This window comes from Ovis aries, chromosome 1, assembly GCF_016772045.2.
Source record: "Ovis aries strain OAR_USU_Benz2616 breed Rambouillet chromosome 1, ARS-UI_Ramb_v3.0, whole genome shotgun sequence".
NCBI classification, from domain to species: domain Eukaryota; kingdom Metazoa; phylum Chordata; class Mammalia; order Artiodactyla; family Bovidae; genus Ovis; species Ovis aries.
In genome coordinates, this window is record NC_056054.1 from 167,802,904 (window position 1) to 167,874,992 (window position 72,089).

The following is a 72,089-nucleotide window of genomic DNA, read 5'->3' on the forward strand; positions in this document are numbered from 1 at the left end:
CTGAGAAGAAAGATTTCTTGACATTATTTGTTCATTAATAGTATTGAGGATTCTCCGAAAATCGACTCTTGAGGGTTAAATCCCTCAGATTATGGATAGTCTACTTTAAAGGGTATCATTGTCTCCACATCATCAGTCTGCTTTGCTATGCTGTTCTAATCTACCAAATACTTGGTTTGAGTTCTTCCTATTTATAATAAAAAATCTTTCATTTACAAATGTTTTGATTTATATCTTAGCTCTTCTATTACAAAAGTATAGCTTTGTTATACTTAGCAAACTGGAGTCGAAGAATGAAAATAATTTTGAAATGTTGTAGCCAAAATCTCTGCCTTATTGTTGATAATTACTTCTGATAGTCCTTAGGCCTCTAAGGACTACCATCCATGCCTGCATGGATGTAGAAGGCCTGCTTATCCAACAATGAGTTGAGATCAGCCTCAATCTTCCCAGCAAGTAAGAGTAAAGGCTGGTGATATCCACATGAAAAATAACTCTTTTCTAGGTTTTGCAATGGAACAGATATGGTTGCTGTTGCTACTAACAACTAGAGTGCTTCCAGGGTCTGCTCAGTTCAATGGCTACAATTGTGATGCCAATCTCCACAGTAGATTTCCTGGTAAGTCTGAAACCAATCTTTTCTCTAATTGTATCTGTAAAGAGTGATTATGTTTAAATAGAAAATCATTTAAATGCATATGTAAAATGAGGGGGATATCTGTCTTTATTAAGTGGATATTAACAAATGGAAAATGACAAAAGACATTTTTCTGAAGTTGTAATTTATTACCACATTAACATATAAAGTGTTCATTGTATTAGTTTATATTATTATAATGGCTGCTCACAGATGTGAAAAATATTAGCTAATGACTCATAAAATTGGGAGAGGCTAATGTCATTCAAAATTTGTCTACTTGATGGATTTTTTCTCATAAATTAATTCAGACTTTAAAATTTTCCATTATATTCTAATAGATTTATTTAGGAAGAATACTTAGAAAATGATTGTGAAATATTATACAGTACTCAAACAAAATACTATTTCAATGAAATGTTGGGCACCAAAAATACACAGGCCAGCTTCAGAGTGCATTTCACAGCAATCCATTAATATTTTGACAGACATGAGACTTTGACCATCTTGATGGGTGTGTCCCACAGGTTGTTAAAATCTGCTTTTTTTTAGAGGTAATTTAAGGTTTCACTTAAGTATTCATCTTTTTATATCAGCTGAAGTTATAGAGCCATAGTTCAATATTTACAAACAAAGGATTAGGTAATCTGAAACTATTTTTCTGCATATGTATCGCAAACTGAAATACATTCTGCCATGTTTTACATGCTCCTGTGTTTGGAGCTCAGCAGAGCAACAGCATACCTACACAGAGCAATCAGTAGGTAGTTATTTAGTTGATGTGAAGTTTCTCATTTATTTGAACACAGGTAATCTGACTTGCTCCAGAATAAAGAAAGAATATGTAGAAATATCTTCATGAGCCCAGATCTAGTATGAGACTATTTGGTAGGTTAAGTAAAATAAGTAGTTCAGGATGGGGAATGTCTAAAAGCAAGTCTACAAAGGTAAGTTCAGGCAGGGATCTTAATGATTTTGAATACACAAATGATAGGATTTTTTTTTTTTTTAACCTTTTTACTATGGAAAATTTAAAACATATTCAAAAGTAAAGATTAGTAAAAAAAAACAAAAACACACACCCATAGTAATCATCCAGCTTCATCGGTTGTCAGCATTTATAAATTTTGTTTCATATGTCTTTCCTACTACTCCCATCTCTAAAATATTTCAAATAAATTCATTACTCATGTTTCATCATATATAAGTGATAAGAACTTTAAAAATCATTACACTATCTGTTTAATAAGCTTAATAATAATTCCTTAATACCATTCAGTTTTCAGCTAAGTTGCCTCTAAATCAATTTGGTATATTTGTTGATGCATTTCTTGAGTCTGTTTTAATTTATAGCATGCCTTAGCTTTCCTAAAATGCCATTTATCTCTGTAAGTAACTTGGTCATTTGTTTCTTAGAATTCCAACACTTTGGATCTGGCTGAGTGAAACTCCTTTGTGTCATTTAACATACTCCTCTTTTCCTATATAACTTGTTAACTTATTAGAGCTGGAGGTTTGAATAAATAAATTCAGGTTCAGTTGTTTGGGCAAAAGTAATTTGTGTAATGAAAGTGTTTCAACTTTATTTTGTAGGCAGTGAAGGGCTATTGCATCTTTTTAAACACACCTTTTTAAGGATTTTATGTGGTCACATTTTATTTGAGAAAGTAGACACTGGGGAAAAGTGTGAAAGACAGAATCAAGTTAGAAGAGACTAGAGGCAGAGAGAAATGTCACGAAGGCAATGGCAATGGAAGCAGTAGGAGGCAGCTATTAAGAGATACAGTGTTTTGTGGTGGATACATCAGAACTTGAGGATTGATTTGATTTGGGAGGTGAGCCAAGGAGAAGACCAGAGGGTATTTTGAAATTGAATAATTGAATGTTGATACTGTTAATTGACACTGAAAGCATAGGGCATTTACATGTTTCAGAAAGGAAGTTTGGATTTGAAAAGAATGACTTTGAAGTACTTTTAGAATGTAGAGAGGCAGCCTCTACCCAGAAGTAGGAAATACAGACCTGGTTTGAGGAGAGAGGCTGAAAACTGAAAAAAGCTGTGTGAGAGTTGAATCCCCGTGCAGCGAGTGAGCAATGAATGAGAGACAGGAGAAGGGGAAGGAAAGGTGTGGAAATACATTACTCTTTAAATAACTTTGGTGGTAAGGAAAGAGGGGGAATAAGCTGAACCAGCAATGAAATGAAAAAAGAGGATTTGGGGATTAGAGGACTAGAGACACCTAATCTATTACATAAGAATATGAATCAGCAAAGGGGAAATATTCAGAGACTGGGGATACTAACCAAAAAAATACTAACAAAGTATATACATGAGCAAAGGGAAAGTATTCAGAGACTGGAATACTAACAGAGATACTTCATGTAATGAGGAAAGAAAATATGGAAGAGATCAAAGGTACAGGTGGGTAGGAGTTCACTTTGGAAAAGTAGTACTTGATTTAGGAAAGAAGAGAAATAAAAGATACAGGCTGAGAAGTCGAGAGGTTCTAATTGTGTTCATCTCCTCAATGAAGTGGGAGGCATAAGCCCTCAGAGAGGGAGGGGCCATAGGCCTGGCCGAGGCCTGGGAAGGGTAGTCAAGTCTTACTTTATTATGGATGGAAAAGAAAGCCAAAATGTAGGAAGATTGCTCAGTAGAGAGAATATAGCTGATGTTGTAGTTATTATACTTGTAAAGGTAAATTAACGTGTCAATGAGCCAAGGAGTGACTAGGACAGCAAAAGGAAGTATTTTGCATGTGAAAGTGAAAGTGAAGTCACTCAGTTGTGACTCTTTGCAACCCCATGGACTATAGCCTACCAGGTTTCTCTGTCCATGGGATTTTCCAGGCAAGGATACTGGCGTGGGTTGCTATTTCCTTCTGCAGGAGATCTTCCAAACCCAGGGACTGAACCCTAGTCTCACACATTGTAGGCAGATGCTTTACTATCTGAGCCACCAGGGAAGTCACCATTTTTTTTTTTTTTTAAATGTGGTAAATTTTTAAAATGATGTGGAAGCTTCCATCTACAATAGCACCTAGAAGACCAGCATCAAAATCAGCTGAGATAGTTGTTATGTTTGGACTTCATCACTTCCCCCAAGATGTGCTGTGCTGTGCTTAGTTGCTCAGTCATGTCTGACTGTGACTCCATGGACTGCAGCCCATCAGGCTCCTCTGTCCATGGGGATTCTCCAAGCAAGAATACTGGAGTGGCTTGCCATGCCTCCTCCAGGGGGTCTTCCCAACCCAGGGATTGAACCCAGTTCTCCTGCCTTGCAGGCAGATTCCTTACTGACTGAGCAACGGGGAAGCGCTTACCCCCAACATGTAGTGTCAGAATCTCTGAATATGGTACTGGGTATTTTTAAAAAATCCTGCAGGTGAGTCTCATATGCATTATGATTGAGAACAATTGACAGTGTGTTCCAATATTGAGTCCATTATTCCAGTCAAAAGCATAATCATGTATTAAGGAAATATAACTAAAACCAAAATCTTCTCCCAACCCAGAAATCCTTTCCACTAACATAGCAGACATGAAAACACTCATTGAATTAGCATTAAACCAGAATATGATGTTCAATACAGACAATTCACTGAAAGTTTGCAAAGGCAGAAAGGAGTCTCACTCTTTTACACAGTCAAGCAGAGACAACAAACTATATGCATATTTTCAAAATAAGAAATAACTGTCCTAAAGTAAGAGGGCTTGACAGCACCATTTGTCATGTATTCATCCTAAATTTACCTGGTTATTAGGGTGACCATTCATGCTAGTGTATTAGCTTTATCCAGAGAAAAAAATAAAATTTTCACGTCTTTATGAAAGGAGGTACTTTTGCAATTTGAAGCAAGGATCCAACTGAAGTTAGGCTCCCAGCCTTCCCAGACTGTGATATAAGGGTACTACTTTCCTTGATGTTTATGTTTCTAAGAGATAGTTCCAAGTCCTTGAGAAAGACGTCACTCAGTCGTAAAGCTAATTTTCAAAAGAATTTATATACATTTCACGAAGATGAGAAAGTACTTATGCGTTTTCTGATATAAATGATCTCTTTATTTTCAACAGGTAAAATTAAAATTTGCATTTGTTCTTACACATTTTTGCACTTTTATTTCTGTTGGGCTTAGGCAAGTATCCAAACTTCCCAAACCTATGCATATACACACACATACTGTTGCAATTTAAAATTTATATTAAAAAGTATCTAAAATTCAGATAAATTAGAAAGCCCAAGAGAGGCTTTAGTTATATGGATATTTTTTTCAAGAATTTTTGCAGCCCAGTTTTTAAACCCATTTTTGCAGATTGCTTGCAAAAGAAGATCAGAGTGAATAAATAAAGCCTGAAGGTTAATTGCTCACTTCCCTCTTGACTTGTGGCTTCTCTTCCACATCAAGATCACCCTTGATGTCATCAAGAGTTCCACAAGCTGCTCAGATACTAAGCGAAGGCCTAGAATGAGAATGAGTCTGGCAAAGGAAGGAGCTATCTAAATGCAAAGTCATGCTAATAATGATGAGAGTAATCATCTCACCCTATCTGACCTTTGCTGTTTCATGACATTAGAACTATTTTCTTTAATTTCCATGGCATTTATCCTTGAGTCAAGGGATCTATCAGGGTTTAATTTATTTTAAATTTAAAGGGACACCATTTAATTTTAAAGGTAGTTAACTCTTGGCTATCCAAACCAGTAGCAGGGAATAGACTCTTGCCCCACTGACATTATAATTATGCTCTCCCAAGAATAAAACTCAAACCATAGTTGACTTTTTGAGTACCAAGGAATTATTTGGCTGCCAAAGTGAAATATACAGGTAAGTCTTTTTGGCCTCTGCAATAATGTATACTAGTCTCTCTTTTAGAAGATGGTATATTTGAGAGTCTGCTTGAGCTTCCAAGTCCCTAAAGAAGTCTTTAATGATAAAGGCACAATCAAGGAAAAGATTAGGTTTATGACGCCAGAAACTTTGTGACCTGATATTGTTTTATGATGAACTAATGAGTCACAGGAAACTGAATGTTAGTTTTATATAACTTGTCATTTTGTATTCTATTTGAAATAACACTAAGAAGGAGTAAATACAATACATTTAATGCTGGGCACATTACATAATTCTCTCTTTTATTTCTTACAACAAACTTACAAAATTGTTTTTAATTTTCATTTTACAATATAGAGATTGAGGATTAGAATTTGTCTAGTACTAGGAAGCTAGCAATTGTCAGAGATATAAAACTAGAACTCTTTTCATCAAACCATGATGCTTAAAGTAATCTTGAACACTAAGTTTAAAAAATGCTATCTATAGAAAACCAAACAATCCAATTATAAGTGGGTAAACAAGTGAATGGACATTTTTTTCAGAAAAGCCATACAGATGGCCAACAGGCACATGAAAAGATACTCAATATCACTAATCCTCAAGGAAATGCAAGTCAAAACCACAATGAGTTATCATCTTAAATTTGTCATAATTGGTATTATAAAACAGACAATAGATAACAAATGCTGGTGACAGGGTAGGAAAAACAGGAACCCTTGGGCACTACTGATGGAAATGTAAATTGGTGTAGCCGCTATGGAAAACATTTTTATAAAGATTCCTCAAGAAAGTAAAAACAGTACTACCATACAATCCAGCAATTCCATCTCTGTGCATATTATGTGAAGGAAATATAATCACTGTGACAAAGAGACATCTGTACCCGTATATTCACGGTAGCATTATTTACAAAGAGCCAAGACATGGAAACAGCTGAAATGGTTATCAATAGGTGAATGGATGAAGAAGATTTGAGATACACACACACAGATATGTGCGCAATTCAACTATAAAAAGGAGGGGAATACTGCCATTTGTGATAACATGGATGGGCTGTAAAGGTTATTATATTAAGCAAAATGCAATACAAAAAAGTACAAATCTACATGATCTCATTCATTGGTAGAATCCAAAAGGCAAAGCCAAAGCTCATAGGAAATGAGAACAGATTTTCTGTTACCAGACTCAGTGGTGGGGACATAGGAAAATGAAAGAGAGTGGTGAAAAGGTACAGACTTCCCATTATAAGATAAGTAAATGCTAGGGGTGTAATGTTCATTGGAAGGACTGAGGGTGAAACTCCAACACTTTGGCCACCTCACGCGAAGAGTTGACTCATTGGAGAAGACTCTGATGCTGGGAGGGATTGGGTGCAGGAGGAAAAGGGGACAACCAAGGATGAGATGGCTTGATGGCATCACTGACTCTATGCACATGAGTTTGGGTGAACTCCGGGAGTTGCTGATGGACAGGGAGGCCTGGTGTGCAGTGATTCATGGGGTCGCAAAGAGTCGGACACGACTGAGCGACTGAACTGAACTGAATATTAAACATGAGATTATAGTTTATACTGTCGTATATTTAAAATATATAAAAAATTGCTAAAAGAATAAATCCTAAAATTTCTCATTACAAGGGAAAAAAAGCATTTTTTTTCTTTTTTTTTTTTTTTGGTGTCTATATGAGTGATGGCTCAACATTAAATTTATATTAAATTTATTACTTAAATTTATTGTTATAATCATTTCACAATAAATATAAGTCAATTCATTATGCTGTAAACCTTAAACTTATATGGTGCTGTATGTCAGTTAGGAAAGCTTACAGTGAATGGTGCTGGATTCTTGATCTCCAAAGAAGATTTAGCTTTGGGACCAGAGACCAGGCTTGATCACTCAAGAGCTTTTGCGTAGCATAGTTTTATTAAAGTATGAAGAGGGACAGAGAAAGCTTCTGACACAGACTTCAAAAGGGGGACAGAGAGGGTCCCCCACTCACTAGTTTTAGCAAGGAAGCTATATAATTTTTAAATTGGTTATTCAGTTCAGTTCAGTTCAGTCGCTCAATTGTGTCTGACTCTTTGTGACCCCAAGAACCACAGCATATCAGGCCTCCCTGTCCATCACCAACTCCCAGAGTTTACTCAAATTCATGTCCATTGAGTCAGTGATGCCATCTAACCATCTCATCCTCTGTCATCCCCTTCTCCTCCTGCCTTCAATCTTTCCCAACATCAGGATCTTTTCAAATGAGTCAGCTCTTCGTATCAGGTGGTCAAAGTACTGGAGTTTCAGCTTCAACATCAGTCATTCCAATGAACACCCAGGACTGATCTCCTTTAGGATGGACTGGTTGGATCTCCTTGCAGTCCAAGGGACTCTCAAGAGTCTTCTCCAACACAGTTCAAAAGCATCAATTCTTCTGCGCTCAGTTTTCTTTATAGTTCAACTCTCACATCCATACATGACTAGTGGAAAACCATAGCCTTGACTAAATGGACCTTCGTTGACAAAATAATGTCTCTGCTTTTTAATATGCTGTTTAGGTTGGTCATAACTTTTCTCCCAAGGACTAAGCATCTTTTAATTTCATGGCTTCAATCACCATCTGCAGTGATTTTAGAGCCCCCCGCCCCCCAAAATAAAGTCTGTCACTGTTTCCACTGTTTCCCATCTATTTCCCATGAAGTGATGGGACCAGATGCCATGATCTTAGTTTTCTGAATGTTGAGCTTTAAGCCAACTTTTTCACTCTCCTCTTTCACTTTCATCAAGAGGCTCTTTAGTTCTTCTTCACTTTCTGCCATAAGGGTGGTGTCATCTGCATATCTGAGGTTATTGATATTTTTCCCAGCAATCTTGATTCCAGCTTGTGCTTCCTCCAGCCCAATGTTTCTCATGATGTGCTCTTCATATAAATTAAATAAGCAGGGTTAATTGGTTATTACAGTAAATCAAAAGAATGTCTCAAGGCTGTATAGATCTTACTAGACCCACTCTCACAATTTACATTTTAAGATGACAGGTTTAGAACTAACAGTAGAAAGATTTTACCATACCAACTCCCATAATATACATTTTAGGATAACAGGATTAGTCGGAAGGTTTTCAAGAAGGAGAAACTGTCCTCAAGAAGGATACAATGTTGTTATATGATCCTTGGCAAGCCACTCCAGTATTCTTGCCTGGAGAATCCCAAGGACGGGAGAGCCTGGAGGGCAGCCATCTATGAGGTCACACCGAGTCGGACTCTACTGAAGGGACTTAGTAGCAGCAGCAGCACAGAGTTTAAGCTGAGTCATTTTGTTGTGTAATCACCTGCTCTGGGCTTAAAGAAAAAAACATTTTATGTGACTAAGACTAAGGAATGTAGAGAAAATAAATGTTTGTCCTTTTCTCCTCCTTGAGAATTCCAGATCCCTCTCTCCTACTCTGGGACCTCGGACTTCTTATCAACCTGCCTAGGAATTGAATCAATCAATTATATCTCAATAAAAGTGAAATTTGCTCACTAACCTCAGATATGCAGCTGATATCACTGTTCTGAAGCAAAGAAGAACTAAAGTGCCTCTTGATGAAAGTGGAGAGGAGAGTGAAAAAGTTTGCTTAACTCACCATTCAGAAAACTAAAATCATGGCATCTGGTCCCATCACTTCATGGCAAATAGATGGGGAAACTATGGAAACAGTGACAGCCATTATTTTTAGTAGCTCCAAAATCACTGCAGATGGTGACTGCAGTCATGAAATTAAAAGACGCTTGCTCTTTGAAAGAAAAGTTGTGATCAACCTAGACAGCATATTAAAAATCAAAGACATTGCTCTGTCAACAAAGGTCCATCTAGTCAAAGCTATGGTTTTTCCAGTAGTCATGTATAGATGTGGGAGTTGAACTACAAAGAAAGCTGAGCACTGAAGAACTGATGCTTTCTAACTGTGGTGTTGGAGAAGACTCTTGAGAGTCCCTTGGACTGCAAGAAGATCCAACCAGTCCATCCTAAAGGAAATCAGTCCTGAATATTCATTGGAAGGCCTGACGCTGAAGCTGAAACTCCAGTACTCTGGCCACGTGATATGAAGAGCTGACTCATTTGAAAAGACCCTGATGGTGGGAAAGATTGAAGGCAGGAGGAGAAGGGGAAGACAGAGGATGAGATGGTTGGATGGCATCACCGACTCAATGGACATGAGTTTGAATAAACTCTGGGAGTTGGTGATGGACAGGGAGGCCTGGTGTGCTCAATCCATGGGGTTGCAAAGAGTCAGACAGGACTGAGTGACTGAACTGAACTGAACTGAAATGTAAAAACAGCATGTAAATGGAGAATCACAATATAAATTGCCATATTAAAGAATTTGAAAAATCCTATGGTGGAAAAATTTATTTAGCTTTTATCCAGGAGCATCTTTACTATGGAAATCTTTTTTTTTCTTGTAATATTGATTAATATTTCAATGAGTACCAGTATTTCACAGGAAATACAAAAGATAATCAGCTTATTTCATTGATAGACTTCTTGGGTGAGTCAATCAAAATGAGCTGTCCTATTTTGTGTTAGACTTTGCTTGACCATTGCACTGTTCTGTGCCCAAAGCCAGGGTGGAAAATGGGATAATTATTCCAGGGAATATGCTCTGGCCCTCTGTGTAGATAAGAAAGGCCACCACTGCTTCTTTCCTACGCAGTAGTAGTGTTTTGGCCTCCAAGCTGTGAAGAGAATGCCTGCCTTCACTTTGCATCTGTGACTGCAATTACTGTACCAGATGAGGCAGAAGAACTGATCCAGGCAGCGACTACTGATCACATCCTGATTAATCTTCAGTGATAAAGTGCAGTGTTGAGAAGAGGAATTCGTTTGCAAGTGCAATGACTGAACGATTCAGAGTCCCTCCCTTTCTTTATCTTAATAATGAAGTTCTTTACTGCATGGATTTTAAAATTTCTTCTACTTGTATAAGTAAAACCTATATTCCTTCTTCTGCTTGAAAAGGACTGAACTCTTCTAATTCCAAAGAATGTGAAGCAGCAAGTGCAAATAGGAGTCTGCAGTTTGTCTGAGACTGTATATTCATTTCTTACAACCCTGCAGACCACAGCTTTCATTCACTAATGAAAAACAGATGTGGAAAATTGAGGTGGCCAGGTACCTGTTCAATACAGAGAGGAAACCTGAATTCCTAATCCACTTTAAAATCTGCATCAACTGCTGATATTTGGGGTAGATAAAATATCGGTACCCCTTTAAACTTCTTGATTTTTTAGCACCAAAACTTCAATATTGTATGAAAACTCAGGAGGAGAAGTAGTTTTCAAAAATGAGTTAAAACAACACAAATAGTATCTGTTTTCCAAGCAATTTTTTAAAAGTTTATGTGGTGTCAAATAGCACTACTCTCATTTTATAGAGATAGAAATGGAAATAATATATAGATTACTTTTATAATCTGCTAAGATTACATAGTTTTGGAATATCTATTGGAGTATAAGAAATAAATAGAGTTGACCCTCTGTATCCACAGGTCCACATTTGTGGATTCAATGAAACTTGGGTTGAGAATATTGAGGGGGAAAAAAAAAAAAAAATTCCAGGAAGTTCCAAAAGTAAAACTTGAATTTGCTGCATGTCAGTAAATATTTACAAAAAATTTACATGGCATTTACATAAAATTTACATTGTATTATAAGTAATCTAAAAATGATTTAAAGTATAGTGGAGGATGTGCATGTAGGCTATATGCAAATACTATGCATGCTATTTTAATTAAGGGATTTGAGCATCTGTGGATTTTTATTTAATTTTGGTATCCAAGGATGGTTCTAGAGTCAACCCCATGTGGGTATTGAGGGACGACTGTCCTATATTTCCAGGTGAGATTTCTATGGCAGTACAAGGCAGCATGGGACTTCCAGGTGGTAACGAATGGTAATGAGTCTGCCTGCCAATACAGGAGACTTCAATTCAATCCCTGGGTTGGGAAGATTGCCTGGAGGAGGAAACAGCAACCTGTTACAGTCTTCTTGCCTGGGAAATTCCATGGACAGAGGAGCCTGGTGGGTTATAGTCCATGGGATTGCAAAGAGTCAGACAGGACTTAGTGACTGGGCACAAACTCACAAAGTGCACTCTTCAGCATACAGAAAAGGCTCTTCCTATTGTATTGAATAGGTTTTGGTTCATATGATAAGTTTTAAACTAATGCTACCTTAAAACCCATTGATACAGGGACAATCATATTCACAGGAATACCTGCATCAGAAGTGCACAGAGCCCCTGTCTGCTCACAATAGATTCACCCAGCCTCACCCATGTCTCCTTTAATTGTTTCAAACAGTGTTTAGGGTATAGTTTCCATTTGAAGTGAATGTCCTGCTCTTCTGGTTACTAAACTGCTATGGATTGTGGAGTGGGGTAGAGTAATGTAGGAGAAAAAGGTTCTATTTCTAATTTTATTTCTCACACGGCCACCTGAGCACTAAAGTAGACCTATTTGGGCTCAGTCTCACAAAGCCTTTCACAAGTGCTCTTTCATTGCACTTCAAACTAGTTAGTTCCTCAGAAAGAAAGTGAATGAGACACACATCCATCCCCTTCATTATTCAGGTCTCTCTCTTTCCTGTTCCTTTTCCATTTAAATCTCTCCCATTTATAAGCATGTAAATCTTACAATTTGGTGGGAGTGCTTAATCTCACCAGATGGAAACCATCTAAGGATTTTCTTCTGCCTAATCAAAATGTATTGTGTAGGGGAGAAAAAATAATTTTCCCTTTACCCTTCTAAGTCCTTAGCTGAGGGCCCCTATAATAAAAGAGAGATTAACAGAAGAAAAACAAACAAAAGTTTCATAACATGTTAATCTTTTTGGGCTCCAAAATCACTGTGGATGGTGACTGCATCCATGAAATCAGAAAACGATTGCTTCTTGTCAGGAAAGGGATGGCAAACCTAGGCACTGTGTTGAAAAGGAGAGACATTACTCTGCTGAAAAAGGTCTGTATAGACAAGGCTATGGTCTTCCCAGTGGTCACGTATGGTTGGGAGAGTTGGACCGTAAAGAAAGCAGAATGCCACAGAATTGATACCTCTGAACTGTGGTGCTGGAGAAGACTCCTCAAATTCCCTTGGACAGCAAGGAGATCAAACCAGTCAGTCTTAAGGGAGACCAACCCTGAATATTCCCTGAAAGGACTGATGCTGAAGCTCCAGTATTTTGGTCATCTGATGCAAACAGCCAACTCATTGGAAAAGTCCCTGAAGCTGGGAAAGATTGAGGGCAGGAGAAGAGGGCATCAGAGAACAAGATGGCTGGATGGCATCACTGATGCAATGAGCATGAACTTGGGCAAACTCCAGGAGATGGTGAGGGTCAGGGAGGCCTGGTGTGCTGCAGTCCATGAGGTCTCAAAGAGTGGATACGACTGGGCAACTGAACAACAAGACCTCCTGTATTCATGGGTGATACTTAGGAAAACTGAGTAACTCCCTGAAATGGCCCAAGTCACCTCTTTAAATACTATCTCCAGTTAAAGATAAAAGAGATTGTTGGGGAAGCTGGCTATGGGAGGTTATCAAGCAAAGCCTAGCAAAAAAGAGTACTGTTGTTATGCAGATTTAGCCTCCATTTTTAAGAGTTTCTGAGGATCTAATTGTTCTGCTCTTCCTTCCTGGTAGGGAGAGGGAGACACACAAATGGAGAGTTCCCGTATAAATGTAAATGTCTCTTTGAGAGGAGTATCTTCCACTTGTTTTCAGATATTCTCTTATGTAGGCTGTTTCTTAAAACTAATCAACTTAAGATAGTCCTTCTGCCCAGGAGGCATATTTTGAGGCAAAAAATTCTTCTCCCTTTCACTTACAACACTGGCATCACATGGGAACTTGTGAGAAATGCAAAAATGAGGCCTCATCCCAGATCTACTGAATCAGAATCTGCATTTTAATAAGATTCTCTGTAATGCATATTCATAAAAAGTGCTGTTTGGAGCATGGTACTCAAGATGTCTTGCCAGATTTGTGTTGTTACATAACCACAGTATTTATGCTAACCCCAACTGGGTGCCACATACTTACTCACTGTTAATGACAAGAGAGATTACCAAATCTATTGCTATTAAGGGGAAGTGATTTTTCAGATGAATTATTAATAATAAAGCAAGATAATTAATTGCTAGACTAATACACTTAAGGCTAAATACCTAAACAAATAGCAAAAATTCATTAATTTCATATTATTTAAAATATTGAATTAGAAAAGATCTGATGTAGAGAATTTTGATGTTCATTTTAAACTCTGAATCTCAGGCAGTTGGCAGAGAAAGGATAGGATATATGAGTTCTGGATGAACAGTCAAGATGAGCCTATATCATTGTGTACATATTTTCTTTGTGAATCCTGAAAGTTGATATTAAAAATTTAGACACTGTGAATGCAGTTTGTCAAAGAGTTGAATTAAACATATTTTAATAGACACTTCTTGAGTATTTGTTGGGCACTCTGACAAAACCCACAGCATTCAATGATTTCATAATCTAGTGGAGAAGCAAATATCCACTCTCAGGAATAATGGATGTAACTTTGTAGACCCATAGGGTAATGTGGAATAGGGCAAGAGAGAATGATTACAAATCATTGGAAAAATGAAGTCTTATAAAAGGACACCTTAGAAATTACTTTTCTGTTCTCAGCCCACTTCTCTTACCTGAGTACTATCAATGAATATTTCATCTATTATTAATTGATATACTGTGTATTGATGATTATCAAGTTTATAATTCTTACTCTTTACTATCCTCTAAATATTGGAGGGAGGCCTGGTGTGCTGCAGTCCATGGGGTTGCAATACTTGGCCACAACTGAGCGATTTAACTGAACTGAACAGAACTGAACTCATATAAATTATGAAGGAATAGACTGCTGTAAGGATTACAAGGTAGTGGTCCTTTTTCTCAAAGAGATCACAATCCATAATGGGAGATAAGTATGGTGCACATTTACAGAATGATTGGGCAGATAGTGGAGTGGGATAGAAAGAGAGCGTCACCCATACCAGCTGATAAGGAACAGTTTCCTGGAGAAGATGGCACTGAGCTGAATTTTGAAGTATCGGTAGGAGTTAACAACATAAAGGAGCGGAAAACAGCACAAAGGGGACAGCATGAATCAGGACACAAATGCGAAGTAAACATGCTCAGGCCAGTTAGCAGCTGGATGATTGCATTTTCCTTTGACTTTAAAAAGCAAAGAAGTAAATGGTGGGGAATAAGATCAAGTAGCAAGCACACAGGCAAGATCACAGGAAACCTTCCCATGCAAAATAATCTCTGTAAGGTAGCAAAATATCTACTTAAGTATGAAATCAAATTGTAAACTACTATATACAGGTAAGAAAGCAACAGTTAGAACTGGACATGGAACAGACTGGTTCCAAATAGGAAAAGGAGTACATCAAGGCTGTATATTCTCACCCTGCTTATTTAATTTATATGCAGAGTGCATCATGAGAAATGCTGGGCTGGTAGAAGCAGAAGCTAGAATCAAGATTGCCGGAAGAAATATCAATAACCTCAGATATGCAGATGACACCACCCTTATGGCAGAAAGTGAAAAGGAACTAAAAAGCCTCTTGACGAAAGGGAAAGAGGAGAGTGGAAAAAGTTGGCTTAAAGCTCAACGTTCAGAACCCTAAGATCATGGCATCTGGTCCCATCACTTCATGGGAAATAGATGGGGAAACAGTGGAAAGAGTGTCAGACTTTATTTTTGGGGGCTCCAAAATCACTGCAGATGGGATTGCAGCCATGAAATTAAAAGACGCTTACTCCTTGGAAGAAAATTTATGACCAACCTAGATAGCATATTCAAAAGCAGAGACGTTACTTTGCCAACAAAAGTCCGTCTAGTCAAGGATATGGTTTTTCCAGTAGTCATGTATGGATTTGAGAGTTGGACTGTGAAGAAAGCTGAGCGCTAAAGAATTGATGCTGTTGAACTGTGTTGTTGGAGAAGACTCTTGAGAGTACCTTGGACTGCAAGGAGATCCAACCAGTCCATTCTAAAGTGGTCCTGGGTGTTCTTTGGAAAGAATGATACTAAAGCTGAAACTCCAGTACTTCGGCCACCTCATGCGAAGAGTTGACTCATTGGAAAAGACTCTGATGCTGGGAGGGATTAGGGGCAGAGGGAGAAGGGGATGACAGAGGATGAGATGGCTGGATGGCATCGCTGACTCAATGGACATGAGTCTGAGTGAACTCCGGGAGTTAGTGATGGACAGGGAATCCTGGCGTGCTGCAATTCATGGGGTAGCAAAGAGTCAGACACGACTGAGCGGCTAAACTGAACTGAACTGAGAGCATGCACTGAGAACTCTATTTATGCCTAAAGGAAATAGAGAGTGAGTATCACTGCCTTATTTGGCATATCATAAATGTATGGAAGTGAATAGATACCATTAAATATGTTACAAGAGAGATATCATTCCCTTAACTTAAACCAATGAAGATTTTATCTTCTTCACCTTTGTTCGAGAGGAATTAATTGATGCCTATGCTAGCTTAACAACAGCAATGATTGCTTTGTCCAGACTTTGTGCTCTTTTCTTTTCTGTTTTATAACTGAAAACTAACCCGTGCAATGGAACTGAATTTGCTACAAGCTGATCTCACTTGGAGAAGTGATAACAAACTAAAGACTTTACATTTTAAGAAGGGACCTGTTCAAATGCATCCTAATCTAGCTTTCTAAAGACTTGTCACTCTCCAGAGAAACACATTCTTCCCTGGTTGTATATAGTAAAGACATCTATTCAGCACACCTTTTCCATTTGTGAAGCTTTGAGGGAAGAAAGAAATGCTACTTCATGTTGCCAAAGGTCATTTCTGCCAAAAGTAGGACATTTTTTTCAGTTGTTAACAGCTGCTCTCAACAACAAATTTTTTTAGCCTTTTTATTGTCCAATCCCTGGCCAGAATTGAAACAATCCTTTGAACAATCAGCTCAATTCAGTTCAGTTCAGTGGCTCAGTTGTGTCTGACTCTTTGCAACTGCATGGACTGCAGCATGCCAGGCCTCCCTGTCCGTCATCAACTACTATAGTTTATTCAAACTCATGTACGTTGAGTCGGTGATGCCATCCAACCATCTCATCCTCTGTCGTCCCCTTCTCCTCCTGCCCTCAATCTTTCCCAGCATCAGGGTCTTTTCAAATGAGTCAGTTATTCTCATCAGGTGGCCAAAGTGTTGGAGTTTCAGCTTCAACATCAGTCTCTCCAATGAACACCCAGGACTGATCTCCTTTAGGATGGACTGGTTGGATCTCTTTGCAGTCCAAGGGACTTTCAACAGTCTTCTCCAACACCACAGTTCAAAAGCATCAATTCTTCAGTGCTCAGCTTTCTTTGGAGTCCAACTCTCATATCTGTACATGACTACTGGAAAAACCATAACTTTGACTAGATGGACCTTTGTTGGCAAAGTAATGTCTCTGCTTTTTAATATGCTGTTTAGATTGATCATAACTTTTCTTCCAAGGAACCAGCATCTTTTAATTTCATGGCTGCAATCACCATCTGCAGTGATTTTGGAGCCCCTGAAAATAAGGTCTGTCACTGTTTCCATTACTTCCCCAACTATTTGCCATGAAGTGATGGGACCAGATGCCATGATTTTAGTTTCCTGAATGTGGCATTTTAAGCCAGCTTTTTCACTCTTCTCTTTCACTTTCATCAAGAGGCTCTTTAGTTCTTCTTCACTTTCTGCCATAAGGGTGGTGTCATCTGCATATCTGAGGTTATTGATATTTTTCATGGCAATCTTGATTCTAGCTTGTGCTTCATCTAGCTCAGCATTCTCATGACATACTCTGCATATAAGTTAAATAAATAAGCAGGGTGACAATATATAGTGATGTTCTCCTTTCCCAATTTGGAACCAGTCTATTGTTCCATGTCCAGTTCTAACTGTTGCTTCCTGACCTGCATACAGGTTTCTCAGGAGGCAGGTCAGGTGGTCTGGTATTCCAATCTCTTTAAGAATTTTCCACAGTTTGTTGTGATCCATAAAGTCAAAGGCTTTTGGCATAGTCAATAAAGCATAAATAGATGTTTTTCTGGAATTCTCTGGCTTTTTCGATGATCCAGTGGATATTGGCAATTTACTCACTGGAGTACATCATTGAATATCTTAGTTTCCTGCTCTCTGGGACTTTCAATTTATTGAGAAAACAATTATGCAAATGCATATGTAATTCAAAGTTGATATGATAGTATAGGAACAGAGTGGCATAGTTTAGGTTTGGGATCATCAAAGTGTTTGGGAATGAGATAATGAAACTTGAGACCTGAGGGATGAGTAGGAGTTTCTCAGACAAGGACTGGGGTTAAGAGAAGCATCTATGGAGGTGAAGAAGACCATTTAAAGGCCTTATGTAAGCTATATTAGGTTTTTTAAAGTGCTCACAGTATTTTATTGAGGAAGAACATCTAAAATAACATATACCACCTTTAAGGGTGTGGCTGAAAATTTCTCCATATGTTTATACTCATTATCAACACTCACATTAAGATAGAGAACAATTTTATCAGCCTCCAAATTTTCTTTATTTCTCCTATTCTAGCTTCCTTCATGGCTCAGAGGGTAAAGAATCTGCCTGCAATGTGGGAGACCGGGGTTCAATCCCTACGTTGGGAAGATCCCCTGAGGAGGGCATGGCAACCCATTCCAGTATTCTTGCCTGGAGAATTCCCACGGACAGAGGAGCCTGGAGGACTACTGTCATGGGGTCACAAAGAGTTGGACATGACAGAGCAACTTTCACTTTCATTTAAGGACTTCCCTGGTGGCTCAGATGGTAAAGCCTCTGTCTACAATGCGGGAAACCCGGGTTCAATCCCTGGGTTGGAAAGATCCTCTGGAGAAGGAAATGGCAATCCACTCCAGTACTATTGCCTGGAAAATCCCATGTACAGAGGAGCCTGGTAGGCTACAGTCCATGGGGTCGCAGAGTCAGACATGACTGAGAGACTTTCACTTTCCCCTATTCTAGACAGTTTTCCCCCAGAGGTAACCATTATTCTGGCTTCTGTCACTTAGATACATTTAAAAAACTGAAAAAAGTTCAATGAGGTGGTTGTAGAGACCGAGGGGGATAATAGAGAGGAGATGAGAATGCAGAGGTAGGTAGGTGGTGGGCCACAGAGAATCTTGAGGAACTGGTTCAAGATTTGAACTTTTGGCTGGAATGAAATGAATAGCTGTTGAAAATCTGCACAAAGAAATAAAATGATTAGATTCACATTTAACAGTTATACTAAACAGAGGGCGTTAAGAGCAGAATTAAAGGAACCAGTTAGGAAGTTAATGTAATATTCTAAGAGCAAAGATAATGGTTACATGTGCAAAGGAACAGCATGAAGATGGAGAAAAATCAACAGATTTAAGAGGTAATTTGAAGTTTAAATGTTTGAAACACTTCAACATTTGTTTAAAAGAACTTATTATTTCAATAAGAGCATCATTTAAAAATTATAGTTGCGCTTGAACAGCTACTGTCATTGAAAGCTAATAGATATATTCTCTGAATTTTAAATGGTATTTATTATACTCTATCTTGGCACAGTACAACTTCACAATGAATTCATTTTATTTTCCACCTACAAGGGGAATGTTGCTTAGAGTTTTCCATACGAACTAGTCTAATATTTACCTTTTGGCGATAAAAAAGATTTTCCATCTTTCTTTCACTATGAAAATATTTTAAATTTTTTGTATTGAGTTTAAAATCATAATCAAACATAGAAATTTCCATTTTGATTTATTCATGTCCTCAAAATATGACTCACTTTACCAATAAAAACCAGTATGGAGAATAAGCACTCCAAAGAAACATACCATTGAACTTTTTTACCCTGAGGTTAGAACTGTTATATTTAAGCAAATTTACTTTATGCTAAAAAATCATGAATAGGATTTACATATTACTTAGATTATTAGCCAAAAATATTTTATTTTGCTTGTTTTACCTTTTGGGAACAATTAAGGTGATTGCTCCAAATAACCTAATCCAATTTTGTTTTTTATTTCATATTTTGAAAACCAGTTTTTTGTTTCAGATTCTTTATCCCAGTGGTAATAGCAAGAGTGGTAAAGAGTGATAAGGTTACTAAGTCTGCTGTAACAAAGTGCCACAAGAGAGTGACTTGAAACAACAGAAATTTATCATTTTGCAATTCCAGAGGCCAAAACTCAAAATCAAGGTGTTAGTAGGGCTAAGCGCCCTCAGACTCCGAACAGAATTCTTCCTGGCATCTTGCTGGTGGTTTGCTGGTGGTCTTTGCTGATCCTTGAGCTTTTAGGTGCATTACTGCAGTTCTTTGTCTTCACCTGGCATTCTTCCTGTGCCTCTGTCTCTTCAAATGATAACACCAATTATATTGAATTAAACCCATCCTCTCCAGTATGAACTCATCTAAACTAATTACAACTTCAATAATCCTATTTCCACATAAGGTCACATTTTGAGGTACTGGGGGTTAAGAGTCAATGTATCTTTTTCTTTTTTTCCCTGAAGGGAGGGAAGTAATTCAACCTGTAACTGTTACCAAAACCAATAAAATAAGAGCTTCTGCCACTGCGAAATTACCTAGCAGCAATTGATTTCGCCATTTTTTACATATATTTTCTCCATTACATGTAGAAAAATAACTAGATATATGAAAATGTGTGCACATACATGTGTGCATGTGTGTGTGTGTGTGTAGGCATGCCTGCTCACCCTGTAGACCTGGAATGGATCCCATCACTGATTACTCATGGAATCGTGGAAAATTGCAAATTTGTCTTACGTTTTAATGCTGAGTTCCTTGCTTTTATTCAGTCCTAGTCACTGGAAATTTTTTTTTAGGGTTGACATGCATTTCTGAATGAAATATCAACAGATTGGTGTTCATTTTTTTCTTCTCTAGCATAGCTTAGTAGAATAAAACAATCTGGATGGATGGCTTCTGTTTCTATATCCTGGATAAGATGGGTTACAAAACACCAAGGTGCTCAACAATTTGGCTTAGGATAGATTTCTTCCTTACACTTGGGAAAATGCATCATTTGTAGTGAGTCTCGCTACCTAGACGTGTGTTCTAAATAATTCAGTTACTTTCTTCTGAATTTCCTCGTGATGTAATTTTTTCCACTCAATTCTCCAACAATCATTTTACACCACTTGACCAACATTTAATGCACATCCACTGTATACTAAGCACAAGGAAACAGAGATGAAATATAATATCTACACTCGAAGATCTCTCCGGAAATAACAAAGTCAACGACTGCTTTTACTGGGTATTTTTCTTAATACTTTCACATTGGATTATGGTGTGTTCAAGTATATGAGCCAGTTAAACAGACAGAGAGTATGAAAATACCTCAGAGGATGTTAAAGTTATTCCTGGGCCCTGTGCTATGCTTTTGTGATGTGTTTGTTTTTTACATTTTTTATTTCAGCTGAAAGAGACATCAATGTCTACTGTGGGGTCCAGGCCATTACAATGAAGATTAATTTTTGCACAGTTCTTTTCTCCGGTTATTCTGAAGCAGACCTGGCACTGAACGGAAGGCATGGAGATTCCCACTGCAGGGGGTTCATCAATAACAACACCTTTCCTGCTGTGGTCATTTTCATCATCAATCTCAGCACCTTGGAGGGCTGCGGAAACAGTTTAGTGGTAAGATTAGAGTGAGACTATGTGCTAGGTTTGGGGATCATAACTAAAAAAACAAAAACAAAACTCCCACATCATGAAATAATCAGAAACCCAATCTATCTTTCAAGAATAAAACCCCAATAAAACTGAACAAACCACTTTCCTTTGCCTGTTTGGGGCTTCTGATCCCAAACGTATGATTTCATTTTTCAGTACTGGTTCTGTTTATTGTAGCTGGTGGTTGAGGGGCCTGAGATTAACTGTGCTACTCTAACCAGCATTATTTTGTGTGAGTGACATTGAGGAGTATTTCTCTACAGTTTTTCATTAGCTGTGTTCCTCATGCTTTTTATGAAAGTATCTTTTATATTCCAGTGAGTTTGGCAATGAATCTCTTGGCCTATTATTTCTTAGTGACCCCTTTCAGGAAGAAAGATGGAATATCTAATGAGAAACTTAGAATCTTCTAGGTATCCTGTTTACCACTGAATGATCCACACCACTGTTTTGTAAAAGAGGGCTGTTGGCATTTCCAGCATGAGTTTCTTCATACTGTGGATCTATCCTTTGAATTTAAAAATGCTTATCATACCAAATCTTACCCTGCAACATGCTCCATCCAGTCACTGTGAAAATTAAAACACCACTTCAGATATTTCTACCTTGAATGAGAACCACTTATCTACACTATTCATTTATTTATTCATGTATTGAATACCAAAAATAGAATTATAACAGGCATTCACTCTCCTTGGAATTAAAAATTAATTGAAGTAAAAGATAATTGTGATTTGGTGGGGGTGTTAGGCTAAAATTTATTTAAAACAGATTTTCCTTTTGCTTGTTTAAATATAGTCTTATTGGTTAATCCTAGCAAAGACAAAAAGAAGATTCATTGAACATGTCCACTTAGGCCAGTAAAGAAGGAGAGATTGGCTTTTCCTCTTGATAAGTTATTGTTTGCGACTAAGGGGGAAAGTTTGATTATTCTAAGGGTAGGGCTTTTAAGACTTGATGGTAGATAGGAGACAGGAAAAAGATTTATTTGAATCTCCTTTATCTTTTCTCAGAGGGCAGTTAGAATATTGTGCCCATGACGGTTTCCAAATATACAGCTTGAGTATTGTTGACTCTTTTTATTAAAAACATTTATTCACCTCTCTCGGATGTATGCAGAGAGGTTATGAAGTGGGCCTAAGGGAGAGTGAGGGGAAGTGATGCAGGTTGATTATTATACATCCAAGCTTCCTTGTGGAGGGAGGGAGGAAGGGAGGGAGGGGGAAAGGAAGGGAGAGAGGGAATTAGGGAAGAAGGGAGGGAGCTCAAGTGGAGAGAAGCAGCACGGCCCCTCCTCTCAAGGACTCTGCTTCAGGGAGCTTCCTATTCTCCATTTCAGTCTTATCCTGCTCCCTGTTGCCAAAAAAAGAGAACAGTTCCAGAGAAATGCCAGGCAAAGCATCCGTGTGTGTGTGTGTGTGTGTGTGTGTGTGTGTATGTATCTTTTTTTTTTTAAACTGAATAAGTCTGGTATAAAAACTGTAATGTACATGTATGTGTGTACACACATATATTTTTTTTTCACAGATAGAATTTGCATGCTTAGCTAGCCAGTCAGGCAGGCAATGTGTAGAGAGGAAGATTTACTTAGTTTATATTTTTGTCTTAGATATCACCAGCTTTGGTATCTGCTCCAAGGACAGTTCTATATGGGAAAAATTAAGTAGACTACTAAATCATATGGATTAGAATCAAAGTGTTTTTTCATAAGACTTCTGGTTATCTTCATGAATCAGCTAGATAATTGTTTCAGCTTTGCCCATGTGCTCTTAGGTCCATGTATAAAGTGTATTCTCTTGTTGAAAATTAAATATTACAGGTCTCCATAATAGCCGCTAGAATACTAATTGATCATTATATTGTATTTAACATGGGGGGAGAAGTTCAACGGTATTATGACAACCAAGAACATTATTGATGTCAGAATTGTTAGTTCTTCATGAGCACAGGGAAGGCTGCCTTTCCCAGCCCCTGTGCAGTTAGTGAGGGCTTTGTAACTGGTTCAGTCCTGTAGACTCTTATTGGACTTGACATGTATATAGCTAAAAGCCTCTACATGACCTACTAGCTCTGGCGTTTTCTGTCTTAGCAGTACTAGACGCCACATGCTGAGATGGCAGTGCTACAGGGAAATAGACTCAGACTTAGGCAAAAACAATGTGTAAACACTTGGAATGGAACCCCCTTTACCAAACTGTATTGGACATGTAGCATAAACAAAAGGTAAATTTTGTTGTGTTAATATATTAAGATATAAGGATTGAATTGTTACTGCCATATTACATAGCCTGTGCTGAGTTAATTATTTGAATTAGTTACTTATTAACTCAAATAATATGTTACCATGATTTAAAAATCCTCAGAGTTTAATGATCATAGGTCCATATAAAGTTTGTTTCACTGGAGAGTCTGAATTTTGACAAACATACTGCTAGTAGTCACTGTTGATAAAAGAAGTATTCAGGTGACCCTCTACTTGGTAATTCACACGTGAGAACAGAGAGCCTGGGCAATAATAACCTTAGTGCTGAGTCACTTAGTCGTGTCCGACTCTTTGCAGCCCCTTGGACTTTAGGCTGCCAGGCTCCTGTGCCCATGGAATTTTCCAGGCAAGAATACCAGAGTGAATTGTCATTTCCTTCTCCAGGGATCAGCTCAACCCAGGGATCAAACTGATGTCTTTTATGTCCATGCATTGGCAGGTAGATTCTTTACTACCAGTGCCATCTAGGAAGTCTAATAGGCAGTCATTTATATATGTCATTACCATCTGAGTGTTTTAAGATATTGATACTATCATCAGAGACAGAATTCATCCAAAATCCTTGACCTCCAGGTTGAAATATCTGACCGTGAGCCTGTGCTGTGCTATGCTTAGTCTCTCAGTCATGTCTGACTCTTTGCAATCCGAAGGACTGTAGCTTGCCAGGCTCCTCTGTCCAGGTGATTCTCCAGGCAAGAATACTGGAATGAGTTGCCATGCTCTCTTCCAGGGGATCTTCCCAACCCAGGTCTCCCACATTGCAGTTGGATTCTTTACCAGCTGAGCCACCAGGGAAGCCTAAGAATACTGGAGTGGGTAGTCTATCCCTTCTCCAGAGGATCTTCCTGACCCAGGAATTGAACCAGGGTCTCTTGCATTGCAGGTGGATTCTTTACCATCTGAGCTACAAGGAAGCCCAACTGTGAGCCTAGTGCTTCCCAATAACATGTATGATATCAACTTCACCCAAACAAAATTTCATCAGAAAAACCTTCATCTAGTTATAGACTTGAAAAATATCTATAACTATGGTAACATAATTTAAGGCCTCAGTTTTTGAAAGTCTTCCTTCTTTGACTTATTCTAGATATTTCAGATTCAGAACTGCAATTTAAATGTTTGAATTTTATATTAACTTTTTAATTAAAATATTAACATGCAATAAAATAAATGGCAGAGGATGAGATGCTTAGATAGCATCAACAACTCAATGGACATGAATTTGAGCAAACTCCGGGAGACAGTGAAGGACAGGGAAACCTGGTGTGCTGCAGCCATGGGGTAGCAAAGAGTTGGACATGACTTAGCAACTGAACAACAAGAATAAAATCATTTGTGTTAAGTTAAAAAAAATTAACAATTCCTTAAATGGTGGTTATTAAATTTTAGTGGAATTGGAGAATCCAGTGAAAACTAATTAGTCCCAAGAGAATACACACATGGACAATATTTTTATATAAATTCTAGGAGTTCATGATCCCTCTGCAACATCCCTGTGAATTACTGCCCTGAAAGATGAGAATCTCCATGTACCAGAGAAAGACCCTAGGGAGATCGACCATCAGAAAATTTGTGACCTTCATTCATTTGTTTAAAATTTATCTCAGGGGTACCAGGATGCTGGTGTCACTGAGCTATGCTGAAGAGACAAAGGCAAATAAGACCTAGAGGGTTCCCTGCCTGCAAAGAGCTCTGATTATGGATGGAGGTGTGCTGAATCAGACCACTCATGCACTATGACTGCTTCTGTGAGACAGAAAGTATGGGGGTCGGGAGAAGTTCCCAAGGAAGATGAGATGAGGGAGAAGTAGGATATGTTGGGGTGAAGAGGGCCAGAGAGGAGGCAGGAGTATGCACAAATGCCAGAGCAACAAGGGCCTTGGTGCTGGGGCATTACTAACCGAGAATGGGAGCCTGCAGATATGAAGCTAACATTGAAAACAAGGTCATATTAACAGGGGGCTTTTAGTCCAGGCCATGACATTTGGCTTTACCCATGAGTATTTTCAAATTACTTGCTCTTGCACAACAAGTAACTTATAGTTTCTCTTCTTTCTTATTTATGAAATATGAGTAAACCATCTCTGGTAATATGAAGCTTTATTTATTTAAAAGAAACATATGAGTCAACAAATATGATACTGCTTATATGTTGAATCTAAAAAAATGTTACAAATGAACTTATGTACAAAACAGAAATAGAGTTACAGATATAGAAAATAAACTTGTAGCTACCAAGGGGGAAAGTGGTAGGGGAGGGAAAAATTGGGAGACATATGAATACTACTATATATAAGATAGACAACTAATAAGAGTCTACTGTATAGCACAGGGAACTCTACTCAATACTCTGTAATGATCTACATGGGAATAACATTTTAAAAAGAGTAAATATATGTATAATTGATTCACTTTGCTGTATCACATAAACTAACACATTGTAAACTAACATTGTAAATCAACTATACTTCAATAAAAATTAATTTAAAAAATTAAATCACCCTCTTAATGAGAGAAAAAAGACATATGATCACTTATAATTTAGAATTATGTGTGTATAATTTCAAAATTATGTCATGTTATAGTTGCAACAGACCCTAGAAATGATCTGATCTAATGTTTTATTTTGCATATGAAATGCCTAGATTTATGAGTAACTATTTAATCACTGAGCTTGACCTACAATTCTAACAGGTATCCACAGTTCCTGGAGTCAGTGCTTATGGAAATGCAACTTCAGTACAAATAGGAAATATTTCAGGATATATTGATACTCCAGACCCACCAACAATCATCAGCTATCTACCTGGGCTTCTTTACAAATTTAGCTGTAGTTATCCATTGGAATACCTGGTTAATAATACCCAACTTGCTTCGTAAGTCGCATTTTATTCTTAATTTCTCATGTTGTCTTTTTCTTTGGGTTATTTTTATCCTTGAGGAACTTACCAAGATATTAATAGCAGGATTTGTTGAGAAAGTTAAACTGAATCTAATGGAAACTGTATATGGTCTTATACATCTATCTACTTAAGGCTATGGTTTTTCCAGTAGTCATGTATGGATGTGAGAGTTGGACTATGAAGAAAGCTCAGCACCAGAGAATTGATGCTTTTGAACTGTGGTGTTGGAGAAGACTTTTGAGAGTCCCTTGGACTGCAAGGAGATCCAACCAGTACATCCTAAAAGAGATCAGTCCTGGGTGTTCATTGGAGGGACTGATATTGAAGCTGAAACTCCAATACTTTGGCCACCTGATGCTGGGAAAGATCGAAGGCAGGAGGAGAAGGGGATGACAGAGGATGAGATGGTTGGATGGCATCACTGACACAATGGACATGGGTTTGGGTGGGCTCCGGGAGTTGGTGATGGACAGGGAGGCTTGGCATGCTGCATGCGGTTCATGGGGTTGCAAAGAGTCGGGCACGACTGAGTGACTGAACTGAACTGAACTTATCAATCTATAATGATTATTGTTTTGAAGAACATCAACAGTTCAGTTTTAATCTTTTCCCTAAATTAAAACCACCTCACGTTAGTCAAATATCTGCCTTTGGTTCTCCTGGCTCCCTTCAGAACTGCCCAAGACCCAAGAATCCTGGGGGCTTATGCAGTCCAGAGGAACTGTCATGTTTCCAGTGGGTAGATCATTTGGTCACTGTATTGTTGGGTCCTGCTTGGGTATGTGCTCACTGTTGGACTGCTGCCTCAGAATACGAGGTCTCCATGCCTCCTGCTGAGGTGACCCCTGCACAGATGCTGGTGATTCCCAGCAAAGATGGTATCACTCATAGTCAAAGAGCTTCAGACGTGGATTCATTGTCTTTTGTTTATAGTCAGGTATTCATTCATTGAGGCTTTCAAGGTGGCTCAGGGGTAAAGAATCTGCCCGCCAAGCAGGAGATGCAGGCTTAAAATCCCTGGGTCAGGAAGATCCCCTGGAGGAGGAAATGCAATCCTCTCCAATTGCCATGGGAAATCCATGGACAGAGGAACCTGGCAGGCTACAGTCCATGGGATTTCAAAGAATCGTATCAGACTTAGCGATAAACCACTACCACATTCATTTATTACTCCCAAAGCACACACTCCAAGACGTGTTTACATCCATATTGCAATATAATTATATGGATTTGTGAAATATTTCTGACAAAATGGGGTAATTAAATAAAAACTTTCCCTCTTCAGCTGTAGGGTTTTCTCTCACAAAAGTAAAGTTATTGTTTAATCTCAGTCACAAGGGAACATGGAGGACACATTTTGCTTCAGTTTAAAAAATATTCATAGATAATTTAATGGTACAGTTATGATAAATGACTTGGTCAAAAGCAAGATTTCGATGTGGAAACCAAGAAAAGAAAGGCCTTGAGTCAAAAAGAAGCAGGTGCAGAGAGAAATGGGTCATAGTCTTTCACTCTGCTCCCCTCAACTTCCTCACTAAATTCATTCCTGAACTTCAGTGCACATGGATATGCATTCATTTAAATGGGACTTCGCTGATAGCTCAGTTGGTAAAGAATCTGCCTGCAATGCAGGAGACCCTGGATTCCTCAGAGGGAAATCTGCTGGAGAAGGGAAAAAGCTACCCACTCCAGTTATTCTGGCCTGGAGAACTAGTCCATGGGGTCGCAAAGAGTCAGACAGGACTGAGCAACTTTCACTTTTGGAGAAGGAAATAGCAACTCACTCCAGTATTCTTGCCTGGAGAATCCCATGGATGGAGGAACCTGGTGGGCTACAGTCCATGGGGTTGCAAAAGAGCTGGACAGGACTGAGCGACTTCACTTTCACTTTTTCTTTATTCAACAAATATTTATTATACACCTTATATATACCATGCAAAGTTCTAACAGTGACAAAAGTGAAACAAAATTCCTGGTCTCATGAAGCTTGTATAGAAATGGAGTTGATGAAAATGTATTCACATTAGATTCAGACTTTGTTGGAATGACTTTTTTTTTTCCTCCAAGTTTCATATGTGTAACTAAAATGTCAAAAAAAAAAAGATTCCTTTATAAATGAAAAGATCAGAAAGAGCAGTTTGCCTTTATTTAGTCCCTCTTGCTTTCTGATTATTTATCTGTTCAGTGATTTAAACAATATGCCCATTCCAGACCTAGTTATGTCAGGATTGCTCAAGAGTTTTGGTGCCTTGAATCTAACATTAAGGTGTGATTGAAGCTGTTAATTAAAAAATCTCATCAGTGCCTCCCTTTTCCTCAATCTGTTTTAGGTCCTCAGCTGCCATTTCTGTGAGGGAGAACAATGGTACGTTCGTCAGCACTTTGAACCTGCTCCTTTATAACGTAAGTCGATGGTTGAAGGACGTTATTTTTTTCTCTCACTGTTCTGAGGAGCCACTTATGTGAATGGCTTTCCTATAAAAATCCACCAAAAGTTACATTAACCCTGTTATACTTTGGTAATGTTTATTCATCTTCACCACCATTTCCAAATATCTTAGCGATAAAGGTATGCTAACAATTCCATTATTTTCCAGAAATTGATAAATGATTTAAATTTTACTTCATATATGCGATTCTGTGTAGTTACTCCAAATGTCTATCTACATTTATACGTATATATTTATTTGTGTGTTTGTGTGTGTGTAAACATAGTCAGGGTCAAGATTTTGGAAATAATATATTTGTGATAAAAAGATAGGAAAAGTCCAAATGATACTTCATTTAAAGGCAAGATACTTGGTGTTCAGTGTGTTAACATTTCCAGTGTGGGTTATGACCGTTGTCAATTCTGTCATATCTGAAATAGTTTAGGTTTGACTACACAGTATTGTCTAAACTTTTGTCATATAAATATTGACAGTGGCAGCAAAATATGAAAAAAATATGAATTTCTATTTATAACTCTAACATTAATCCCCCAAATGATATTTTCATGTTGATTAAAAATTTTATTCATACATTTTAAATGCCTGATTTAAATATCAATTTTTCAATATATCAACCAACATTTTTGTAAATTATGAATCTGATTTTTACATTATTATTCATGTCATCATGGCACTGAGTTATAATTCATGCAACTGATTTAAAAGTCAGTGCTTTATACTTTGCATATAATGAGCTATAAATATTGTAGTAGGACACTTTCCAAAGGCATTTAAAAAATCATGTTTATAAGTTTGTAGTGTGACACCACAGAGTTCTAAACAACAAATTAAAATGTGTTGGAATGAAGATTGCCTTTCTGTCATTTCTAAACTTTCTTCTGCAGGGAGAAGCTGCCAAATACTTGGTTTTATAATACTCAGCAAATATGTGCCAATATTCATTCCCAGTATGACCAGATATTTATTATTATTGTAAGCAATATTTTTAAATTGGAAAGCTTCTATCTGTTAATTTATATGTGTAATCTCCCTGAGGTAGAATTGTGATGACTGACTTGGATTCAATATTATTTGTTACAATTGACTGAAACAAAGATGAGAATTCCTGATCTTAAAAGAGTGAAAAAAATATACTCACATGACATTTAAGGATACCACTATTTTCTGTGAAATTAAGCTATTCTGTCTGTAGAAATGCAGAAAATAAAAATTTAGAAGTGCAGACTTGAGGAGAGCTTTGCTATTAAGCTCTTTCCTTTATCATTAGAAATAGTATAGTAGTCCTATTGTTAAACTAGACCTAATCCTTCAAAAAGTTTCTAGAATCTTAGTGCCAAATACAAGCCTATAATTTGATGATAACCTAAGATTTTAATTTGATGGTTAAAAGGTAATTATTTGATATGACTATAAACAAAATACATAATACCAAAATCATTTTCATTTTTAACCAATTTGAAATGGTATTACTAATGGTTGAATTAACACATTGAAATTTAAAATTTGTTTACTAAACAGTTATTTAATAAAATTCAACCACTTCCCTACAAACTAGTTTTTTTTTTTTTTTTCAATCAGCAGACTATTTTTTAAGAGCAGTTTTAGGTTTATAGAAAAATTGATCTAAAAGTACAGAGAATTCCTATAGACCTGAATATGGATTCAGTACAATTATTTCTGTGTGTTATGGGATTCAGTGAATGAACTTAGGAAAATTTTACTTGTAAAAAATAATGACATTTATTGATTTTGCGATTTCAATATGTGCAGTTTACTTCGAGTTGACCTTGGCCCTTATTCTTATATAGTATAAATAGATTAGTTTTCTTCTCTGTGGAAATCGTGAGGATGATTTTGAATTTGAATTGCATCTAAGTAATAGTGTCTTCTGAGCAGATAGAGAAACAGAGTAAATCTAAAACTGAGCTATGGTAATTATGAATTATTTTTAAAGTTGAAGAAAAAATCTAAAATAAATATAATTGATTTTAGGGACAATATTTACTAACAGGAGTAAGGTAACTATACCAAATAAAATCTAAACATTACTGTTTAGAAGAATTTTAGGAGAAAAAGGTGATAATTAAGATTAAACCATAGCTGAGTCATATCATTTGCAAATGATTATGTAGTATAATATTTGTAAAAAAAAATGAAATAAGATCCTTTGAGACAATACTGATGCAAGTACAAGATGAATGAGCCATAATAGTCGATCAAGTGTGTATAACTTGAAGAAATTGGAAAAGGGAGCCAGGAAGAGAATTAACTAAAAATACTACCTATGAGAAATGGTTAGAGGAGCTGTTATCATTTATCACAGAAATATAGAAAATAAGTACAGCATATAATCCCTCACTTATCAGGCTTAATTTGGGAATGAAATGTTCCTCATGAATGCAACTCTTTCAAAAGTGAAGCATCCAAGTTATTATTGCTTTAAGTTTCAAAATTCAGTATCTGTTGTTTCTTCCCAGCCTTCTGAAACAGAGTGAGCTCTGTATTCTGCCTTTGCTTGATGATACTGAGATTTCATTGAATATTTCCCTTTGCTGCAAAATAGCTTTATCTTCAGAGTTACTAAATTTGGGGGAAACAATCTGCATCCATGATAAATGATTTGACAACTTAGATTTTGAGAAGTTTTTTCTTTCTTCTTCTTTTTTTTTTTCTGCTTTTCTTTGCTATCAGTTTCTAATTTGCTGCCTTAATCTACTGTAAATTGGGGAATTATATAAATAAGCTCTGCAGGATTGGTCTAAACTAAGGGTAAAAGGTAGAAATGAAGCCCTAAGACACCCTTCTCTAAGTCCTCACCACGTTATCTAGTACAGGAATTCCATGGCATGCATTTTTGGTAATTTGAGAACATACTGGTCTCTTTTTTGTTTTTGTTTTCAGTTAAATTATAGTAATTTAAAATTGCGAGATAAGTGACTTTGGGTTAATGAGAGATTATTAAGAGTATAAAGATTTACAACTCCAGTGGCAAAGGGCTTAAACTGAAGCAGATATAATTTAAATAAACTGAATATTAGCTACTAATATAATTTAAATAAATGAAATATGAATTTAAATAAACTGAATAATGATAGTTGAATATTAAGCAAACTACTAGCCTCTTACTAGTAACCATTGCATATAATGTAAATACATTGAACATTAATCATCATAAATGATAAACTATGGACATGAAAATATTTATGCATGGGAGTGAGTTTGTTACTTGGATATGATTTAAGAACAGTTCTGCCAAAAACAAGAGGATTAACTAGGTCCTTTTAGAAGTTGGTTCGGTAAATTTATGTTGATTTGCCCTCTCTTTTTTCTAATAAGCCATTATTGTCTTAAGTAAACGTTCTGTTGTTGGGAAGGCAATGATGGGTTAATTGCTTATTTTTTTTATTATTAGGATTCGACCTACAATCAGCAGTTAATTATCCCGAGTATAGGACTACCTTTGAAAACCAAAGTATTTGCAGCTGTACAAGCCACTAATCTGGATGGCAGGTAATTTCAAGCTCCTATCTTCTGTTGGTTGATACATTTTGGCTGCCTAAAGCCTGATGAATCATAAAGTTAGCTCATTCACTAAAAAAAAATATGTCATTGCCACACCATTTAGGAATGCCTGATAAATAGAAATAACAAATTACAGGATGAAAGGGTAATACTTTAAGTCATTAATTGGAAAATAACATTTCTTCCCTTAAAGAAGGAGAGATAGTGATGGGAAGAGGGCATGGGGAGAGCTCTGGGGATACCAGAATATTCTGCTTTTTCATCTGAAAGATGATTAATCAGATAACGGTAATTTTGTGAACACGTGGTTTGTACATTTTCTATGTGTTTGTGTCTGTGCATGCTCAATTGCTCTAGTTGTGTCCGACTCTTTGTGATCCCATGGACGATAGCCTACCAAGCTCCTCTGTTCATGGGATTCTCCAGGAAAGAATACTGGAATGGATTGCCATGCCCTCATCCAAGGGATCTTCCTGACCCAGGAATTGCACCTGCATCTCCTGCATTTTCTGCTTTACAGGTGGATTCTTTATTGCTGAGCCACAGGGGAAGCCCTCCTATGTGTGTGTTAATATTCAATAAATGTTTATTTAAAAAAACAAAAGAACTCTGGCTCACAACTATATATAACAATCCCCAGAAACATCTCTGCAAAATAATCAAATAAGTCATTTTGTCTGATTCTTAGAAAATCCAGGATGATCAAAATTGAAAGGAAATTCAAAAGCAAAGATCCATTTCTACCTTAATAAAAAATTGTAACATGTATATGATTTATTTTGGGTTTCTCATATATTGTTATTTAAACTTTGCATCCTGAAGAGATTGGTGCTCTTGAGAAATTTGGTTCTACTTTGCCTTCTCCCTTTTTGTCTTCTTGGCATTTCTGTTCTTGGTTTTATGCGATACTTGATGTGCGATGGCAATTTGTTGCAGACTTTTAAACACTCTGAGTTTAGGAGAACATTTTATTAAACAACAAGTCTCAGGAAATAATTAGTTGAAAAACTATATTCCCTGGAGTAAGATGTTTGTGAATATCTACTTCCTTTGGGTTAATAACTATTATCCACAGGAGACTCTGACTCTAGATTATTCTTCCTTTTCCTTGCAGATGGAATGTCTTAATGGATTATTGCTACACGACCCCATCAGGGAACCCAAATGATGATACTCGATATGATCTCTTCCTTAGGTAGGTGTCTAACTCTTGTATTGATAGCAATAATTCAATTGTAGATAATTGCAATGGAAAATTGAGGACAGATAGATGAATTATAAGGTACTTTTATAGCTTTTAAATTTAAAGTTTTACATTCTGAACAAAAATTAAAATATAGTTGGAAGTGTAAAAGTGGAGAACAGTTTTCAACATGAAATGCTGAAAAGGCTATTGTTTGATGAAAGTTACAAGTAAGTTTGGCACATCAAAGATGTTTTATCCATGTTTAGGTCATACGGGAATATTTCATTGTCTTAGGAAAAGCATGGTTAGGAGATTATTGGCAGTAAGAGAAAGGCAGTGACTATTTTTACGAAACTAGGCTGTCTCTTGGTATGTCAAAGGAGAGTAAAATTAAAGTAATGGTCTAGATAATTTAGACCCCATAATGCTTTTCTTCACTTATCAGCATTTAAAATGAAAACCTACCACCTTTTTTTTAAAATAAAAAAAAAATCAGATCCAATAACTTTGATTTCATTCCCAATAGACAGTGATAGAGTGAATGTAATCTACATTTGGGAAAAAAGGGACATTGATCATAAAAACATTCAATCATCTTAGTTCCTTTTCAGCATTTTTATCTGACAGGAGAGTCAAGCAATGGCTTCTAATCATGCTTATAAAATGCAGTTGGCTCTGATCACTGCTGCTTATTGACACATGATGGGAATAATATGATGGCAAATCAAAAGGATAAATTTTATCGGTTAATCAAGGTTACGGTGCTACTCAAAGGGTATGATCAAACTGACACTCATCCTATTGCTGGAAGTGTTCATTTGGTTAACATTTTTGGGAAACAATATCCTTAAAAAAAGTCCTTAAAAGATTTCATATCTTTTGATTCTACATTTGTGAATTAGGAAGCATATTCTAAAAGTATTTATCATCTTCTTGTCTATCAGTGCTATTTAGAATAGTAAAAATAAGAACCAACTGCGTGTTCAGCAGCAAGGAAATGGGTAGGTGAATTATGGAGAACCAGCAAGTTGAAAGCTCACATAGGCATTATAATCATACAAAGTTACTTATAAAACAGAAAAAAAAAGATTGGTTCTATTTTATCTCTTCCCCTTCTGTCTTCTTGATATTCTCATCTTTATAAATATGTGGTTCTTTACAATTTAAAATATGAAATGAAAGAATCAGCATACACAATTGTACAACCGACCTCATTTATGTATTATAGAAAAGAGTGTATGGAGATATTAATACATCAAAAGATTCACCATGGTTATGTATGCACAGTGAGATTGTGGATCATTTTGCTTTGACATTTTTGTTTTTCTATAATCTACAGAAATTTCACAATTTCTATAATAATTGCATATTATAATCTGGAATATGATCATTAGACTTCTAGTATGACTATGGTTTCAGCTTAGTTCTTTCAGTTTTCTTCTTAGAAACTATAGAGAATGAAATGGGTTCCCAAAGGACATTTTCAGTGAGATTAGGAGGAAAAGAAAATCTTCGGCTACTGCTAAGTGACTTCAGTCGTGTCCAACTCTGTGTGGCCCCATAGATGGCAGCCCACCAGGCTCCCCTGTCCCTGGGATTCTCCAGGCAAGAACACTGGACTGGGTTGCCATTTCCTTCTCCAATGCATGAAAGTGAAAAGTGAAAGTGAGGTTGCTCAGTTGTGTCCGACTCTTAGCGACCCCATGGACTGCAGCCCACCAGGCTCCTCCGCCTGTGGGATTTTCCAGGCAAGAGTGCTGGAATGGGGTGCCATTGTCTTCTCAGAAAAGAAAACCTAGAAAGTACAAAATATTTGTTAGTGTTGATAAAATTACTTAATAAGATCAAGACATACAGTATAGGAAAAGGCTGGGAGGAAGTGGTGTGGGAAGAGGTGGCAGGAGAAGTGGGGAAGAAAAGTGAATGCTGAGGGTGCCAGAGCCATAGAAGCTAGAAAGCCTGGAGAAATGCACACCTACAAGAACAGAGAATCATAAGCTAACAGAATCGAGAAAAAAATAGATGAACAAAAAATTCATAAAGTACAAAAGAAAGGGGGAAATCTACAAGGAAATGAGAAGGATATAATACTACCAGCTGTTGCAGTTAATAGACACTCTAAAGTGAACTCCGGGAGATGGTGATGGACAGGGAGGGCTAGCGTGCTGCAATTCATGGGGTCACAAAGAGTCAGACACAACTGAGAGGCTGAACTGAACTGAACTGAACTGAAAGTTATTAAGAAATATGATATTATGTGAGGCTAGACACGTAGATAAAAATTTACAATTCTCAGTTGAAAATAAATTGAAAGCATGGCCATTTATTAGGTATGCAAATCAATGGGATTGACAGAGAGTTTTAAAAACAGTGCAGGATAGTAGATAATCATAAGAAAAATAAAGTATGAGATCTGTGCTTTGCTCATTATACCATGATAAACTTTAAATGGATTATTAATTTAAATGTAAAAACTACAGCTTTAAAAGTGATGGGAGAGAAAATGCAAAGTATCATTAGAACTTTGGGGTATGGAAAATCATCTTTATTTTTTTTTTATTTTTTATTTTTTTATTTTTTTAATTTTAAAATCTTTAATTCTTACATGCGTTCCCAAACATGAACCCCCCCTCCCACCTCCCCATAACATCTCTCTGGGTCATCCCCATGCACCAGCCCCAAGCATGCTGTATCCTGTGTCAGACGTAGATTGGCGATTCAATTCTTACATGATAGTATACATGTTAGAATGCCATTCTCCCAAATCATCCCACCCTCTCCCTCTCCCTCTGAGTCCAAAGGTCCGTTATACACATCTGTGTCTTTTTTGCTGTCTTGCATACAGGGTCGTCATTGCCATCTTTTTAAATTCCATATATATGTGTTAGTATACTGTATTGGTGTTTTTCTTTCTGGCTTACTTCACTCTGTATAATCGGCTCCAGTTTCATCCATCTCATCAGAACTGATTCGAATGAATTCTTTTTAATGGCTGAGTAATACTCCATTGTGTATATGTACCACAGCTTTCTTATCCATTCGTCTGCTGATGGACATCTAGGTTGTTTCCATGTCCTGGCTATTATAAACAGTGCTGCGATGAACATTGGGGTACATGTGTCTCTTTCCATTCTGGTTTCCTTGGTGTGTATGCCCAGCAGTGGGATTGCTGGGTCATAAGGTAGTTCTATTTGCAATTTTTTAAGGAATCTCCACACTGTTCTCCAAAGTGGCTGTACTAGTTTGCATTCCCACCAAACTAGTGTAGGAGGGTTCCCTTTTCTCCACACCCTCTCCAGCATTTATTGCTTGCAGATTTTTGGATCGCAGCCATTCTGACTGGTGTGAAGTGGTACCTCATTATGGTTTTGATTTGCATTTCTCTAATAATGAGTGATGTTGAGCATCTTTTCATGTGTTTGTTAGCCATCCGTATGTCTTCTTTGGAGAAAGGTCTCTTTAGTTCTTTGGCCCATTTTTTGATTGGGTCGTTTATTTTTCTGGAGTTGAGCTGCAGAAGTTGCTTGTATATTTTTGAGATTAGTTGTTTGTCAGTTGCTTCATTTGCTATTATTTTCTCCCATTCAGAAGGCTGTCTTTTCACCTTGCTTATATTTTCCTTTGTTGCGCAGAAGCTTTTAATTTTAATTAGATCCCATTTGTTTATTTTTGCTTTTATTTCCAGAATTCTGGGAGGTGGATCATAGAGGATCCTGCTGTGATTTATGTCTGAGAGTGTTTTGCCTATGTTCTCCTCTAGGAGTTTTATAGTTTCTGGTCTTACATTTAGATCTTTAATCCATTTTGAGTTTATTTTTGTTTGCGGTTTTAGAAAGTGATCTAGTTTCATTCTTTTACAAGTGGTTGACCAGTTTTCCCAGCACCACTTGTCTTTACTCCATTGTATATTCTTGCCTCCTTTGTCAAAGATAAGGTGTCCATATGTGTGTGGATTTATCTCTGGGCTTTCTATTTTGTTCCATTGATCTATATGTCTGTCTTTGTGCCAGTACCATACTGTTTTGATGACTGTGGCTTTGTAGTAGAGCCTGAAGTCAGGCAAGTTGATTCCTCCAGTTCCATTCTTATTTCTCAAGATTGCTTTGGCAATTCGAGGTTTTTTGTATTTCCATACAAATCTTGAAATTATTTGTTCTAGTTCTGTGAAAAATATGGCTGGTAGCTTGATAGGGATTGCATTGAATTTGTAAATTGCTTTGGGTAGTATACTCATTTTCACTATATTGATTCTTCCGATCCATGAACATGGTATATTTCTCCATCTATTAGTGTCCTCTTTGATTTCTTTCATCAGTGTTTTATAGTTTTCTATATATAGGTCTTTAGTTTCTTTGGGTAGATATATTCCTAAGTATTTTATTCTTTTCGTTGCAATGGTGAGTGGAATTGCTTCCTTCATTTCTTTTTCTACTTTCTCATTATTCGTGTATAGGAATGCAAGGGATTTCTGTGTGTTGATTTTATATCCTGCAACTTTACTATATTCATTGATTAGCTCTAGTAATTTTCTGGTGGAGTCTTTAGGGTTTTCCATGTAGAGGATCATGTCATCTGCAAACAGTGAGAGTTTTACTTCTTCTTTGGAAAATCATCTTTAGCCCACATACTAGAAGCCATAAAATAAAATATTTAAAATTAAATTATATAAAAATAAAATTTCTCAAACATATGCACACAGGCACATGCACACACAGACACACACACAGAGTGAGGACTGTCCAAAGCCAAACAACAAAGTAAAACAATTCACAATTTATATAACAAACAAGGAACCACATTTCTTAAAAACCAAGGATTTAAAGGAATCAGAAAGGAAAGGCCAATAATACAATGAAAATTTAGGCAAAGAACATAAATTTCAGATAAAGAAATACAGGTGGCTCTAATATATATGAAAAATGCATATATCCATTCACACTAACAAAAAGCTGAAATAATATTATATGATGATGGTTTATTGTCCCTGTCAAATAGGGAATAATCCAGAATTTTATGCATATACTTTGTTGCTATAGCTCTGAGGGAAATTAAATATTTTTTATACATTACTGGGGCAGTACAAAATGCAGCAATACTTAGAGAGGGCAATATGGCAAAGTCTGCTGAATGATCCTTACAGACATATTGTGTAGAAAACCCTGCACATTTTCCAAATGATGTATTGTAAGGCTGTTCATTATTATTTGTAAAATTCAAAAGATTTTTTAAAAATATAAATTTATTTATTTTAATTGGAGGTTAATTACTTTACAATATTGTATTGGTTTTGCCATACATCAACATGAATCCCCCACAGGTATACACATGTTCCCCATCCTAAACCCCCTTCTCTCCACCCTCCCCGTACCACCCTTCCAGGTCATCTCAGTGCACCAGCCCCAAGCATCCAGTATCATGCATTGAACCTGGACTGGCGACTTGTTTCATATATGATATTATACATGTTTCAATGCCATTCTCCCAAATCATCCCACCGTCTCCTTCTCCCACAGAGTCCAAAAGACTGTTCTATACATTTGTGTCTCTTTTACTGTCTCACATACAGGGTAACCATCTTTCTAAATTCCGTATATATGCGTTAGTATACTGTATTGGTGTTTTTCTTTCTGGCTAACAAAGCAAGGGTATATACATGGGACCCAGGTTGAGTCAACTCTGGCACGTGTGCAGGATGAAATAGTATACAACTGTGAGAAAAGATGGAGGCGGCTCTCTATTGATACAGAGAGATCTCTAAGTTACATTGTTAAACTTTACAAAGGCAAGATACAAAACAACAGAGAGAGTTTGGTATGATTTGTTTAAGAAGAGGGAAACATTGAGAATATGACTTCTGTTTCTATTTGCATATGTCCTGTGAGGCTGCAGTAACATGTGAGATCATTTCAGGCAGGTTTGTGTGTGGGTGTGGAAGGGCATGGACAAGGGCAAAGACAGATGTTTTACTTTGTATATTTTATGCTGTTTTGGATTTTTCAACCTATAATAGTATGATTCCTCTAAAATTTGGCAGAAATATTGTAATCATAAACTGATTTGTTTATATTTTATGATCTATGTCACTCCTACATATCTGTTGAGTTAGCTTATTTTCCTATTACAAATCTGTAATAGGGCATAATTTTGTTGGCTTTTAATATAATGGGCATGGGGAAAACCCTCTTAATATTGCAGAAATTAATGTACAAGTCATGGTGGGTTGGTACTTTCCAGTATTAATTTTTTTCACTTTCTCTAACATGCAGCTGTGACAAAGATCCTCAAACTACCGTCATCGAAAACGGCAGAAGCCAGCGGGGCCGCTTTTCTTTTGAAGTGTTCCGATTTGTGAAACACAAGAATCAGAAAATGTCTACTGTCTTCCTGCACTGCGTTACCAAGCTATGCAGAGCTGATGACTGCCCCTTCCTCATGCCAGTAGGTTTTTGATAACTTTATTCTGAACTGTTGTATTAATCTAAGATGAAGGTTATCGAGTGTTAGGAACTTATATCTACATAGAAGGTGAATATGCATCAGGTCAGATAGTTTGAAGTACAATTTTTTCATTCATCCAGTAAAGATGTATTGTATACCTACTTTGTGCCAAGCGTTATACTGGGAATACAGAGATGCATGCATGAATTCTGAATTTAATTAGCTTATCTGTAAGAAGCATGAGATAGTTAAGGAATAAAATATGACAAAATGTTATGATGGAAAGGCAGACATAGATATGTGTTGTAGCAAAAGGCACTATTTATCATTGTGAGAGAGATGAAATAGAAGATGAGAGACTTGATCAAAGAGATGTGATTTTGAAGACAGACACTCTACACCAAAGGATCATCAAAGCACAGACACAAGAAACAGAGTAACCTGCGAACTTCCAGTCTCAGGAGGGCTATGGAGCAGATCAGAGGACGATGGGCAAGGCTGTGCTGGGGGCAGCACTGGCACTAGAAAGTTGATTGACCAGATGGCCAGGGAACCTCTGGTGTTAAGAGTTAAAAACCATAAAAGATGTGAATCTGTGCTACGTGTGTGTCAGTCACTCAGTCATGTTCGACTCTGCAATCCCATGGGCTGTAGCCCAGTAGGCTCCTCTGTCCATAGAGTTCTCCATGCAAAATTACTAGAGTGAGTAGCCATTTCCTTTCTCAGGGGATCTTCCCTATCCAAGGATTAGAACCTGGGTCTCCAGCATTGCAGGCAGATTCTTTACTGTCTGAGCCACCAGGGAAGCTCATATAGCTGCCACTAAAATATACACCCATTTACTAGTGAAGAAATAAAATTCTATTTCTGACAGGCCCCCTAGGGTCATACCAATATTAACATGGATTAAGTAATGGCAAGCCACTCTGGTATTCTTGCCTGGAAAATTCCCTGGGCAGAGGAGCCTGGTGGGTTGGAGAGTTGGACATGACTAAGTGACTGAGAATGCACACACAAATGCAATATTAACCCGAGAAAAATGCAGTCATGTTTTTTGATTTAAAATAGCTTTAATGTCTGTATAGTCAAAGCTATGTTTTTTTCAGTAGTCAGGTATGAATGTGAGAGTTGAGTGCTGAAGAGTTGATGCTTTTGAACTGTGGTGTTGGAGAAGACTCTTGAGAGTCCCTTGGACTGCAAGGAGATCAAACCAGTCCATCCTAAAGGAGATCAGTCCTGGCTATTCATTGGAGGGATTGATCCTGAGGCTGAAGCTCCAATACTTTGGCCACCTGATCCAAAAAGCTGACTCACTGGAAAAGACTCTGATGCTGGGAAAGACTGAAGGCAGGAGATGGGGACAACAGAGGACGAGATGTTTGGATGGCATCACCAACTCAATGGACATGAGTTTGAGCAAGCTCTGGGTGATGGTGAAGGACAAGGGAAGACTTTTGTGCTGCAGTCCATGGGGTCACAAAGAGTTAGACAGGACTGAGCGACTGAAAAACAACAAGCTTTAATGTGTTTATATGTGCACTCAAATTCATGCATTTCTTTACAATCATTGACTATATTCATTCTGTATCAGTTCAGTTCAGTCGCTCAGTCATGTCCGACTCTTTGCAACCCCACAAATCGCAGCACACCAGGCCTCCCTGTCCATCACCAACTCCCGGACTTCACTCAGACTCACGTCCATTGAGTCAGTGATGCCATCCAGCCATCTTATCCTCTGTCGACCCCTTCTCCTCCTGCCCCCAATCCCTCCCAGCATCAGAGTCTTTTCCAGTGAGTCAACTCTTTGCATGAGGTGGCCAAAGTACTGGAGTTTCAGCTTTAGCATCATTCCTTCCAAAGAAATCCCAGGGCTGATCTCTTCAGAATGGATTGGTTGGATCTCCTTGCAGTCCAAGGGACTCTCAAGAGTCTTCTCCAATACCACAGTTCAAAAGCATCAATTCTTCGGTGCTCAGCTTTCTTCACAGTCCAACTCTCAGATCCATACATGACCACAGGAAAAACCATAGCCTTGACTAGATGGACCTTAGTCAGCAAAGTAATGTCTCTGCTTTTGAATATGCTATCTAGGAGTCTACATTTCCTTGGCTCTGTGCTGACCAATTTCTCAGGGAAAAATTTATTAAAGGCTTGAGAGAAATAAAAGTAGAAAAGTTTGATAAACACATCTCTTTATCAGGAGAGCAGTTGATCTATGCAAATTAATGAGGCGATGCACAATTACATCAGAAGGAAATAAGAAATGTGGCCCAAGCCAAGATAGAAACACTGTAGCAGTTATATGCAAAGTAATTAAATGCACAGAAGTAAATGAATAAAATTAAACATGTGGTATTTCTTCTAAAAGAATCTGCTTTCCAAATGGCCATAAAGAAACAATTTTGTGCTGGTGTGGAATTTCACTTCTTTTCATTAACTCCTTAGGTTTGTGGCCACAGAGAAAGGCGAGATGTGGGGAGGAGGACCACTTTGAGTCCCCAGAGTACTTCTGGAAACGCCATACTCTCTGCGGGCCCCATCATTACTCGTAGTGGTAAGAGTGCCCCTCCTTTTGTGTGTAGTAATAGATAGTTCCAAAATGGCTTGTTCTTTGGCTTATAAGCATAACTCAAAATAGTTCCTAAAGAACATCAATTAACTGTGAGACAAGATAAATTGCTAGACAACTTTAATTTCATGGTAGTTTCTTCTTTATTCAACTGACTCACAAAGGGCAATATTGTCTTTACCACATTTCCCTTCATACATACACACACTCACACACACACACACAAACACACACACAAAATACGCTTCTGGACCTGTTTCATTTGCCCATCCAGATCTACTCTGCCCTTCCCAGCCCCTCTCTGACCTAAAACACTTATCTCTGTGAACTGCATCCATCCACTGGATGGATGCCTTGCCAGGTTTAGTTTCTGGCTGGACTAGACCAATAGGTGGCACTGTCAGAGGATGGGTGTGAGGTTCACATGGCTCCCACCAGACAACAGTCTCCATTCAACTACTCTCTCAGAGTTTTGTAATCTCTCCCTTAATCCATAGTTCTGGTAACTTGACTTTCTCTTGTGAATTCCCTCCATCTTTATAAAGTGAGTGAAGTGAAAATTGCTCAGTTATGTCCTACTCTTTGTGACCCCATGGACTGTCCATGGAATTTTCCAGGCCAGAATACTGAAGTGGGTAGCCTTTCCCTTCTCCAGGGGATCTTCCCAACCCAGGAATCAAATCAGGGTCTCCCACATTGCAGGCGGATTCTTTGCCAACTGAGCTATCAAGGAAGCCCCCATCTTTGTAAACCATCCTATTCAGTTCAGTTCAGTCATTCAGTTGTGTCCGACTCTGTGACCCCATGAATTTCAGCACGCCAGGCCTCCCTGTCCATCACCAACTCCTGGAGTTCACCCAAACTCACGTTCCTTGAGTCTGTGCTGCCACCCAGCCATCTCATCCTCTGTCGTCCCCTTCTCCTCCTGCCCTCAATCCCTCCCAGCATCAGAGTCTTTTCCAATGAGTCAGTTCTTCACATGAGGTGGCCAAAGTATTGGAGTTTCAGCTTTAGCATCAGTCCTTCCAAAGAACACCCAGGACTTATCTCCTTTAGAATGGACTGGTTGGATCTCCTTGCAGTCCAAGGGACTCTCAACAATCTTCTCCAACACCACAGTTCAAAAGCATCAATTCTTCAGCGCTCAGCTTTCTTCACAGTCCAACTTTCACATCCATATATGACTACAGGAAAAAGCCATAGCCTTGACTAGACAGATCGTCCTATTAAATCTCCTTAAATTGCCAGTTTGAATACCAATTGCTTCCTTCCAGGATCCTGAATAGTGCTAAGTCATTTCAGTCTTGTCTGACTCTGTGCAACCCCATAGATGGCAACCCACCAGGTTCCCCTGTCCCTGGGATTCTCCAGGCAAGAACACTGGAGTGGGTTGCCATTTCCTTCTCCAATGCATGAAAGTGAAAAGTGAAAGTGAAGTTGCTCAGTAGTGTCTGACTCCTAGCGACCCCATGGACTGCAGCCTATCAGGCTCCTCCGTCCATGGGGTTTGCCAGGCAAGACTACTGGAGTGGGTTGCCGTTGCCTTCTCCAATCCTGAATAGTAATAGTATGTAAATACCCCTACCAGTACACACATTTGTGCTCTTGAATCTAATGGCCACAGTTGTTTATACAATACATTCTCATATATACAATTATCTGTGCATGCATGTCCATACACATACACATACACTTACAAACACTCTCCAAAGGAATACCGCTTTTATAGGTGTGAACCCAAAGACATCCAGAATTACTTGGATCAGGAGTCCCCCGCCTCTGCGATCTAATGCCTGATGTAGATCTGAGGTAAAGCTGATATAATAATAATAAAAGTAAAGTACACAATAAATGTATTTCTCTTGACTCAATCAGAAACCATGCTCCTACCCCAACCATGGTCCATGGAAGATTGTCTTCGATGAAACGTCCCTGGTGCCAAAAGTTTGGGGACTGCTGAGTTGGGTAAAACAGACATGCATTATAAACAACACACACTGAAGTCTGAAAAACTGGTTCTAGTTCAGCTTATGTCCTAATAAGATGTAGGACTTGGGATATTACTTCACTTCTCTAGGCAAATGTTTCTTTATTTCTTTATTTTTTAAATGAAAGTTTTGAAAAAGTAGACTTCCAGAGTCTATCTATCTCTAATGTTCTAAATTTGTCTAAAAAGAAAAGTGGAGTTCTGATTTGGAATATATGGTAATCATTTTTCTCTATTTTATATTAGGCATAGGCTATTATTATGTTTCAATTAGATTATCTTTACCTTTTCTCCCATACCTCCTATCCCACAATGAAAAGAAAGTTTCATCTGAAAGAGATAATTAGGCAAGAAGTCATTTGGTTCTGAAAAATCCAGATAATTGCTTTAATTGTTTGCTTCTTTGTGTTTGTGTAGACATATTAGTAATTAAAAAACAAACTAATAGGCCATTTAAAAAGTGCATGAATTTATTAAATATAAAATTTCAAACTTAGTTCATCCTGCTTGATAATTTGGAATATTGTGAATGGTTTGAAAATGACTGGTTTGTGGTTTGTCAGAGGCCCAATTCTTATCTCTAGCTGTCAGAAATAGCTCATAGAATTATGCTGCATGGAAACTCAGTTCTTATTGCCAATAATTATGAATGCTTTTGAGTAGGCACAAGAAAAATATTCTTATTTCTACAGAGCATTTCAGTTTGTTGTAAGAAAAGAACCTTGAAAGTCACACCTCTCTGCGCATGTTGAGATGCAGGAAAGTGGATGACTTTCCTTATTAACCTCCTTGCTTCTTTCTTACATGGATCAAATCAAACTAATGATAACAAATTTTAAATAATTTGCAGTTATAATATAGGGCTTCTCTAGTGGCTCAGTGGTAAAAAATCCTCCTGCAATGCAGGAGACCCAGTTTCAGTCCCTGGGTTGGAAAGATTCCCTGGAGGAGGAAATGACAATCCATTTCAGTATTCTTGCCTGGAGAATCCCATGGACAGAGAAGCCTGGCAGAGTCCATAGGGTCTCAAAGAGTTGGACATGACTGAGTGAATAACACTTTCACTTTTGGTATAATATAATTTTAAAAACAGATCAGAATTATTAAGATATCCAAATCCCAGTAGCAGTTTCTATTCCTACTGTAGCTAACCAGCTATCCAGGTTTATAAGTTTCATGCATATTACATCTAGTCATCCAAAATATCTATGTTAAAACCTCAAAGAACTAATGCTTTTGATAACAGTACATCTGATGTCATGCCTGAATTTCTTCCTTTCCAGCTGAGACTTGTTTCCACCTCAAAGATGACATTTATTTCCCAAAGCAACAAGATTGTCTCTTAATCACCTTGGTCTCTCCACTGGTACAGCCCCACAGGGTCATGTTTAAACTTCATTTCCCTCTCACTCTCTGCGGATTTATTTATCATGATTTTGATAAATAACAGTAGGATGGTCTTTATTTGGATACCACAGTGGCCTCACTACCTAGAGGACCATGTACAACAATGTTTTTGCTATAATACTATAATACCCTTAAAATTGAACTGGACCCTTACAATTAAAAAAAAATTTAATTCCATGTAAACACAACTCTGGAGAAGGAAATGGCAACGTACTCTAATATTCTTGCCTGAGAAATCCTATGGATAGAGGAGCCTGGTGGGCTACAGCACATGGGGTCACAAAAGAGTCAGACATGACTTAGCAACTAAACAACAAATGCAACTCAGAAATCAAGCCATATCCATTCACAGGCAAATTCTATATAAATTAAATATCTAGCTTAATGACCAGGGATACCTTATTCCCTTAGTTTCACTTTATTTTTACCTTAGTTCAGCTAGAATTTCTGCAGAAATCTGTGACTTTCAAAAGCAAGTCTAATTTCAGGCATGATTTCCTTTCTTCAAAGTTCTCTGATACTTGGAAGTTTTGCTCTGTTTACTCATTGAACCACTCCTTCCCATACACATCTGGCTTGGGTCAAGTTTAAAAAGCTGTTAAACCTCAGAACTTCTGTCTTGTTTTTATTTGAATAAAATCAAATCCATTCTGATTATGTTTTACCCAACATTGTTTATCTTTTGTTAGCTGATTTAGAAAATTATATACATCCTCAGAATTCAAAATCCTCAAAGTTCATGAAATGTTCCTATTTTAGGCTCTGAAAGGCTATAATTATTTGGTAGGGAAATGCTTATCATGGGGTACAATTCTGGAAATTTAAAGGTACAATCACTGAAAAACAATAGTACTTAATTTTTTTTTAAAATATAAATTCCTGTGGAGAAGTCCAAGCCAAACTCTTGTTAAACTAGTGTCATTGAGTTTCATGGATAGGGAATAATTCACTCTAGCCTACTGATTTAGTCCCTCCATGGACAGCAACTCTTCTAGGAACTGGAAATAAAGCAGAGAAGAGGCCACAGTCTTTGCCCTCGGGGATCTTAGAATTCAAAGGTAGAGATGAAATGGCTACTTCATGACACAGTGGAGAGTAAAAACTTCCAAGGTTCTCAACTTGAAATATGTGGTTCCTTTTAAAACATAGGTAACTGAAGACTTAAAAAAAAAATAGTTTGCTTGTGCTAAGAAAGGAGAATATTCATTCTGTATATAACTTTGAACAGATGTTTACGTTTTCCATCTATTTCAGCTACTTATCTGAGAGAAAAGCAGAGAATGACAATTTATCTGCCACTTTTGGCTTTTAAACAGCTGTGGTATTGCTGCTATCACTTTCCTGCTATGAGTCCTCAGCTAGCTATATGTTTTTTGAAGATCTCACCAGGTTTAGATTTCCAATCTGGTTAAATTCCATAAGATGACTTTTACTGTAGATGTGTGTAAGACCAAGTTGATGTGAGAAAAAAACTGAAATGTGTGGTGATAGAAAGTTCCTGGAAAATCACTACCACCTCTTTCTAGACAGAGCTTTGATTTTCCTTTTAATTGCAATGATCCTAACATTGCAGGATGCCAGGAAACAGCAGATAATAGATAACTGTGTTCTCTTTAACCTTATTTAGTATCAAATACAATTGCAAACAATATTCAAGTATTACACATTCTGATTTCAGCCATCTGCCAAAGGTAGGGTGCTTTCAGTTTTTCAGAGTCCTGGAACCTGCAGCTGATGTAGCTCCTTTGGCGCTTTTGTCCCCACTCGGAGATTTTGTTCACATCCAAGTCCTTGTGGGTGACAGCTGGGATGTTATTCTTACAAAAGTGCTGGTAGTAACGTAAAAGAGGAGGGGATATTCTGATTTCTTCTGTTAATCTGAAAGTGCAGAAAAGAGGTCATTACAGTCATGGAACTTTTGCTTAATTTGAGAAATATACCAGGAAGCTTTTTATTCTTTAATAGAAACCTTTTTAAAAATAGCAAATAAATGTAATTCCTAAACAAAGAATAACTTTTAGAAAGGAATTTTAGAGCATTAGATATTCTCTTCCATATCCTAGTGAGGCATCTCATTTTGGGAAAGAGGCACATAGATCTTTTGGATCAATTAATCACAGTGTGCACATCCTGTCTGTTTCCATGAGAAGCAGTTGTCCTTGTAGGATAGTGTTAGTTGGAGGTTAGGATTTTCCTAAACATGTCTTACGGTGAAAACGGATATTTTTTTCTTTTTGTCCTATAGCAATATACTACACCATTTTAATGAATACTGTGAATGAGTGCTCTACTTATTTTGGAAATTGTACTTCAGGATCAAACAGCAGAACCATCATTTCTGCCAACACTCATATGTTTGAAAAGAAATGCCATCAGCTGTTTTATAAACATCTCACAAGCTTCTCCCATCAATTGTTTCAAATATTAATCCTGGAGTTTTGTCGCTTGAGATATTTATCTTTTTACTAAAAACATTCTTCACACTTGCTAGTTTATATTATTTTAGGAAAAGGACTCTGAAACTGAGCTTTTATTTAAGCATATGTTTACTTTATTATAAAGGATGTGACAGATGGAATTTTCTTCATCTGTAAAATGGGAGTAGCAATGATATCTAAACCATATGGCAATTATGAAAATAAATGTGATAACATATGAGACAGCACTTTGTATACTGTGTGGCATTACACACATATTAATCGTAATAATATTTATATTCCAGAAGCAATTGCCAACTGCACACGTTTTGTGGTTCAAATAATACAGGCACACGTATACACCCACATGCTTAAACACAAATATAAAATCCACTTGTATAAGTTCAAGGGTTAATTGCTATATGATTAAAAAATGGGTAACAAAAACTGGGAAAGTAAGTGAATGTGTTCACTGTATCTGTTGTGTTTGTCAGGGAAAAGTGAAGAACCAACAGCTTCAGTCTCTTACTTAACAAATGCAAATAATTAAAACTCAAGCTCAAGAGTCGCGTTTTCCTTTCATTTAGTTATTAAGTATGAATTTATCTTCTGGGAACTTGATGTGTTTTGCAGAATATGATGGAAAAATTAGCATCACTTAAAATAGAGTGGAACTAAATAATGAATATTTCTCTATAAAAAACAATAAATAGCAGGTTATACGGCTCTAAAAAATGTATTAATAGTAGATGTTAACAATTACTGCCCCCACTAACCTGACTAGAGATATAGTGATAAAGAGAAGGCAGCAGAGAAGAATTTAGAGTAGTATGTTTTATGATTTTATTTATACACCCAGAGCAGTGTCAGAGTGTAGATATAGAGGCATGAATAGATGAAGAAATCTTGGACATGTGGAACAGGAAATGAGAAAGCAGAGAATCTGGCAGACTTTCATTATTGCCTTTCCCAAGGAGCTTGTGGATGAAGGTGAAGGGACATATAGGTAAAAAGCAATTATAGAATTAGACATTGGTAAATATTTGGAAACACAATATTACTTTTGTTTCTTTTTTCTTCCCCTCAGATGAGACACCAACCAACAATTCACAGCTTGGTAAGATAATTAACATATATTGAGAGTGAAAGTATAATTTTTAAAAATGTTAAGTAATTTTTGGTAATTAGTTGCAAAACTGTCATCAACTAAATATAATGAGCTCTGGTTTTACAAGTTTATTGCATTTTAAATAACAGTTCACTGAGAATTTCTGAACTCATATGCAATCTGTTGGTCAATTTTTATAGCATATTATAAATGAAATTTTTGGCTACTCAGGGGATACCAGGCCTCTAAATTGTACAGTCCTTTGGGCTTCCCTGGTAGCTCAGATTGTAAAGAATCTGCCTGCAATGCAGGAGACCAGGTTCAATCCCTAGGTCAGGGAGATTCCCTGGAGAAGGGAATGGCTACCCAATCCATTGTTCTTACCAGGAGAATTCCATGGACAGAGGAGCCTGGGTGGCCTACAGGCCACGGAGTCACAAAGAGCTGGACGTGACTGAATGACTAACACTTTTGGGTAATGAATTGAAGTCAAATAAATTGTAGCATAATCTGATGCTATTATTGTAGCATAGTCTTATGCTATTATTCTACAAGATACTGCTGACAGGGGCTTTGCAGTCATAAACTGGGATAAGTTAAGATAACTCTGATGTTGGACCTTCCTACTGAATGTGTTTATTACTTGCAGGTTCTCCGAATGAACCTCCTTTTCAGCTGAACGCTGTCACCAGTGCCCTGATCTCAGGAATGGTCATTCTGGGAGTCATGAGCTTTTCCCTTCTTCTGTGCTCACTGGCCCTGTTACATAGGAAGGCACCCACCAGTTTGGTGTTGAATGGCATACACAACCCAGTCTTTGACTGACTGTCACAGGCCCCTGCTCTCGAGAAAGGGCTTCACTGATGCTACAGTGTGTGACTGCAGTTGAATGCCAGCCAGCATTTGATATTTGCAGGCTGGATAGAGTGTAGCTTGTTAGCATAACAATAGTGAGAGAATTTTGATAATATTACTTTTGTCACTTATGTTTGTGGTCAACCCTATTTGTATGGCACCTCTGGGTATACTGACAATAAGCAAACAATATTCAGGATTTAGATCTTACAAGATCTGTCATTATTTCATTTCAATTTTCTTTTGATTAATGGTTTTGGAGAGAAAAGGCCATAGAAAAAAAATTGTTGCATTTTATCCCTGAATTATCAAAAATCATTGTGATGGCACTTAGATTTGCATATATAGTCCTGAAATGAAAGTTGTTTTTTGTTTCATTCAGATAACTGAAGTTTGGGGATAGGTTTTAATTGGATTAGCCAATTTGGACACCTGAGATTTCATTTCTCATTCTATGACCTCCTACGTTTTTGGGTGATTTCCATATCTGAAAACATACATTACAAAAACAAAAATAAAAACTCGGGTAATGTATCTAACCTGGAGGGAGCATCCATTTGTGCAGCAAACAGTAAAAGTAGTTGTTAGCCTCTAAAGGATACTAAGTGACACTTGATCATTATTCATCTGGCGGAAGAAGCTGTGATCAGTTTTCTCCTGGTTCAAGCGAGAACATCAGCACGTGTTCACTCTGCTCCCAGGTAAACCCCTCAGCTGCTTCTGCAGTTGTGCAGATTATTCTTAATTTAGGAACCATCATGTGGGAAAACAAACAGTAATTGTGGGAGAGGACATTATCCCCACACACAAGCATAGTGTTCTTATGCGGGTTTTTAACAACCTAGGTTCCTTTGTTTCCCTAGAACAAAGAGGAAACAGGTTAAATGTGTTTTGCAGAACTTTGTTGGGGTCTCCATGGGGAAAAAATGTTCCTTTTCTTATAAATTTCTCATGTAGAGAAAACATATAATCTGGAGGAGGCCTACTTTTCCAGAAATGGTATTTTCCTCTAATAGTAGCCTACAAGAAGCATTTTATTTTTTATCAGTTTTGGAAAAAGTTTTAAAAAGCCGAATTTTAAACCTATATTCTTAAGGAAAAAAATCAACCTTTCCTTTGTCTAATTTATTCATACAGTAGAGCAAATAAAACAACTCAGTGATAAACACCAAAACCTAGCATGTGCAGCTACTAAAAGTGCTGTTTTTAACTGCAAAAACTGCTGTAGAGACTAGTTACTGTTTAATATTTGTGACCCATTATTCAGGACTCAATTTTACCAAGCAAGTTTGTGATGCAAAGCACTATGCAAGTTTAGATTTGTTTCAAATGAAGTGCCTATGTGCTGAAGTTAATAATTAAATCAGTTATCAAATCAAAAAACACCTTTTCTCCTATTTTCCTGAACAGTTCAGAAAAACATATTTGTATTACACTAATTAGCTGTAGAATAATAACTGCCTCAACTTTCTCTTTCAAGGAAAAGACACAATCAGAGGAGAGTGGGATCTATAAAGTCTCTGGATAATTTGTTCAATATAACAAAGTCTAAGACTTAAAAAGCCAATCTCCTCTTCCTCATGTTACTTCACACTAATTTCAAAATGATTGAAGTAACCATTCTGAACTTTGTCGGTATTAGCAATTTATTTACTAATATAAAGGGAAAAATCTTACAAAAAAGCAGGAACCATGCTATTTATACAACCCTCCATGTACATGGATAGCATTGGAATATTCTGGTAAATCTGTTTCAGATACTGTAAATGACTTGCCATTAATCTAAGTATTAAATCCCGTGAATAGGACATTATATCATTGAAGCTGGTTTGTCAGTTTGGATTCTGTGCTTTGGGGATCACTACCAATTCAGCTGTTCACGTGTTAAATTCCAGACACTGTTCTCTAAAACAGAATAATGGGCATATCAGTTTGCAAGCAGCTTAAATTACATATTATTTTTGTCACCTTTAATGTCACGAATGTGAGGTCCAGAGCTATAATGAGACAAACCAGTTTGCTTTAAATAACTTTATTCTTATAAACCTGCAGTTATATGTAGCATTTAGTTATACTGAGTATTCCAGTTATTATAGTGTGAAAACCTTACAAAATATGTGCAAATATTCCTTCAGTTTTAATACCTCAAACTGTTTTTTGCACTTCAGGGGTAAGGTGTGATGACATGTAAAAGATGATTGTTTAATAAAATAATTGTAAGTGAATATCTTTTAAAAAGTGACTTTTTTGTTGGGTGTGTTTTTTTTTTTTTTTAAGATATATTTCTTATGTTGTTTTTAAGTTATAATGGAAATATATTGTGTCCTACTCTCAACATTCTGTTCCTACCTTTACAAACTTTAAGAAAGATTAAACTTGAAATAAGCTGCCTAATGCAACAGGGAAGGGCAATAGCTCTGGGCAAGATGAAGCCTGCCCTCTCCACCCTGAGCTTCAGCAGCCCTGTGATGGGAGCATACTCATGAGATCAGCTGAGGGTAAAGAAGTACCTACCTTGAGTTTGGGCTCTGATTAAAACTGGAAAGACAGGAACTCACTCAGCTTCAGCCCAAAGTTGCATAGTCTCTCATGGCAGTTCCGTCAGGGTCTGGCTGTCATTCCTTGTTTTGGAATATGACATAGAGCTGAGGAGAAATCCTTTTCCTCACTTAGGGGGAAACCAATCTTACAGAAGTGAGTACTTCTCTGGGTCCTCAACTATTGGCAATTACTTTGGGAGCAGCACAGACAACATGGTCCATGAAGGAGCATTATTCCTTCCGGAGAATGTAAGTTAGAGAATTTCCAGAAGTTAGAAAAGAGCAGGAGAGAAATATATGGGAGACATTTGTTTGCAAACACACATGAGGCATAGTCTGAAGGATTCTCAGAGCGCTTGGCAGGAGAGAGCTGTAACAGGATGGAGAACCTTCTGTCAAGGCAATGGGGGCTATTAGGCTAGCACACATTTGCTTTCATTTTATATTTATAAGGGAAATAGCAAGCTGACCATAGATCAATTGCTTTCAAAAATGAAGTTCCTCAATTATTTATGAGTGGGGAGACATTTAATACAAAACAATCCAAATCTGTAATTTAAAAAATATATATACTTGGGTAGTAAACAAAACACATACCAGGATTAGCGGGTGTTTTAGGGTTCTCCAGAGGAAAAGAACTAATAGGATGTATGTATATAAAGAGATTTCTTGTAAGGAATTGGCTTTCTTTATTATGGAGGCTGACAAGTCCCAAGATTCCAAAGGGCAAGATGGAGACCCAGGCGAGCCGATGATGTGTTTCTAGCCTGAAAGGCAGCAGGCTCAAGCCCCCAGAAGAGCTCTTGTTTCAGTTCTAAAGGAAGGACCAAACCAGTGTCCCAGTTAGAAAGGCAATCAGGCCTTCCTGGGCCTTTCAGGGAAGAATTTCTCCTAGTCATGGGAGAAACAGACTTTTGTTCTATACTGATTGTCAACTGAATAAATGGGTCCAACTCACATTAGGGAGGGCAGTCTGCTTTACTTGTGTATTCAAATATTAGGTCTCATCCAGAAACATTCCACAGACACACCCCGGGTAATGTTTGACCAAATGTCTGGGCAAGCCGTGGCCCAGTCAAATCGACACAAAATGAACCGTCACAGCTGGAAAGGTTGCAAACACGCCATCAATTTGTGTCACACTACTAAGAGAGGACACTTCCTAATGTTCTCTTTTTAGGGAGAACTAAGGAAATGAATAAATACAAACATCACACAATTTGATAATCTCCACTCGAAATTATTTTGAGATATTTAATGTCTTGAGGTGGGGGCTTGTGAGCAGGGGGTCCTCTTTCACCTTAGCCAAAAATACGGATCAAAAAGAGGAAAAACAGGGCCATGAGTTGGTGGGCAGTAATGTGCTTGAAAATTATGCTGGATTATCTCCCTCCTCTGATCAGGAGAAACAGAGCAGAAGACCTGGCATCAAAGTACTGATTGGATCTACATCCTGCAGGCTTGGTATTGAGGGTGCTGGTAGCCAAGGAGTGGACTGAGGGAGGTCATCAGCAGTGACAATAGGCCAGAAGCGCTAAACAACATACAGCAGCAAAGCAGAGATAACAGGAGCAAACGCAACAAGGAAATTGCTGAAATCTGGGAAGAGAGGCAGCTTCTCAGAGGGTATGAGTTCACTAAAAGTGAAAATGTTAGTTGCTCAGTCGTGTCTCACTTTTTGGGACCCATAAACTGTAGCCCACCAGGCTCTTCTGTCCATGGAATTCTCCAGGCAAGAATACTGGAGTAAGTAGCTATTCGTTTTTCTAGGGGATCTTCCTGACCCAGGGATTGAACCTGGATCTCCTGAATTGCAGGCAGATTCTTTACCATCTGAGCCACTAGGGAAGCCCATGATTTCACTGGTAGAAGACAAAAAACACATCTCCAGGAATTGTTACCCATCTTCCTCATAATAGTGACTTGTCTCCTCTAGAGGCTCAAAGGAACTGGAAACTTGATAAATATAAATTATACGTTCATGTTTCTGAGAATACCTTGCCTGATAGCTTATAAAAAGTATTAGTGTCTACAAATTTGAATAACACAGGAGAACTAAGATAGCCTTGATTAATACCACTTTTTGCTTAGATAGAAAAGAGAGAATTCATTTCGGGTTCTAGACATAATATTTGGAAATCTCTGTTCAATCAACTTCACTTAAAAAGTGCTTTGTATTCTTGGTGAGGTGAAATTGAGAACTCAGATTGTTTTCTGCACAGTTCAAACCTCCAGTTCCCTTTTGACCTGAGGATCTGGCTATTTTTTGTTTTACTTAAATTGCCAACATAATCACCTCAATTTTCTCTTCCGTTTTCCATGCTGAAAAGAGAAGTGACGTCATTCTATGGAAGTTTAGTCAAAGGCAACTCGGCCCAGATGTTGAGGTTAGTTTTCAACAGGAGCTTAGCTGTTTTGGGCTTCCCTGATGGCTCAGATGGTAAAGAATCCACCTGCAGTGCAAGAGACCCAGGTTTGATCCCTGGGTTAGGAAGATCCCCTGGAGAAAAGAATGGCTACCCACTCTAGTATTCTTGCCTGGAGAATTACATGGACAGAGGAGCTTGGCAGGCTACAGTCTATGGGGTCACAAAGAGTCAGACATGACTCAGTGACTGAACTGATAACTTTTTTAGCAATGCCCAAAGTGGAATCCATTACTAAATAATCCTGCTGGTTTGGCTAATCAATTAACACTGGAAGATGCTGGGAGAGTTTGGGTTTGACAATTTCATGCAACTCTTGTAAAGGTCCTGAAGCTATTTTCCCCTTAGTACTTAGTTTTCTAAGTTTAGAAATTATTTACCACTTGGGGATTAGAACTGATTTTATTTTAAAAGCTATTGATTTGCTAATATATATTTTGTTGTTCATAAACTGAGATGGCAGAGAATAAGGCAGAGTGCCCACTGAGAGAGAACTGAACAAATTTTATCTCTAATTCTCTAAAGGTAAGTCACAATTTGTTTATGCATCACTCTCACTCTCAAAGTGCAGTATGGAACAAAGGTTATTCACTACCTCTCATTAAAAGATTTTCCAATATTTTAGTTTTGATACTGCCTTCTTTCCAGCTTGTCAACAGATCCATAATGAGAATTCCTCTTATTTCACACTCCATAATCCCTGGTCTGTAGCCCTTGTCCTATGGTCCAAAATGGAAAAAAGGTCCAAAAATAGAGATAAAAGGCATACACACACCATTAACACTTTAAGGAAATTTCATGAAAGCTACCACAGGACAATTTCATTATTTCACTGTTGGGAACTTAGTCACATGGTCACACTACCAACACGGGTGTCCTGGAAATGTACTGTGGGTGTTCACTTGCCCAGCTGTCAACAGAGGATCTGACTTAAACCTATGTTACTAAAATAGTGTCATTATTTACTCAAAGCTTTAAAACATTAAATATATTGATACATGTACAAAGACTTTTATCACCATTATTTTTAATAAAAATATTAGATGCCACAAACATTTCTAAATACAGAATTCTTAGATGTATTATGGTACTTTACTCTGATTTAATGATATGTAAGCACTAAAATAGTCATAAAATTTCCTGTGTGCTCAGTCACTCACTTGTGTCTGACTTTTTGTAACCCCATGGACTGTGCAGCTCACTAGGCTCCTGTGTCCACGGGATTTTCCAGGGAAAAATATTGGAGTGGGTTGCCATTTCCTTCTCCAGGAAAAAAATCTTTACCCAAATAGAAAATGCATATATGATAGAACACGAAAAGTAGCAGAAAAGAGTAGAAGGGGAAGAAGAGGAAGAAGTGGCAGACTTTATTTTCTCAGGCTCCAAAATCACTGCTGATGGTGACTGCAGCCTTGAAATTAAAAGATACTTGCTCCTTGGAAGGAAAGCTATGACAAACCTAGACAGTGTATTAAAAAGCAGAGACATTACTTTGCCAAAAAGGCTTGTTTAGTCAAAGTTCTAGTTTTTAGAGTAGTCATGTATGGATGTGAGAGATGGACCATAAAGAAGGCTGAGCACCAAAGAACTGATGCTTTCAAATTGTGCTGGAGAAGACTCTTAAGAGTCCCATGGATAGCAGGGAGATCAAACCAGTCAATTTTAAAGGAAATCAACCCTGAATATTCACTGGAAGGACTGATGCTGAAGCTGGAGCTTCAATACTCCGGCTACCTGATGCAAAGAGCTGACTCATTGGAAAAGACTCTGATGCTGGGAAAGATTGAAGGCAAAAGGAGAAGAAGGCAGCAGAGGATGAGATGGTAAGAAAACATTTCCAATTCAATGGACATGAATCTGGGCAAACTCTGGGAGATAGTGAAAGACAGGGAAGCCTTATGTGCTGTAGCCATGGGGACACAACTTAGTGACTGAACAATAGCAACATATATAATACGAGCTCACACAGAAAAAAGACAGGAAGGAAATTGATGGGTTAACTATGGTCAGTTCAGGAAAGTAATTGGTTTTGATATTAGCCTTCCTATACTACTCCCTAACATGTTTTCTTTTTTCTTTTTTTTTCAGAAAGTATCCAGACAATTTAAACTACCAGAAGGTAGTTTCAGTGGTCTGGTAATTTGGAAGCTGAAGAAAGTGTTTTGTCTATATTATTGAGATAACTGTATCAATTCTTGGCTTTATTTCATCTACTGAAAAAAATTCTTTGTATGTAATCTAATGAACATATAGGAAGAAAACAAAAATCCAAACCTTTCTGAGAGACAATAGAAATGCAACTACTCTATTTATTCTAAAACAATTCTAACATTTTACTCAACATGCAAATGGTCTGAAAAGTACTTAAGATTATACAGCAGAAGACACTAAGCAAATTTGGGGAACTCAGGATTCTATCGACAACAATAAATGAGCTGTCTGACTTGTTTTTCATTTGTGCATTTGTTTTTCCCATATCACTAGTATTCATTATGGTCACACAGCCAGGCTCACAATGAAACAGAGTTCGTGCTCTAGGAAATGCTATAAAGCACCATCTTGTCAACAATGAAAATTATGTTTGTTCACGTTCTCTGGAGCTGGTGGCTAAAATGTCTGAAAACAATATCCAGGCATTTTCCCTCTCGCTCTGGGGGAAGAATATACCTACCAACATTATTATTATTATTACGAATAATCTGTTTCCCCTTTGCCCTTTAGGACTGAGAAAAAACTGCATGTAATGAATGCTATTTGTACATAAAGGCAATTTCCAGAATAGGTATAATGCCACAGCCTGTCAATTCTTGAGAGGAATGGCTTATGAAACATCCCCTTTAGCTGAACACTACTCGTATTCTGTAATGAACAACCAACCATTTTCTGTGCATTTTTGCCTTACCCTGTCACCTCATCAGAACCCTGAAAATTGCTTTGTTGTTGTTGTTCACTCACCAAGTTGTGGGCCACTCTTTGGGACCTCCCGGACTGCAGCATGCTAGGCTTCCCTGTCCTTCACTATCTCTCAGAGTTTGCTCAAGCTCATGTCCATTGAGTCAGTGATACTATCCAACCGTCTTATCCTCTGTCTCCATCTTCTCCTTTTGAGTTCAGTCTCTCCCAGCATCAGAGTCTTTTCCAACAAGTCAGCTCTTCCCATCAAGTGACCAAAGCACTGGAACTTCAGCTTCAGCATCAATCCTTCCAGTGAATATTCAGAGTTGATTTCCTTTAAGATTGACTGATTTGATCTCCTTACAGTCCAAGGCACTCTCAAGAGTCTTCTCCAGCACCACAATTTGAAAGCATCAATTCTTTGGTGTTCAGCCTTCTTTATGGTCCAATGCTCACATCCATACATGACTACTGGAAAAACCAGAACTTTGACTGTACAGGCACTTGTTGGCAAAGTAATGTCTCTGCTTTTTAATACACTGTCTAGGTTTGTCATAGCTTTTCTTCCAAAGAGCAAACATCTTTTAATTTTGTGGCTGCAGTCACCATTCGCAGTGATTTTGGAGCTCAAGAAAATAAAATCTGTCACTGTTTCCACTTTTTCCCCATCATTGACATAAAATGATGGGACTGGATACCATGACCTTAGTTTTTGGAAAGTTGAATTTTAGGCCGGATTTTTCACTCTCCTCTCTCACCCTCATCAAGATGCCCTTTAGCTCCTCTTCACTTTTTGAGAGGAGAGTGGTATCATCAGCATATCTGCAGTTGTGGATGTTTCTCCTGGCACTCTTGATTCCAGCTTGAGCTTCATCTAGCCAGCATTTAACATGTTGTACTCTGCACAAAGAAGCAGGGTGATGATATACAGCCTTGATGTACTCCTTTCCCAATTTTGAATCAGTCAGTTGTTCCATGTCTGAATCTAACTGTTGCCTCTTGACCTGCATACAGATTTCTCAGGAGACAGGTAAGGTTATCTGGTATCCTCATCTCTTGAAGAACTTTCCAGTTTGTTTTGACCCACGCAGTCAAAGGCTTTAGCGTAGTCAGTGAAGTAGAAGTAGTTTTTTTTTTTTTTTTTAATTCCCTTGCCTTTTCTATGTATGATCCAAGGGATGTTGGCAATTTGATCTCTGGTTCCTCTGCCTTTTCTATATCTAGCTTGCACATCTGGAATTTCTTGGTTCATAGACTGCTGCAGCCTAGCTTGAAGGATTTTGAGCATTACCTTGCTAGCCTGTGGAGTGCAATTGTACAGTAGTCTGAAGATTCTTTGGTGTTGCCTTTCTTTGGGATTTGAATGAAAACTGACATTTTCCAGTCCTGTGGACACTGCTGAATCTCCAAATTTGCTGGCATAATGGATGTAGCACTTTAACAGCATCATCTTTTAGATTAGAAATAGCTCTGGTGGAATTTCTTCACCTTTTAGTAGCTTTGTTACTAGTAATGCTTCCCAACCGCTCACTTGACTTCAAACTACAGGATGTCTGGCTCTAGGGGAGTGATTACACCATCCTGGTTATCCAGGTTATTAAGTTCTTTTTTGCATAGTTGCTCTGTGTATTCTTGCCACCTCTTCTTAATCTCTTCTCCTTCTGTTAGGTCTTTCTGTTAGTTACCCTTTCTGTCCTATACTGTGTGCATCTTTGTTTATATTCCCTTCATGCCCTACTCAATATCCTTTGAATAGGGTGGCAAGGACTCCATTATAAAAATAGCCGTAAGGTCTGAATTCCTGCATCTTTCAGGGAAAAGGCTGTAGCAGCTTTCCCACATTAATTCATGAACTCTTTGAGTTAAATTTTTAAAAACAGAGATATTTTCTCAAAATGTCAATCAGTGACAGTATCTTCATATATACCCAGAGGGTTTGAAATAATGCCTTGAATACTACATATTTTTTTCTACATTGGTAACTGCAGAGTTCAAAGGGATCACATCTAGCCTCAGCCAAAAATCATCATTTTTCTTGGAATGGGATTCAGAGAATTTTGGAGACCCAGGGGCACGGGGCGGGGCGAGGCCAAGGCACTGGGCACCAGGCATGCTGGGGTCTGCTCAGGAGAGCTGCTGGGAAGAGGGTACAGCTGCCCTGTGCATCAAGGGGGGCAGGCAACCGACTTGAGAGACACATTCTTTGTTGTATGGCGTTACAAGACTGCCATCTTTACAGACTCCAAGGAGTTAGACGTCATATAGAAGCTGCAGCGCATCTTGAAGGGCACCTTCAAGCCACTGCCAGGCGAGCTGAGCCAGCTTCTGGACACCTGTGAGTGTGGCTCTCAGGCCAACCTCTGTGGGACTAGCCTTCTGAGCCGATGGAGCATTTGAAGCCCTGTGCATGGAGCCCTTCTCCAGCTCACCTGAGCTGCAGATGTGATCACTCAGGAAGCAGTGCCAAGGAACAAACAAGCTGTGCGGTGAGAGACTCTTCTCTTACCATTCCTTCCAACTACCAACACCCATGTTCTGCGCCCCCCACTCCCCCATCCCCATGTGCATAAAAGAAATTTGGGTGTCAAAAAAAAAAAAGATTATTCTCTTAATCCCATCAGAAGAAAGAAAAATGTGTATCTTTTGCTCTTCAGTTTAAATGACTTGCCCCAATATCTGAATTCTGTGCTAACTCTAAATGGAAGCCGAGAAGCAAAGAATAATGTACTGTTTTAAATGTAGATGGAAGATAAGATGTTGAGGCTAAATTTTAAAACCACACCAAGATATATTCATTCCCCTCTCACATTTAAATAATGCTCACATTAAATAATTGTTCCAAAGGAACTGTCAAATGAAACAGTCAGTTATAGCTTTTCCTAGCTGAGCTCTGACAGCCATAAAAGTCTAAGGCTTACAGTGAAGCTATGAAAATAATTTTTTAAAAAACTCATTTGCAAAACATGAGCAAAACCTTATTTCTATCTGATATTGGCAGAAAAATGAGCAAGTTCTACAATATTGATTAGGTGAAGCTTTCTAGATTATATTGATTATGCAGGGCTAGCTCAAGGAATCTAAACCATGTAGGACAAAATTGAATTTTGAGGACCTATGCATAAATTGCAAAGACACAGGCATTATTGTTTTTAACTTTTATCTTAGATATCATCTTTATCTGTGCTTTCTGTTCTCAAGGAAAATGTAGAATTGACTATGAAATGCAGAAGCTCTGAAAATCAGTACTTAGAGCTTCCTGGAGGCCTTACTTGAAGTCAAGAGATTGAGCACCTTCCTTGTAAAACAAGTTGCTCATTCCTGAGAGCTGATATCACATCATGGCCAACATTGGTCTGGAATAAAGAGAAATAAACTGGAAATTTAAAATAGCCCCAGAATGCTAGTCCTGGATTTATGATCCCCTGACCCTCACTTGTCAGAAATGGAATTTCTCAGAACCCAGTTCAGATCTATTCAGTCAAAAACTCCAGAGGTAGAACCCTGTATTTTCTATTTAGCAAGCTGTCTAGTTGATTTTGCTGCTTTCTAAAGTCTGAGAACCACTGCTTGGAAATAAGCTTGAAGGCAATTCCAGAAAGCTGAAAAGAGGTGACCGTGGATATATGGCATCATCTGTATAGCCCCAAACAGAAAGAAGGAGCTATAATACCTACTGTGTGGAGCTCTTAACACCTCTATTAAGAAGTCGTCTATTAGGTATAGCATTTTGACTCAAATGTTTACAATTATCCATCACTTATGATTACCAGGGCTGATTCAGAACTGGCTGGGCAGATGTGTACCTTCTCCATCATTTCTCCTTGCTTATTATCTATGCTTAGTATTTTATATGCTTAGTGAAAGGGGATGAACATTCCAGATTGAGAAGGATGGTTCTTTGGTCAAAAACATCCACATCCCTGAATTCCTCTGTACCATATTCCTTAAGGACAGAGAATGCTCCAGAATTTGGAAAGTTTTTATTTTCTAGATTGTGTTGATTTGGTCTCTAGAAATAGTCTATAGTAGAAGAAAATAGGCAGACCTGATTTGAATCAGTTGTAACTTGTTAGCTGTATGACCTTGAGGAAGTCATTTAGCTTCTTTGAACTTCAGATTCATTATCTAGGAAAGTGAAGATTCTTATACCAACTTTTTGGGTTAATTTGAGGACTAGGGATAATCTGAAATGAAAGTCGCTCAGTCGTGTTCAACTCTTTGGGACTCCACGGTCTGTAGGCCATCAGGCTCCTCCTTCCATGGAATTCTCCAGGCAAGAATACTGGAGTGGGTTGCCATTTCCTTATCTAGGGGACTCTTCCCCACCCATGGATTGAACCCTGGTCTCCTGCCTTGTAGGTAGACTCTTTAATATCTGAGCCACCAGGGAAAGGCCTGCCACTTGGAAGATATTAGACCCTCCACTTAACCTGATTTCCCCTTCCTTTTGCATCTTTGTTGGCTATTATTGTGATTTCTGACTTAATTTTGTTTCCAATAGGGTAATGGGAAGTTAAGACCATGGGCTGTGGGTTTGAATCCCAGTTCTGAAACATATTTGTGTTTTCCTCGTGTGTACAGTGTGAAAAATGATACTGTTTACCTTCACAAGGAAGGGAATAAATGAATATAAGGTGCTTTTCAAATGACTGACAGATAGTAAGCATGCCATTAATTTTAGCTATTACTTTTAACCTCATTCCTCAGCCTATTGTGATTTCACTTTTATTTATTATTCTGTTTGTACCCTGAAAATAGTACTTTAGTGGAAAGAAATCATCTATTCACTCATTCATTCAGCAATTATTTTTGAAGATCTACTGTGTGACTGAACTGAACTGTGTGAAAGGACTACAGCAGCAATAGATTGCTGCCTCAACCTGTCTGTTCAAAATCTGTTTTTAAAGACCTATTTGAATTTACCACTTACTTCTTCTCCAGGTCTCCAGGTTAGTTTTCTAATCTGTAAAACATGGATTATAATAATTCTTTCTGTATCCATGTTAGAGTGTTGTAAATAAAATGAGATAGTAAATGAGATTCCAAAAACTGAAATGAGAAGCCTCAAGACCTTACATATATAATCAAATCGTATATACCTCGGCAAAAAGCATAGCCTCAGGGTAGAAGAATACAACTCCTGCTCCCCCTTTCCAAACACATCCCCCAGCTTCCTACTTGTATTTTCTTTAACAACCTTCGTGCTCTTAGTAGGATGAGATGAGTGAGAACAAACTCTTTAACAAGTGTGAAATAAAGTAGAAAGGCCAAATTCACAAGATTTTCCTCTTTTTCAAAAACTTAAAGCTCTAGACACTACTGTAAATGTGTTGTATATTACGAAGGTTATTTGTTGGAAAGAAAGTTTATCAACCACCAAGATAACACTCTGAAAACAAGGACTGGATTCTTGCGCCCTGAATGACATCTGAGCGTTGGGGGAAGTGTGGCTTCTTGCCAGCTCCAGGCTGCTGAACAGCAGGTTACTACAGATCCACTTTAGAGCCAAGAAACCTGGCAGTGATGAGGGGCCTTTTTCCCTCAGGGCTGTGATGACAGGGCCTTAAGTTTGACTTGCTGCTTTTCAGATTCATTGCTGCTGAATCTTTGGGAACTCCTTGGACATCTGTGTGTCCATCAGGGCACACTCTTTCCTGTTACTTGTCACCTTTCATGACTGGATTCTAATTCCTGACTTGTTCTCCATTTTTGTGACAGCTTGCATAGCACTTTTCTTTGCCTCTGCTCCTATCAGTTGCTACCAGGTGCTGTCCTGCGGTTAACTAGAATCATGAGCTGCATTGTTCCTGACCAAAGGTATTACTAGTATTAGAAGATTCCCCTCTGGGGACTCTTCTTTCACTCCCCCTCCCCCGCCATGGAATTTTATACCAGCCCAGCTTATGTCTAACTCTGACCATGGTTTGATTTTTAATTTTAGATGGTTGGCCTTCAGGGGAGTCACTACATGTGGGTTCTTAACCATGTGCATTTTCAGCTTATTTCTTTTATGCTTGTAGTCTGCTGAGCAGTTTCAGAATCTTACAGCCTGGAACATGTGGGTCAAGACAGGGAATCTATTGAGGAAAAGGGGTCATTTCAAACTTTCCTAAACAGCAATTTAGGAGACCCAAGCCATTCAAATCATAAAATTTCTAAGAAGGCAAGCAAAAATATTGTTAATTAAATGTTTAATCTTTATTATAGCTAGCATATTAATTTTAAGTAGTTTTAATTTATAGCACAATTTTATTTATGTGTGGCATGTAGCCTTTATAATGTAGAGTGCCTTCTTGTATATTCAATGCATATAGGAATGCTCATTTTATTGGGCTTTGAACATAATTTTAGCATTAAATATATGGAAGAATCTTATGCTTGCTTTTACGACATCATTGGCCTAAGCTAGCCTTACTTTTATGCCAGTCTCTTGACAAGAACACAGCTCCCAATTTCAACATTGTTTCTATGGGAAAATACATAAATACACTGTCTTTCATGAACATTTGCTTGTTTATAATTTCAATAAACCTATAGGACAGAGACCTAGGTTTTCTTCTTTCTGTTAGAACTCTTTTCCTCCTTATTTTTCCTTTTTGGGATAATGATTTCCTTTCAGGTAATGTGATCATGCCATGTGGTGGTTGAACCTTTTACTGTGAATGAAGCATTCATTTCCTGAGTTACTAGATTCTTAGGAAACTAACGTTCTTAAAAATGCGTGTAAGTATAGGGGGTTGTTGTACATGTAAATGTATTACAACCAAGAAAAAAATCCTGAATTAGAAAGCAATTTCATTTTAAAAGAAAGCTATTGAAATACAAAATAAAAGTTGATTTAAACCATCTGTCTTTTATTGTTGGCACTTTAATTGTTCTCTCAGTATATTTTAGTTCACAGTCTTGTCCAGAGATCTAGATTTTATTTGGCCAGTGAGGCTGAAGAACCTCTCCTTGGTCATCTGGAACAAGATGGAGTCTGAAAGATGCAGCTGCAGTGCATAATATCCTCAAAAACACTGAACATCTGGAGGTTGATAACAAAGTAAGTTGCACCCAGGGTCTTAGGTAACATACAAAGCAGTAACAATTGGTGATATGCCAGAAAGAATATTGAACAAGAAGTTGGGAGACTGACATTCACTTTGGCAAACTGTAATTTCTCTAAAATTCCATTTGATCCCTTATTGTTGTGCTTTATTAATTTCCTGTTGGAAATGCAATCAGCGTTTCTTCTACTTCATGTGTCAAACTACTTTACTGCATTAACAAAAGTGGTATAATTACATGTAGAAACATATGCATTGCCACCTTAAGTTGTCTGTCCTTGGAGAGAGGGTAACTGTTAAGCCTAACTATGAAGAAAAAAAAACTAAAAGACTAACTATGAAGACTTAGGTTAAGCCAGCAATAAATATAATTTGGTATTTTGAAACTCCCATCTTCAGACTTTATATAATAAACTATATATGCTAGAATAATAAGATCTTATAAACAGCAAACATCTAATCATCTTTTCTTTGTACTTAAAAGCTTTTAATTTTATGTCAGTTGTTATCATTATATATTGTAAGAGGCAAATCCTCAAAACTATCTTTTTATATGAATGAAAAGTCATATGTATTGGGAGACTATTTCATTTCATCCATGTGCTGTTTATTTCAATCCAGAGTTAGTAAATATTTCATATGCACGCAGTGAAATCTCTTATAGTCCAGTTTTAAGGTTGTCAGGTATTCTGGTTTCAATCTGACTTGACCAATTAAAATTGCAATTCAAATGGTTAGATTCTACCATTAGATTTTTAATTACCTTCAATTCTATCAGAGTGCTTCCAGTCCTTTGTAGCAGATTCATTTCCTGCTTTACCAAAAAGACAATACTCTAAATAGGCTTTTTCCCCTGCTAGTGATTTCTGTCTCTGCAAAGAAAGAGTTTTAACACATACTGTTGTTTACTTCCTCTCTTATTCGAGGACAGATTTATGTGTAAAATAAGTAACACACCATACAAAGGAAAGACAAGATGAGAAACATGATAATATTTACCCTGTGAAAAAAGATACTCATAATTTCTTTAATATACATGACTGTGTTTGTCATTTTAACTAGGAACTGTAACTGTTCATAATGGTATGACTCTCCATTGTTAAGCCCTTCTTTGCCTAGGTCATTTCAAATACAACCTTACTCTAGAGAACATAATTATGTGATTAAATTACAGACATAGAAAAAAAGAAATCTTGACTTAGTGGCCTCTCGTTTAAATACAACAGAGAATAAAATCATAGAGAATCCATCTGAAGTGTATACGTGTACACTTCTATAAAAATATACTGTAAAAGATGTAGCAATAGAAAGTTTCATTCTTTTTCTTGATGCTATCACCAGGCATTTCTGGGCAAGTCATTAATTGCTTCGTGCCATCAAGGACCGTTTAGTGGACTGTAGCAATAACCTTCTAAGTGGCCTCACTGGCTGGAAAGATTTGTTAGGTTCCAGAAGGAACGGATGATAGTTTATACAGGAGTGCGAAAAGGCAGGCATGCTGGAAATGATTTTGTGACTGCATATAATAACTTTGAGGATATGAATGTTATTATATGTGAATAGGTGATTAAAGGAAAATGGTTTTCTTTCCTTGATGCTTGAGGATTTTTGATGTAACCAATGCCCAAAAGTGAAGGTGACTCTATTATAATGCTACAGCATCTTGGCAGAAAAGCGTCCCATTATTTGTAAACCCTTTTAATCAAAATCTAGTGTGACAAGAGATTGCCAGTTTCTCTAAACGGGATCTGTTGCCATTATAATCAATTCCGACAAGCTCCTGGCTCATTTTTAAAAGGATGTACTGTTCATCCTTGAATCAAATAATAACCTAAAAAAAAGCCAAATTAAATTTTTTATAAGATCTGCATATCTTACACAGGAAATTCATATATAAACAAAGAGTTTGCTTCTGTGCCTGTCACTGACTGGTATTATGGAAGGTACTACAAGCTAAAGTGGTTGACAGCTTTGGATTCAGGCAAATCTTAGGTCTGCCGCTTGTCAGCTATGTGATCTTACACAAACTTCTTAATATTCCCTAAACCTCAGTTTCTTCATCTGTGAAATGAAGTGACCACATGTAGTTGTGAGGATTAAATGAGATTGTCTAATACAAATATTGAACATAGGACCTAAGACTTAGTGTGTCCTAAATCTTTTGTTCCTGGTGATGATGGTGAATAGTTTTCAACTTAAACTGAAGTTCTTTGACAGTTTTCCCTTTGTCCATATTCAAGCAGTAGTCAGACCCTTTAATTCAGCCTCTACAATAACTCATGCGTGAATGAGTACACGCTAAGTCGCTCAGTCATGTCTGACTTTTTGTAACCCCATGAACTGTAGGCTGCTAGGCTCCTCTGTTCATGGGATTATCCAGGCAAGAACACTGGAGTGGGTTGCCGTTTCCCCCTCCAGGAGATCTTGACCTCGGGATCAAACCCACATCCCCTGCATCTCCTGCATTGGCAGGTGAATTTTTTTACTACTGATTCGCCAAAGAAGCTCACAATATCTTATATCTATGCTTTATATTTAGTCCTAGCTTTCTGCTCTGTATTGGCCTGTATTCAAATGACAGCATGTGCAAGAGAACTTTATAAATTCTAGCACACTAAAGAATTATTGGTTATTTTTATTTTATTGCAACTTCCCAGGACTATAGTAATTGATTAACTGGTATATCTGCCACTAGTCACTTCACATTCTAATCCATTCTTAGCAGTGCTACCATAGGTATGTTTTGAAGCATTTCTTTGTAGATCACTACCTTCCTCAAATACTTTATATCTCTCCTAGGCATGATAGGGGAGATGGACAACAATCTACCAAAGTGGGTCATTGCCTCTCTTTTTAACCTTGTCTTCCAACATTTCCCCTTAAATACCACTAACAGTCTTCTCTTCATCACTTCAAAAGATGTCTTCCTCTGAATTTGTTCTAACATTGCCTTATATGAATGGTTAACTGATTAAGTAGTTTTAATATTTAAAGATTTATATTTATTGAGGTATAATTGAGATATAACATTATATTCATTGATAAATACTTAGGATATTTCCATATCTTGGCTATTGTAAATAATGTTTCAGTGAACATGGAGGTATGTATATCTTTTTGAGTTAGTGTTTTTGTTTTCATTTTGATAAATGCCCAGAAGTGGAATCGCTGGATCATACGGTAATTACATTTAAAATTTTTTAAGGAACTCCCTTGCTGTTTTCCACAGTGGCTGCACAAATTTACATTCCATTATATACATAGTGAATTCCGGGAGTTGGTGATGGACAGGGAGGCCTGGCGTGCTGCGATTCATGGGGTCGCAAAGAGTTGGACATGACTGAGTGACTGAACTGAACTGAATTGAATATACATAGTAATTGATTGTTTAATTGGATAAATATTTATTGAAAAAAACTTTATATGCTTTCTCTCTGTACTGAATGGTTTATTACTCTCCTGACTACTTAAATTCCTATCCTCCAAAGCTCTACTGAAATTTTTTTTTAAATTTAACTTTCTTGCATCTCTCAGGTGGGAATCCACCTCTTCTTTACCTGGTCTCCATTTTCTAGACTCTACTTATATTCACCCTTTCCTCTTGGTTTGACATTTAAGACTTAATCTGAGAAGTCTGGAGGACAAAGACTGGGTTGTTATTCTCCCTCAACCTTCCACAAGGCCTTGTGTAACATCTTTCACAAGGAAGATGCTAAATTAAGAGAAAAGGCATTGTCTTTTTCCCTATAGATGTATTTGCTAATAGTAACCCGCAGTAAAGGAATAGAGGAACAGAAGATGGAGCAGCAGGCAAACTGAAGGAAAAAATCCTCCAATATCCCCCCAGAGGAGACAGAGATTGGCTTTGATGCTCCCTTCTCTTTTTTCATGTACTCCTCTTAGTCTGTACATTATTTTGATACTTGTTTTAACCAGAATTCACCAGGTTAAAAATGGTAGGCGAAGGTCACAGAAGAAAGATGGAGGGAGAACAAAGTTTCTTCCCAAACCCAAGTTCCACTGTGGACTGAATCTTTGTAATAAAGTGTCTTACTGAGACTTATGACACATCCTCACTGTCATACATCAAAAACAAAAACATCTATAACTCTATTTTTTTTCCCCCCATTTGATGATGACCTCTATTAGCCTGATGGGGGCAGTTTGGTATTCAGAGTAAGGTGAAAATTCACAGAACAACACAGCATTTTCTCAATGGCCATTGTCCTTATTTTGTGCTCCTACCTCTACCCCAGTATTTGTGGTTTCTCTTTAGCTCCAAATTGCTTTGTGTGTGTGTGTGTGTGTGTGTGTGTGTGAGATGTAAAAGATTGAAAGATTCAACTAGAAAATACTTTATTGGCCTTCCACATCACCAATGTGTAGGATTATCAGTGTTTACCACAAGTACCAATTAGGCAACATTTAGAAGATTGCTTCAGTCTTCTCAAATCTTCTTTCATCCTTCATGTAAATTACTGTGAACTCTGCAGAAGATGTAATGGGAAGGGTCATTTGGGAATCACAATATTGATAGTTCTGGGTAAGATACTGTTATAAATTTTTGTTGTACTTTTCATACAGTAATTAACTGGATAAAAAGCATTGTGCCTTTAAGAATTTGAAAATCTAGGGAGAGCCATTTGTCTTTCTAAATAAATGAATGAAATTGGTCATCAACTACAATTGTATCTCACCCTATGGACAATAAAGACTAGTCATCTTTATTGTGAGGAATGTAATATCTTAGTCCTCTTGTTTTAAATTCCACTTAAATAAAAGAATAGATGGACTGAAAGATAAAGAAAATACATTCATCCTCAAATTAACAGTTATACTGGTTAAAACAATAGGTTTGTTGTTGGCAGGTCGCCTGACTAACAAACTATTAATAAGCAGAGTGGAGAAAGCATTACCTCCCCACCCCCCACCCCATGTGTCAAAATGTTGTTCTGGGTTCCTTGGTTCCTGAAATGGCCCTGTGATGATGACTTTCATTCTCCTGACATCACATGAGTTTTACTTTGCATCAGATTAGAAAGAGAGATGTATTGAGTGCTTTTATTCTGTGACCAACTCTTCTCCTTTCATTAAGAGATGCATTAAACACAGTTTATAGGGATATTCAAATCACACAGGTTTTCTTTTTAAAGTTTTCCATTTGATAGAACAGAACAACCATATCAGAATACATTGCTATTGTACCGAATCCACTGTTTCAGAAAGATATTGCCTGCAAAACTGCTTCTAGCTATAAAATGAATAAAATATCAATGCTGTGCTACAAGTTACACACCAGATGTAACCAAGCTTTTCTGGAAACTATACCCACCAACAGGAGCTATGTGAGAAATTGGCCTCAAGCTCTTTCAGTCTCATAAACAGGACTCTAATTAGACTGCTGATAAATACTTCAACAACTAGTATACAGAGTCGACATTCTGTGGTTTAATTTACACAATTCTTCTGACATTCTCTGGTAGGGAATGATAAACCATACTGCTGATACCAGGCTTTCATGAAAGCAATAATAACATTAGCCAAACTCTATTTACAAAATAATTGCATTAAACCTCAGTCATGAAGATCCCAGCAAATGCTCAATGAGAATAGCATGGGTAAATGCAATTGATACATACTCATCTCATATAACTTTTAGTTTTTAGTTTTAGATTCCTTGACTTTTTATCCCTTTCCTAAAATGCTTTACTATAACCTGAAATATAGACTGATGTGGGCTTTACAGTCAGTCTTTTTAGCCTACTCTTGTTGAGATACACCAGACTTTTGCATATATGAAAAAGCCCTTTTATCACATAATCAAAGTCTATGCCCCGACCAGTAATGCTGAAGAAGCTGAAGTTGAAAGGTTCTATGAAGACCTATAAGACCTTTTAGAACTAACACCCAAAATGATGTCTTTTTCATTATAGGGAACTGGAATGCAAAAGTAGGAAGTCAAAAAACACTTGGCATAACAGACAAATTTGGCCTTGTAGTACAGAATGAAGCAGGGCAAAGGCTAATAGAGTTTTGCCAAGAGAACTCACTGGCCGTCGCAAACACCCTCTTCCAACAACACAGTAGAAGACTCTACACATGGACATCACCAGTTGGTCAACAGTGAAATCAGATTGATTATATTCTTTGCAGCCAAAGATGGAGAAGCTTTATACAGTCAGCAAAAACAAGACTGGGAGCTGACTGTGGCTCAGATCATGAACTCCTTATTGCCAAATTCAGACAAATTGAAGAAAGTAGGGAAAACCACTAGACCATTCAGGTATGACATAAATAAAATTCCTTATGATTATACAGTGTAAGTGAAAAATAGATTTAACGGACTAGGTCTGATAGACAGAGTACCTGATGAACTATAGATGGAGGTTCGTGACATTGTACAGCAGATAGGGAGCAAGACCATCCCCAAGAAAAGAACTGCAAAGAGCAAAATGGCTGTCTGAGGAGGCCTTACAAATAGCTGTGAAAAGAAGAGAAGTGAAAAGCAGGGGAGAAAAGGAAAGTTATGCCCATTTAAATACAGAGTTCCAAAGATTGGCAAGGAGAGATAAGAAAGCCTTCCTCAGGGATCAATGCAAAGAAACAGAGGAAAACAACAGAATGGGAAAGACTAGAGACCTCTTCAAGAAAATTAGAGATACCAAGGGAACATTTCATGCAAAGATGGGCTCAATAAAGGACAGAAATGGTATGGACCTAACAGAAGCAGAATAGATTAAGAATAGGTGGCAAGAATACACAGAACTGTACAAAAAAGAGCTTTACGACCCAGTTAATCACAATGGTATGATCAGTCACCTAGAGCCATACATCCTGGAATGTGAAGTCA

General features: G+C 37.6%; 1 protein-coding gene across 1 annotated transcript; it reads left to right on the forward strand.

The window, feature by feature from the left end:
* Positions 1 to 513: 513 nt before the first annotated feature.
* On the forward strand, positions 514 to 52,571 carry ZPLD1 (zona pellucida like domain containing 1). Its single transcript, XM_015091807.4, has 10 exons — positions 514 to 619; positions 20,968 to 21,188; positions 26,182 to 26,363; positions 28,721 to 28,793; positions 32,253 to 32,350; positions 33,477 to 33,557; positions 39,815 to 39,986; positions 42,432 to 42,540; positions 49,454 to 49,483; positions 50,124 to 52,571. Exons 1-10 carry the CDS (start codon positions 514 to 516, stop codon positions 50,297 to 50,299), a joined length of 1,248 nt encoding a protein of 415 aa, XP_014947293.2. The 3' UTR covers positions 50,300 to 52,571.
* Positions 52,572 to 72,089: the final 19,518 nt, after the last annotated feature.

Excerpts from the sequence above, each read along its gene's own strand:
- ZPLD1 (XM_015091807.4), top strand. The coding sequence starts at position 514 with ATGGAACAGATATGGTTGCTGTTGCTACTAACAACTAGAGTGCTTCCA. Across the intron at positions 39,987-42,431 it reads ACTGCCCCTTCCTCATGCCA|GTTTGTGGCCACAGAGAAAG; the intron begins GTAGGTTTTTGA and ends TTAACTCCTTAG. Across the intron at positions 49,484-50,123 it reads AACCAACAATTCACAGCTTG|GTTCTCCGAATGAACCTCCT; the intron begins GTAAGATAATTA and ends TATTACTTGCAG.